A 72,089-nucleotide genomic window follows, 5' to 3' on the forward strand; every position below is an offset into this window, starting at 1 on the left:
TTCAGGTTCCTTAACTGGAAGCCTAGAGTGTTGGGGGGGGGGGGGCGCAGACTTCAGCAGCCCAGCAGGGCCACGTTCTGCCTCTCTTCTCTGCCCTTGCTGCCATCAGCTCCAGCTTCAGGTTAGAGCCCCTCAGGATCGCAAGCCGGCTCTAGTGGTCCCGGACCCCCTGCTTCCAGAACTTAAAGAAGCTTCCTTTTCAAAACCCAAAGAAAATGTCTCTCATGCCTCCCTGGTCTAAATGGGGGGGAATGCCTTCCCTAAATCAGTGACCATGGTTAGGTGATAAATTCACGCTATTTTAGGCTTGAACTCCATACTCTTTCTAGAAACGGGGGAGTTGAATTTCCCCATTCATATAGGGTTGGGGGATCCAGGCAGCATTGTCCTATGGCACATTCTCATGTGGCTTTCTGTTCTGGAACTGTGTTGGAGGCCATCCACATACCATACAGCGAAACTAGTTCTCTGTGGAGTTATTCTGCTGGTGGCGTTGGACTTGGGACATGGTACTTGAAATATACGGTAGTTACCCCAAGAAGGGGTATCAGATATTAGTAAGGTCGTCACTGAGTCCACTCTACCACACGTCTTTGAGTCCATCTTTTTCTCCTTCCTAGAAACTCTTCCCATTAACTTATACTTTTTCTTAAATTACCAACAGGTCACTGTTTATCAGGTCACTTGTTTATGATCATTCTTTTTCACCCAAAACCAAAACCAAAAACAAAAATCAAATCAAGTTAAAATTTGTCAATCAAAGCTTCCCCTAACCTGCTACTCCACCAAGGTGCCTGAGCTTCCCACCACAGTGACCGAAAAACCCGTGTATCTTCATTGCCTAGATGTGGTCATCTTGTTTCTGCCCCAGCCACTCCGTAAACCGATTCAAATGCCATGGGTCAGTTCCAGCTTCTTTAGTCACCATTCTCCTTGAAACTCTCTCCTTTTTTACACTTGTTTGATTAATACTTATCACCCAGCTGCCATGTGCTACACACTGGGATGGATGCTGAGAATGCAAACACTGGGAATTGAGCCCTTGCCCCAAGGAGGATATAAAGGCAGTGGGAAGACAGCCAGGGAGACAACAGGCGAGGAACATAGTGGAGAACTGTGAGAGGGGGAAGCATCTAAATCTATTGGGAGTCAGAGAAACTTGAAAAAGAGGCAATTCTTGGGCTGTTTTTAAGAAAAAGTGAGGAGTTTATCCACTGGAAAATGTCAAAGTCACAGAGAACATCATGGGGTGATCAGGTGGCTTGGCGTGGGCGGAGGGTGGTAGAGGATGTGGGGAAAGGCAGGAGAGGGTTTGGGTGGTGTGACATGGATCACAGGTAACCATTGAATAATGCTGAGTCATGAAATAGCATGATCAGGTTTATATTTTAGGAAGATCATTTTGGTGGAATGCTGCCAGACAGAATAGGGAGGCAGGAGGTGCCCAAAAGCTGAAGGATTAAGGGTGCTAAAGAATTCACATACAGATGATGATGCTTCTGAACTACAGCTATGGTGGTAGGTGTAAAAAAGTAGAATAAATTAAAATATATTAAAAAATAAAAATCTACAGCATGTAGTATAGGACAGGAAGAAAGGACCAGTAAAAAATGATGAAATCACATGGGAAAAGAAATGCAATAATGTCAAATAGTGCAGAGAGGTTAGTCAAGGAAAGGACAGACTATCCCTAGCTTCTCCTTATGTATGTGACCAGTTTGCACTCATAATTGGGCTCTTATCCCTGCCCCTCAGCAGAGGTGCTTATCAGTGATAGAACCAAAGCAGACATCTATCTCTACATTCCCCTCTTCACAACGCCATCTAATCTCATGGCTTCTCCAGTTACACCTTTGTCATCAGGCCCAAACCTACATATCTGAGGCTGCCCTTTCCCCCCTCAAATTTCAATGCCAATTTTCAGTTGCTTTCTCAGTGTTCATCTTAGATGTCCATGTATGCATCTCTAACTAAACTGAAATCATCATCCTCTCTTCAAATTTATTTCTTCTCCCCTGCCCCTAATCTATTGATGCGACTACCATCCTTTTCTGTCAGCTTTGTATCTTTATTAGTTCATTCACCCCTCAAATAATATTGAGCACCTAAAATCTCTCTTAAATTCTTCTGTGTGCTGTGCTATAGGAATGACCTAAACTGAGTTCTTACCCATAGAGAGCTTCTAGTGAGGGAATACATGTTGTATGAAATCAGAAAAGTGCAATGATTTAAATTAAAATAGGATAGAGAGCATAAGATTGACAGAGTGCTTGCATCCCACATTCAATCAGTTGGTAAGGCCTTTCCCTTCCCTTTAAATGTCTCTGGCATTTATCCTCATCCCTCTACTCCCACACCGTCCAAGTTCTGCCTCCAGTGCCCCTCATTAGACAAATGGCAACAATGTTTCAGTTTAACAAAATTCATTTGGAAAAAAGAAAAAGAAAAAAAGCAAATTGTAATGAATCATTACCACACGCATTAGACTTGATACAGATTCTGAAACAAACTCTAAAAATTCTGCAATTTAGAGTTGTGAAATAAACACCCAAACCACCCAAATATAAAATAAAATTAGTAAATTCCACATGAAAGTGATAACTAAGCATGGAAATTCACAGAATGGGTAAGGCATTTCTGAAGGAGACTCGGTGGAGTTGGTGGTATCAAAATACCACTTGAAGGGCAGGTTGGACTCTCATTGGGTTTGAGGAGGCAGCTGGGGGCGGGGGGAAATGCATTTCAAATGGAGACACTGGATGAGAAAGGGAGGAATATGGAGAAGCACGGATGTCCAGGTGATGGTGGGCAGTGCCATTTGTGGGAGCTTAGGTTGCTGGTAGAGAAAGTTGAGGCTAGGAAGATAGACTGGGACCATTCTGTGAAGAGTCTTAAAGGCTGGTCTGGTGAATTTATACAGAATTCATTAAACAATGAAAATCCATTTTTTTCTCTTATTTTGGTATATACATGAATTTTTAAATTGTTAATTATCCATTTATAGAATACTTGTGAGACCATTACCTACAACTGTGCTAGAAGATTGGTATTTTAGTAAGAAATCATGTGCGTTGGAATGGTGTCTTATGAAAGCTAAGCAAACCTTGGTAAATGGTGACATGAACACATTTATTTCTGAAAAATTATGTTTCTGAGGTTCAGAATATTTTAGGTTTCCCATTATTTTGAAATTAGATAAAGACTGCACTGAGCCAGCTTATAGGTTTCTATTTCTCTTAACTTAGAGAATGAAAAAGCAAGTGCTCCTTGTGGCCTTTATAAAAAAAATTCTGTGAATTGGCAGAGTCCATGAAACAAAAGAAATTTTAAAAAGAATTTTTAGTAGAGTATCTCCAGACCTGGATGAAAAAACCATGAATATGGTTTCTTCCAAAGGTATGTTAATAATTATTTCTAAAATGAGACATTAGTTTTCAAAGAGGTTCTGATTTGTCTTTCTAAACAAGCAACTGAATTGTTTAGTTTAAATTTTGCATCATCTTACAAGAGGAAATTCTCACTTAGGGAATTTATAAAAGTAAATAAACCAATTGAAGTTTCCAATCTAGAACCATGTGTTGCATTGATGACTTGTCACAACAGTCAGCATTCTGGTTCAGCTTCCACATTGTTCTATTCCACAGACAGTCTCTTGAAAATATAGATTTGATCATGAGTACAGTACTAATATTCTATCTGAATAGATCTGAAGCCCAATATGCTTTCAACATTGGCCAACCCTCCCAGGGAAACATAAAGAAAGGTCTCCATGGTTTCAGAGAATCAATAGTGCCCTCTAAAGGAAATCCATGTGAGGTACATCCAATATCTAAGTTTAATGCAGCATTTATTCTGACAAAAATGTTATTTAATTGTAACTCACAAAATGAATTTAAAATTATAAGAATAAGGAGACCAGCTCTAGCCAAAGTATCACAGGCAGCTGCCCACATCAGTTCTGGACTGGGAGAGCAAAACGACCATTCTTTCACACCAGTTGCCTCTGCTCGCTGTGAACTGTCACCAACTTTGTGGAAAGTTCCTGGAAAGGGGAAGGGTGATGATTTCTGAGCTGGACGCCCTGAACTCTGATAGTTGGGACATTCAGAAAGGGATCCAGGTAGCTGTCTTGGGAAAGGGTGCTACCCTGCAGGGGAAATGTGTTGCATTGAGGCTGAGAAGGCCTTGTCAGCTTTTTGCTCAGGACCAACTCTGGCATGCTGTATATTGGGAAGACTGCCAAGTCAGCTGAGTTAGAAGAGGACAGGCAGTGCCAGTCTGGCTGAAACCGAAAAGAAAACAGTGATGTGAAGCATTCATGGTTTTTTATTTGTCCATCTAATTTTGTAGTTTATCTTACACGTTTTTCCTTTATCCATTTTTTAAAATATATTTTTGTTAATTTCAGAGAGGAAGGGAGAATTATTCACAAATCACTTGACACTATTAAAATGAATATTGGGCAGAACTTGATGTTGTTGTTATTGATTAGAGGTGGAATAAATTTCGAAGACTAATATCTTAGAGACATAAAAAGTCAGTAAGCACAGGTGACTGTTAATCCCAGATATAATACCACAGAATTATTATTGTAAAAATATAGTTGAGAATGGAGTTTAAAATATATCATTTCTGCCCAGCTGTCATGGCTCAGTGGTTGAGCATTTAGTTCAATTTCTGGTTGGGCCATATGCCCGAGTTGGGGGTTCAATCCCCAATGAGGGGCTTGCAGGAGGCAGCCAATCAATGACTCTCTCATCACTGATATTTGTATCTCTCTCTCCTTCTCTCTTCCTCTCTGAAATTAATTAAAAATATATATTTTTAAAATAAAAATAAAATATATCGTTTCTCCTGTTACCAAAACTACAAATAGAGGGCATTGTGTACATTTTTAACCTATTAACCGGGGAGTTCCCTTTTTAATTACGCAACGTACAACAGGAGCATACTCTTTCACTAGGACGTGTCAGTACATCACACCCAGCGGAGGTAATTTTATATTATTATTTTTTTATTTACACTTAATTAAAATAAATGAAATATATATTTTTTTCATTTATTTATATATAAAGCACAAAGGAAAAATACAAAATTACAAAAGAATACCTACAAAAAAATGGAAACATCAAATTAAAAAATTATAAATTTTACAAACAATTATAAAGATTACAGCCGAAGCCGGTTTGGCTCAGCGGTAGAGCGTCGGTCTGCGGACTGAAAGGTCCCAGGTTCGATTCTGGCCAAGGGCATGTACATTGGTTGCAGGCACATCCCCAGTGGGGGATGTGCAAGAGGCAGCTGGTCGATGTTTCTCTCTCATCGACGTTTCTAGCTCTCTATCTCTCTCCCTTCCTCTCTGTAAGAAAATCAATAAAATATATTTTTTTAAAAAAAGATTACAAAAAATATATACCGTCCCTCTCAGGGCATAACATATATTTCAAGGACATATTCATACGTCCTACCCGTTCCCAATAGTGTTTATGTTTGATGTATTTATAGGTCCCGCTCGGTTAACAGGTTAAGACTTTTCCTTCAGAGTTCAGGCCAGCTTTATCAAACAATAAAGATCACAGGTTATGTTGTTACTTAGTATACATGCCTGTAGTATGTGTAATAACTTACTCTGCACATTAAAATATTATTCTTCACCTGAGCCTCGCAATAACCTTGTGAGGTTGGCAAGGCAGCTATTATAGTAGCAGAGCAAGAAAAGAAAAAAAAAATCCTCATGAAGTGTGAGAAGTATTATGTAGGAAAATGACTTTTCCAATATACTTTTCCAAACTTATTGATTGCAATGTCAAAACACTTGAAGAAGTAGTAAGTGATTCATCAGCCACAGTCAGCAAAGCTATTCCCCAGCTTTTGGGACAGCCCAGGTTCCATGGCACATTTCAGCAGAGACAGCTGTGGTTAGCAGAGCACAGCCATAGTGCTGCACCATCAGAGCAATTAGATGTGACACATGCGCCTGAAGAAAACTGAGGATGATGGCAAATGGAGTCATTCTTAGCAGGTTCTTCAAACTGCAACCAAAACTAAAGGTGCTCCGTCAGAGTAGCAGGCATAGGGGAGCTGCTGGAAGCAGTTGATTCAGTTGTATCACTATATGGACTCACAGGCCTCCTCCGATGCATTTTGAACTTCACGGGCTAGAGTTAAAAGGGGTTTTAAATGTTCGTTTAGGTTTCCCTTCCAAACGGCTCTTGGAAAAGACAGATCCAGGAAAGTATAGATTTCTTTAAATCTCCAGGGCAGGAGGTAACAAAATCCTTCCTCGTATGATTTATTCCTTTTAGCTAAGAGGTTATTTGAAAGTGGGTGCCAAAGGCATACTTCTGAGGAGCTTACCACCAGCTCAGCGTAGCACAGTGGCTGGCTGGGCAGGAATCCTAGACTCCTTGGGTCTGACTGCCCTGTTTCAATGCACAGTCTTCTCCCAGTGTTCAGAATTCTCTTCTGGAACCAAGGTCCGGCTTCCGGAAAACTGGCTCTTGAAGGAGATGGCTGCTCATGGGGTTTCTGAGTGGATGAGCAAGAATGTTTCTAGCTCGGGCAACACTGAAATGGCCTCAATACAAGAGAGGGTCAGAAGACGTCTGCCTTGAGTGCTTGGCCGCTAAGCAGAAACAGTGGTTTCCGTTTTAGGCACTGAACTTTGGGGCCTGAATCCCTGGTGGGGATGGGGGGCTACTGAGTTCCTATTGTCCCCAGCATCATTGAGTCTTATCACTGTCACAACCCAACCCCCCTTGTCCTGTTAATTACTGTATTGCTCTCCATGGCTGTCAGTACTTGGACACATACCATTTGGCAGGCACATAACTCTCTAAGGCAGGCAGAGCAAGGGCTATTATCCCTACTTTGCTGCTGGAGAAACTCAGGGAGAAATTGAATGATTGGGCCTGAGGGCACTCTGCTAGCTAACAACCCTTGGCTCCTACCCGGCAAGCCAATGCTCCTTGCTCATATTATTTATCCACTCTCCTTTCGGTCCTGTGCCATGTGTCAATGGGACAATTTGATAAAATAACTAACAGCAATGAAGGGAGACCAGAAGCACTTCCCTTGTGGTCTCTTTTCTCTAAGAGCTCTCTGGAGTCAATATCTTGAAATGTTCAGTTCTTGGTAAGTATTTTAGGCTGAAAGGAAAACCAAAATTTCTTATGACTTTTAGGGATGATGAGAAACAGTGAGTAAATGTGCATCTTTAATGTGTCTCAGATAGGGTGATCAGGAACACCCCCCCCCCACCCCCCCGCAGAGCATTGGCTGTTCAGGAACACTGGCTAAGATCACAGGATTCTGCTGTCAGGTCTGAGTACTGGGAGACAGAGCCTGGGTACTGCATCAGTCACAGAAAGGAACTTGACCCATAAACTGTATATGAAACCGTCTGCCAGAACATTGTAACTGTTCAATAACAGAGTCCTTCAGCATGTTTCTTATGAACAATCAGGCAATTACTCTCTCAAATTTTATTTCTACTTACTGGATCTGAGCACTGTTTTGATGACCAGAGCAGCGGGAACTGTTTTGGGAACGGCTTTGAAGCGCTGTGAGAAAGGACAAGGGGAAGAAGAGTGGACAGGGATCCATGAGATTGTTGACCTATATAGCCTTGGTCCAGAATATTCATGGTACGCAGAATTGCTTAGTGAGAGAAAGAAAATAAATCCTGGGGATTATTCTCAGCCCTACCCATCACACAGTCCACCACAGGAGCATCTGCCTTCCGTTAGACTAGCTCAGCCCAGTCGTCTAAGGTTCTACTAGTCAGAGAGCCATAGTTTTCTTGAGCTCTGAAGACTGGGAAGCTGAAAATGACCTTCCCCAGATTTGCTCACACCTAGGGTTCTGGATATAATGAGATGGAGGCTATGTTCCTTCAGTTTGGGGGAATGTGTTCTGCTGGTCACCAAGACCATGAAGACCTTCAAGTATCGTCTCAGCTGCTACAAAGGCAGCATGAACCAGACCCTAGGCTCCGTGTCCAGCTGTTGTGATAACAGGGCCTTCCGCTTCTGACTTTTAATCCCCTGAATTGCAGCTGTGCTAACATGTGCTGGAGGTCAGAGGCCTCCTGGTTGTGGCAGAGGAAGTGTAGCTCTGGGGGACCCGGCAGGCAGTGTTCTGGGAGTCAGGCGCAGAGCCCAGTCCTCCGGTTCTTCTACTTAGCACATGGTTCCCGGTGTTAAATCCTTTCTGTGACAAATATCTAGAGTAATTTCCATGTTGTGCACTGAACTCCGATACACAGACTACCTACAATAAATATGTCCCACTGATATTTTCATTTCAATAGTAAAGACATAAAATCTAGGCAAACACAGAAGTTACTAATGGGAGGAAATCTGAGTAAGGATAATGGTTCTTCTCTAGTTAGTGTTAATTAAAAATACCGAGAGAATGGTGTTAGTATCAAATTTAGAAAATGGTACATGTTCCTCTCAGAGATTCATAATCTGTAACTGTGCAGGGCAAACTCTGAGAAGCTTACAGTAGGGAAGCGTGCTTTATTGTGCTTAGCTTGTATTTTCCAGATTCATTCTCATTATTTGGGAAATGCTAGTCAACTTCAATTTGAGGAAAACAGTAACTCTTCCTTTTTTTTTTTTTTTTCTTGTCAGATCTTGGTGGGTTTTTTTTTGTTTGTTTGTTTGTTTTTATTTTGTTTTTGTTTCTTAATTCTTTATTATTTAAAGTATTACACGTGTCTTTTTCCCACATTGACCTTTCCCATGCTGTTCCCACCCACCCCCCAGCACATGCCCGCACCCACCTACTGTCTGTGTCCATGGGTTATGCTCATATGCATGCATACAAGTCCTTCGGTTGCTCTCTTACCCTCCACCTCCCCTGCCTTCCATCTGAGGTTGGACAGTCTGTTCGATGCTTCTAAGTCTCTGGATCTATTTTTTGTTCATCAGTTTATGTTGTTCATTATATTCCACAAATGAGTGAGATCATGTGATATTTATCTTTCTCTGACTGGCTAATTTTGCTTAGCATAATGCTCTCCAGTTCCATCCATGCTGTTGCAAATGGTAAGAGTTCCTTCTTCTTTTTTTTTTTTTTTTTACAATAGGGTAGTATTTCATTATGTTGATGTACCACAGTTTTTAAATCCACTCATCTGCTGATGGACACTTAGGCTGTTTCCAAATCTTAGCTATTGTGAATTGTGCTGCTATGAACATGGGTGCATACATCCTTTCTGATTTGTGTTTCTTGGGATATATTCCTAGAAGTGGGATCACTGGGTCAAATGGGAGTGCCATTTTTAGTTTTTTTGAGGAAAATCCATACTATTCTCCACAGTGGTTGCACCAGTCTGCATTCCCACCAACAGTGCACCAGGATTCCTTTTTCTCCACATCCTCACCAGCACTTGTTGTTTGTTGATTTGTTGATGATAGCCATTCTGACAGGTGTGAGATGGTATCTTGTTGTTTTGATTTGTATCTCTTGGATGATTAGTGACTTTGAACATGTTTTTATATATCTCTTGGCCCTCTTTATGTCCTCTTTTGAAAAGTGTCTATTTAGGTCCTTTGACTATTTTTTTTTATTGGATTTTACCTTCCTTTTGTTAAGTTATTTGAGTTCCCTGTAAATGTTGGAGAGTAAACCCTTATTGGAGATAACATTGGCAAATATATTCTTCCATGCAGTGGGTTTTCTTGTTGTTTTGTTGTTGGTTTCTTTTGCTGTGCAGAAGCCTTTTTTAATTTATTTTTTTTATTTTTTAAGCATTGTCCCATTTGTTTATTTTCTCCTTAGTTTCCATTGTTCTGGGAGCTTTATTGGTAAAGATATTTCTATGACATATGTCTGATGCATTCATTGGTTGCTTCTTGTATGTGCCCTGACCAGGGATTGAAACCACAATCAGGATATCAGGATGGCATATCAGGATGACACAAACCAATTGAATTACCCAACCAGGGCCTAATTCCTGAACAGTTAAATCCATCTCCACATTAATATAAAAATGACTGTTTCAAATGAAAATCTTATGTCATCTAAAAATCCTCCTTTGACTTCTACTAAATTGCATTATATATAATAAAAACTCCATAAACTTTGTTAAATGAGTAAGTAAATGGGCAATTGCCTGATGGGTAGTGAGTAGATTCAGGCAGCTATTTTTAGACTTGTTAGCCATAAAACAATTGTTAGAAGAAATGCTAATCAGTTAAAGCCATTTTATAATCCTTAACCTCTGAAAGAACTGTTCACATCACATCAAACTATTATAAAGTTTTTCTCTGTTTCTTGATTTTATTTTATTAAATCAACCTGAAACAATGATCATACTTTATATAAAAACTTGAGGTCCGGTGCACGAAATTCATGCATGGGGCCGGGGTGGAGGGTGGGGAGATATCCTGCAGCCCAACCTGCACCCTTTCCAATCTGGAACCCCTGAACCAGCGGTCGGACATCCCTCTCACAATCCAGGACTGCTGGCTCCCAACTGCTCACCTGCTTGCCTTCCATCCTGGTTGCTCCTAACTGCTTCTGCCTGCCAGCCTGATTACCCCCTAACCACTCCCATGCCAGCCTGATTGATGTCTAACTGCTCCCCTGCCAGCCTGCTTGCCCCCAACTTCCCTCCTCTGTCAGCCTGGTCACCCCTAACTGCCTTCCCCTACAGGGTTGATTGCCTCCAACTGCCCTTTCTTGCAGGCCTGGTCCCTCTCAACTGCCTTCCCTTGCAAGCCTGGTAACTCTCAACTGCCCTCCCCTGCTGGCCATCTTGTAATGGCCATCTTGTGTCCACATTGGGGCAGCCATCTTTGACCACATGGGGACAGCTATTGTGTGTTGGAGTGATGGTCAATCTGCATATTACTCTTTTACTAGGTAGGATAAAGGCCTGCTGCATGGGTGGGGGCCGACTGGTTTGCCCTGAAGGGTGTCCCAGATCAGGGTGGGGGTTCCCTTGGGGGGTGGGGTGGCCTGAGCAAAGGGCCTGTGGTGGTTTGCAGGTCAGCCACACCCCCTGGTGACCCAAGCAGAGGCCCTGGTATCTGGAATTTATTTACCTTCTACAATTGAAACTTTGTAGCCTGGGGCGGAGCCAAGCTTTATGCTTGCTCTGTGGTGGCAGCCATTTCTGTTTGGATTTGTTTACCTTCTATGATTGATAGAAACTTTGTAGCCTTGAGTGGTGGCCTAGGCCAGCAAGGGCAGGTGGAAAGCTTGCCTGGGAAACCCAATCCTCCCTCCTGCTCTCTGTGGCTGTAGCCATCTTGGTTGGGTTTATTTGCACACTCACTCTGATTGACTGGTGGGTGTGGCTGGTGGGCATGGCTTGTGAGTGTAGCAGAGTGATGGTTAGTTTGCATATTACTCTTTTATTAGATAGGATTTGAAATTATATATATATATATATATATATATATATATATATATATATATCAATCAATAAATAATCATCATAAAAACAGCAATAGGCTTTCTCTAGTGCTGCAAATACAATGGAAGAGGTGTTTCATAGTGGTAATTTAAAATTAAGAATTATTTCAGCTCCAAATCTGTATGCATTGTACAACACAAAGGAATACTCTCCCTAAAAGAAAAGCTACTAATTCCCATCCATTCAATTGCTATTCAGAACACATCCTTCATAAGTATATCTAAACACATTTCTGTAAAGCTAAAAGCATCCAGAGATATATAGCACACATCGTACTACAAATTTGAATGCAATCCTGACCTGTATTTTTATGAATTAGTAAAGCTGTTACTTGGGCAATCTGAGTTTTGCAGTTAATCAAGAGAATTGTATCTTTAAGAGAGTATCCTAGCAACCTTTCAGCTGCTAAGGAAACACCAAATGACAATATACACCAATTTAATTATGCTGCTGGTCTCCATCAAACTTTGCATTTAATCAGAAAGATACTTAAAAACAGAGACAGAAATTAAGCCACAGCTGAACATGAGAACCCCTGCTGGTGAAGGGTTTCAGGAAAGACTTTCATAACCAAATGAGAACTTTTACTCTGGAACATATTTAGCAACAAGCAGAACAACAGTGAAACTGGTAGTTATGATTGCTGTGGGGGTGTCAGAACCAATATGTTAATTACTCTAAGAGATTGTATTTTATTTTAATGTTACTTTTATATCAGGGCCAAAATTCCACTGGGATAATCACAACTTTATAGATAAATTCAAAACTTGCAACCCCACTACACTTTTAATGGCCTATCCAAGTGTCCTTTTTCCAGTGGCAATGTATTGTGCAGGATTTAAGTCCAGGAGAAATATGATTTTCTTGAGTACACATTTGGAAATATGGCTAATTACATCACCACCACCATCTCCAGCCACCACTTCTACCCACATCACCACCACTATTGTACACAGCTCAACTCTTGGCACCATCTTTATCTGTTTATATTTAACAGATTACACAGAATAGGTCTCGATGAGGTGGAGTTCTTTGGATAATGTACTCATAAATCAAGGAAGCCAGACAGATGGAGACTTTGTATAGCAAACAACATCCAGCCTCTTTAAAATGTGACCCACTCTGTTGATAAACATTTTTTCTGGATATATATAGGAATTCTTGTTTTGTCTTCACAGACACTAAGGAATTGACACATAAGAAATCTGAATACTTAATTCTAATTTTTCTTTTATCTAACATATTCCTGCATAGAGGCTAATTTCTTTTAGATAATTTTTAATATTTCTTAAACCTCAAGCACAGAAACTATTTGCCTGGACCATTTAGTACACGGACAAAGACACACACACACACACACACACACACACACACACATACACTATCTCAAACTTCAGAAAAGCTTAACTTTTTAAAAATACTTATATTAAATTTATTGGACTGACACTGGTTAACCAAATCATAGGTTTCTATTGTACAACTCTGTTGTCTGTATATTGCATTGTGTGTTTACCACCCAAAGTCAAATGTCCTTCCCTCACCATACATGTGACCCCTTTACCCTTTACTACCTTCCCCTTCCCCTCTGGAAACCACTATACTGTTGTTTGTGTCTGAGTTTTTGTGTTTTGTTTGCCTTAGTTGTTCAGTTGTTACTTTCAGTTTTATGTACTACATATGAATGAAATCTTATGGTTCCTCTCATCTAATTTATTTTGCTTAGCATGATCCACCCATGTTGTTGCAAATGGCAGTATTTCATTTTTTTTCTTATGACTAATATTCATATATATATATATATATATATATATATATATATATATCACATCTTCTTTATCCAACCATCTATCAAAGGACACTTTGGTTGTTTCCATGTGTTGGCCATGTACATAATGTAAAATCATTGATGATTGGGGGAAGGAGGGAGTGAAGCAAAAAGAAGAGGTGAAAGAGGGCATAGAAGGCATAGAGGTGGTGATGGGGGAAAAAATAACATTAAAATAAAATAATTTAAAAATAGGGAGAAGAAGACAATAGCTACTGCAATTTAAAAATGAACTCACAACACAAATAGGTGTAATTCGTGAAAACAAAAACAAAAAGGGAAGGGTAAAAGTCAGAAAGTCTGAATTTGCAAAGGGAAAACCTAACTTTTTCAATTTAAGAAGCTTACTGCTATAAGAAAATGCATGCTCACAAAAATTAAAATAAAAAAAATTAAACTGCATTGATTAGTTTTTCTCTAAGAAATGTTGCAGGGCAGGGTTTTAAAGGTTGGGGATTATAGGCTTTGTTGGAGGAATGCCATGTGATTTATCCAATTCTCTTGGTGCTGGTTGTTCCTGGCAAGTTCAAATCTCCTGACATATTAACAGGAAACGGGCGGTTACCGACTATCACTGGTGCGGCCATGAGAAAAGACAGCGTGCGTGTTTTCCTAGCCCGGGCGGTGTGCAGTGTGAGGGAGTCCATGCTGTGAGCACAGGCTGCGGGGGCTCGATGTGAACCTGCAGAACTTTACAGATCCCCACTTCTGTCTAGAACAGAATGCTCCTCTCAAACCTGAGCTGTGTCCCAAACTGGAGGGTTTGGCCAAATAAGCCCCCACCGGGCAGTGCAGATTGGGGAGGTCTGGAGTGGAGCCTGGGAACTGGCCTTTGTAACACGTTCTCCGGGGAGCTGCTGAGACCTGGGCGGGGGGCACTTTGGGAACTGCTACCTAGTCAAATGACAAGCACGTCGGTCTGCTCCACTGAGGCTGAGTCTAGTCCTCAAGAGGAAAACTGCGGGTCCTGTCCAGGGAGATTACTTTCCGCCCAGGACCGAGGAGCCTGTAGTTCTTCTAAAACTAGATGTCAGCGCTATGGGCTTCATGGATCTGGCCCCGGTGAGGAGGGCTGAGCATTCGCTTTACCAGGTGTTCCTGCCGGTGTTCTTTGGCTCTATGGATTCTATGTCTCTCCTGAGGAGTATGTTAGGGGATTGGGGGAGTGTGAGAGCTTACTGATCGTTGGAAGGAGCGCCTCTGTGAGTGCTTTTAGGAGCGTAAATAGTACAGATTTCATTGATACCAGAAGCACATAAGGAAGCCAAATGTGAAATTGGGGTAAGTTCTTATGGAAGAAAAGAGACTTTAACAAACCTTTGTTTCTACATGTACCCCAATTTTTTTCAGTCTCTATGATGGTCTGTGTAGGCTGAGTCAGATGTCTTTATCAGAGGTAAAAGACCTGGAGTCTGTGATGCCCTGTTCAGATTGTGTTAAACGTGTACTGACCAGGATCCACATCAGCTGGTTCAGGAATCCGGAAATTGGATATTTGGGTCCGTTAGTGAGAGAAGAAAGGCAGCCGCCTCTGGCCCTGCTGCTCAGGGCTCTGGCCGGCTCCCCTGGCAGGGAGGCTTCACCCTGAATTCTAATGGCCTGCCTTCAGACCACAATATGAGCTCCCAGCTTCTAGCTATTCTTCCTCCATGGAAACGGCCTGTGAAGCAAAACTATGTGTGCAAACTGCTTCTCCCACAGGCTGTGTGTCCACAGAAGCCTTCTATGGAAGATTGTAACCACTGCAGGGCCTGCAAAGACAGAAGCCATTTCAAAGATGGCAGCTTGTAGGGTGAAATAACATGTTTAGTTCTTAAAATTCCCATATTGACCTGCTTCTGCTGTTAAAAAAAAAAGTCTGGGGTATCAATACAGAAATGAAAGAAAATGCTTAATAGGAATGCTCTCTCTGCTTACATGCCTCATTCTTTTGCCTCTTTTCTCTCAAAAATCAACTCATTTCATCCATATGATGACCTTGTAGAATATGATTGGTCTCATTTCACACTTAAGGAAACTTAAGTTAAATTATTTGACCAAAGTTGTAATTAGTAAATGGCAAACTCCAACACAACTCCCAACCCCAAAGCAACGTTCTTTCTACCCTAACCTGGCTCCCCGTTTCTATTTTTTGTTTTGTTCTGGATTGAAATAGGCTATGTACATTTATTTGGACATATATTTCACAGTGGTAGCATTTAGTATGGGGAAATGTGTATCTGGATCTCTAAGCCTTTTCTATGAACTCTAAAGCTCAGTCTAAAGGTCTTCTACCCGCATCTCACCCTTCAGTCACAAAATGAACCGCCTACTGCAACCCCATGGTATAGTTATGTCTTATTACGGAAATGACTTGCTTTTGGAATAAGGTATGTTGAGTAAGTAACGAATGCTTATTCCATTAAGAGCCTTTCAAATTGTTTTCCACAAAGCCATTAAAATTTAAAATATGTTAATTGGAAAAATACGGTAAATATGTTGTTTTGTAAGTCCAACATTTCTTTGTTAGGGGAAAATGGCACAGATCATCTGATAATTCCACAAAGGGGATAGGAGTAGGGAGTCCACCCTTGCCCTGCACAATGCCACCAGCCCTATAGGTGAGCACAGAACATAAACTAGCCAACCAGACTTTTGCCAGAGATATTGGAAAGACTTTCTCTTTTGAGGCAGGTGCCAGCTAAAGGGATGAAGTGGGTTTGAGGCTGCCAATTACAATATTTTTACCAAATGTAAAGTTTATCTGGAAGTGAAACCCAGCAAGGCTAAGAGAAGGACAGCATAAGTACTAGTATTTGAACCTCCAGATCAAATCACAGTTCTTGAGTTTTCCACATTCAAGTCAAAAATAATTTTCTTATTTTGCTTAAGCTAGTTTTATTTGGGTTTCTGTCACTTACCATTTAATGAGTAGCCATGTAAAACTTTTCCTAAAATATTTTATTTCTTTGGACTTCTTAAATTGAGACTACTGAATGTGTAACCTACCACTTATATATTACAATCGATTACCCTCAATTGTAAAATGAGAGTAATAGCTATTTTAGAAAAAAATATGAAAATTAAATGAGCTAAAGTAGGTATATAAAAACACAACTGCCATTCCTGGCATGCAGCAAGTATCACTTCTCTCCACCTTTTCTTGATTACCTTTCCAAAAGATAAAAAATGATCATTTGAGCCCTTATAGTTCTAAGTGTTTTTCATGTATCAACTCATTTAATGTATACAACCACCATGAGGTAGGTACTGTCATTAGCTCCATCTTACAGATGGGGAAGGGAGTAGAGAGGTTTTGTAACTTATCCAAATTGTGGGAGAGTTGGGATACAGACTGTTCCATTATGTAATCTTGTGTTTTCTGGATTTCATCACTTTTTGCTGGGAGGCTGTTAACTCTCACCCCTCCTTATGTCACTGAACGAGTCTTCAGAAAATCTTTTCAAAGTTTAGGTTTTCTACTCTTCAGTAGATCAGGACACAAGTTAATTTGACTGCACAGTTAATGCTGAATAAAGTAAGGGAAGTTCTAAGTGCAGACTTGAGAGGCACAATATAGAACAGATGTTTTAGGATAGTTAACTTGGAGATATAGAAGAGTTTTTTGCTTGTATCTTGTGCAAAGTATAGTGTGTTATATATGCACACCTATTATCTATTTCCTTATTTTTTTAAATTACTCCCATTTTTTTATTTTGTTTATTTTTTAAAATTATAGTTGCCATTAAATATCATATTAGTTTCAGATATACCTTAGTGGTTAGACTTTTTATAACTTACAAAGTGATTACCCCAATAAGTCTAGTACCTTCTGATACCATGCATAATTATTACAATGGTAGAGGCCCAGTGCACAAAATTTGTGCATGTGAGGGGGGTGTCCCTCAGCCCGGCCTGCACCCTCTCCAATCAGGACCCCTTGGGAGATGTCTGATCCGGGATCAGGTCTAAACCGGCAGTCGGACATCCTTCTCACAATCCGGGACTGCTGGCTCCTAACCACAAGCCTGCCTGATTGTCCCTAACCACTTCTGCCTGCCAGTCTGATCGCCCCTAACCACCCCCTGCCAGCCTGATGGATGCCTAACTGCTCCTCTGCTGGCCTGATTGCCCCCAACTGCCTTCCCTTGCTGGCCTGATCACCCCCAATTGCCCTCCCCTGCCTGCCTGATTGTCCCTAACTGCCCTCCCCTGCTGGTCCAGTTGCCTCCAACTCCCATTCCCTGAAGGCCTGGTTGCCCACAATTGCTCTCCCCTGCCGGCCATCTTGTGGTGATGTCACAGTGGCCATCTTGTGATGATGCCACATAGGCTTTTATTATATAGGACTAGGAGTCCAGTTCACAAATTTGTGCACCTTGAGAGGAACTGTGAGCTGCAAGGCTGCGGTGGGCATAGGGGTGAGTTTTGGCCCATCCTCCATGCCCCTGCCCAGCCCCTCCCAAGCTATTGGGCTGGTGCCGATGCAAGCGGGTGTGAGTGGGGCCGGCGCCAGCAGCAGGTGTGAGTGCTGGGCAGGACTGCAGCACATGGGACCAAAGAATTTTTAGTAACTATCAGAGGCTCATCCCAAAGACAGCAACCAGCACTCCACCTTGGTCTTGTGCCCCTGCTCACTGCTCTACCATCTGCCACGGTCAACACCCGTCATGTTTTACATGCATCCCCTGTTGGTCAGCGCATGTCATAGCAGCTGGTTGTTCAGTTGTTCTGCCATTCAGTCTATTTGCATATTAGGGTTTTATATATACATATAGATCATTGACTATATTCCCATGCTATACTTTACACTTTCATAACTTTTTATAACCTGCAATTTGTATATCTTAATCCCTTCACCTTTTTCACTCAGCCACCCAACCCCTCCCATCAGTTTGTTGTCTATGAGTGTGTTTCTGTTTTGTTTGTTCATTTATTTTATTTTGTTTTCTTGTTTTAGATCATACATAAAAGTGAAATAATATATTTGTCTTTCTCTGTCTAACTTAATTCACTTATCATAATACCCTCTAAATTTATGCATGTTGTTGCAAATAGCAAAATTTCATTCTTTACTATGACTGGGTAGTATCCCATTGTATATATGCACCACATCTTCTTTATCCAGTCATTTTTCAATGGACACTTAAGTTGTGTCCATATCTTGACTATTATAAATAATACTGTGATGAACTTAGGGGTGCATATATTTTTCCAAATTAGTGTTTTGGATGTCTTTGGATAAATACCCAAAGAAATGCTGAGTCATTTGATAGTTCTATTTTTAAATTTTGTAGGAACCTCCATACTGTTTTCTATAGTGGCTGCACTAATTTACAATTTACACCAACAGTGTACAAGTATTCCCTTTTGCCACTTCATTGACAGAACTTGTTTGTTGATTCATTGATGATAGCTATTCTGACAGATGTGAGGAATATCTCATTATGGTTTTAATTTGTGTTTCCCTGATTAGTGATATTGAGGGGTGTTTTCGTGTCTTTTGGCCATCCGTATGTCTCATTTGAGGAAATATCTCCAGGTCCTCTGCCCACTTTTTTAATGGGATTGTTGTTTTTTTGGTGTTAAGTTGTATGAGTTCCTTATCTATTTTGGATATTAACCACTTATCGGATGTATCATTGGTGAATATCTTCTTCCATTTTGTAGGTTGTCTTTTCATTTTGTTGAGTATTTCCTTTCTTGTACAAAAACTTTTTAATTTGATGTTGTCTCATTTGTTTATTTTTTATTCCCCCCGCATGTCTAATGAAACATGCCCCTCCCAAAAAAAGTGATAAGAACAATGTCAAAGAGTTTACTACTTATGTTTTCTTCTAGGATTATATGGTTTGGGGTATTACATTTGTCTTTAATCAATTTTAAATTTATTTTTGTATATGATATAAGTAACCTGGTTTCATTTTTTTGTATGTATCTGTTCACTTTTCCCAACACCATTTATTGAAGAGACTATCTTTGCCCCATTGTATATTCTTTGCCATAGATTAATTGACCATATAGGCCTGATTTTATTTCTGGACACACTATTCCACTCCATTGATCTATGTCTGTTTTAATGCCAGTATCATGCTATTTGATTACTGTAGTCCTGTAGTATAGTTTTATATACAGTAGCAAGACACCTCTAACTGTGTTCTGTTTCAGGATTCCTTTGGATCTTTTGGGTCTTCTGTAGTCGCATATAAACTTTAGGATTATTTGTTCTAGTTTTGTGAAAAATAGCAGATATTTTAGATAGGGATTGTTTGAATCTGTAGATTACTTTGGGCAATAATAATTATCTTAATGATGTGAATTTTTCCTATCCATGAGCCTTCTATCTCTTTGTACCTTCTTCAGTTTCTTCAATATCTTATACTTTCCCCAGTTTAGGTCTTTTAATTCCTTGGTTAAATTTATTCCTAGGTATTGTATTCTTTTTTTATGTAATTGTAAATTGAATCATTTTCTTAGTTTCCCTTTCTGATAATACATTATTGGTGTGTAAAAATGCAACTGTTTTCTGGCTATTTATTTTGTTTTCTGGCAATTTATTTTGCTTTCTGGCTATTCATTTTACTGAATGAATTTATCAGTTCTAGTAATTATTTGGTGGAATCTTTAGGCTTCTCTACATAGAGTATCATGTCATCTGCAAATAATGACACTTTTATTTTTCCTTTTCAATTTGGATGCTTTGCATTTCTTTTCTTTTTTGGATTGCTGTGGCTAAGACTTCCAAACCTACATTGAATAAAAGTTATAAAATTGGACATCTATGTCTTATTCCTATTCTTAAAGAAAAAGCCTTCAGCTTCACTAAATATGATCTTAAAATGGGGTTTGTCATACATGGCCTTCATTATTTTGATATATGTTCCCTCTATTCCACTTTGCTGAGAGGTGTTTTTTAAAAAATATTTTGTCAAATATTTTTTCTGCCTCTATTGATATGATCATATGATTTTTAAACCTTCATTTTCTTTATGTGGAATATCATGTTAATTGATTTGCAGATATTGAACCAACCTGAAATCCTTGGAATAAATCCCACTTGATCAGTGTCTGATCCTTTAAATGTATTGGTAAACTTGGTTTGCTAATATTTTGTTGAGAATATTTGCATATATGTTCATCAGGAATATTGATATATAATTTTTTCCCCCTGTAACTCTTTGTTTTGGTATCAGGGTTATGCTGGCTTTATGAAATGCACTTGGGAGCTTTAAAATTAAATACCCATTGCATTTTGAAGTTAATTACATGTTCTTACAAGCTAGTATCTTTTTTAAAGTATGATACTTTGTAAAACACTATACTATGAAGCGAGAATTCTCGTGATCCGTCCACAATGTGCTAAGTAGTAGGTATCCTGTGAGCTCAGTGATCGTCTCCTTGTTACTTAACCAGGTGCTCCAGTCTCTCTCAGGTGGGTTGTGTCTCAGGCTCTAGTTGAGCTTGTCTGTTATTGGCACATCATTGGCCCCTCAGGCTGACTGGATGTGACTACAGCAAACAAGCTGTTGTGTGTAGGCTTACTCCACAGAGCGGGCAGGCTTAGTTTAGTGGGGCTATGGTGCCAGTGGAGTCTGCCCTTCAAACACATCCTTTGTGGAGGTAGGTAGTGCTCTGCTGTGATCTAAAGCCATCCACTGGATGTGTTGGTTCTGGAAGTTCCTGAGAGGGGCTCTGTGCAGGCCAAGGTCAGCTGCCTGTTCCTGGCTTGAGACTAGTAGGAGCTACAGTTATCTGTGGTTGGTTGCCTCTTGGGCTGGGTTTGGAGGCGCTTGGGAGAAGCTATGTTGGAAAGTGAAGCCAGCTGCCACTGGTGCCATGCGTTGGACCTTTGGTAGGCACCATAATGTGAGCTAAGGCCAGCTGCCTCTTGTGCTGGGTTGGTGGCTACTTAGTTGAAGCTATAAACCTGGACAACACTAACTGCAGATAATGCCAGGCTTGGGGCCACCTGATGGGAGTTATAGTGCCAGTTAAGGCTTGTTTCCCCTTTGTGCCAGTCTTGGGGCTGTTTAGCAAGAGGTACAGAGCACATCATAGTCAGCTGCTGCTTGTTTAGGGTTTATGAACCTTTGGTTTTAGGGAAGTCTACCGTGGGAGCCAGGGCAGGTAACGTGTGTGTGTGTGTGTGAAAAGCTGCTGGAAGAGGTCAGGGAACATGAGGTAGGTGGGGTGGTATTATCCAGGTTAATGGCATGCTCAGATTTGGCACCCACCTGCACCTGCTGATTGTGTGTGTTATGGGAAGAAGCAGGACAGCACTTACCTACTTCATTACTTTGTCCAGAAGTCAGTCTATGCTTTATTTTTTAAATTATTTTTAAAATTATGTCCTGAAAGAAACTAGTAATTAGCTGTAATAACTGATATTTACTGAATGCTTATGATAGGTTAATGTTTGGCTGGGTGTCTGGTCTGTTTTTCATTTATTCCTCAACACCACCTGACACTCAGGGAGGATGGGGTGGGCAGGGATGGCTCAGAACGTCCTGCATCCACTCTGTGAGGGCAGTGGACAGGTCTGTCTTACTCTCCTGGCATCTAATACAGTGCATCACACCCAGGAAGCACTCATAATGAATGAATGCATGCTTTTCACCAAAAGAGCACTTTCAAATGATATAGTAGGGGACTTTCTTGTGAAAGGAGCGTTTATTGCATAGAAAGGAAAAAAGCTTTAAAGGCAGATTCTTCCTTGACAATTTATGGTACCATCTTTAATCCTAAGAAGTCCATTTTGTTGCTGTAATACAAATTTCCCATCCCCTTTTCATCAGGCAAATACATAACTAATAGCCAACAAGGGATAAGGTTTTAGTACAGTATGTCTGAATATCAGATGGAGAGGAGAATAAAAATAACAGCAAGTCAGCCATATAAGTTTGATTCAATTTCATTCTTTACCCCCACCTTTTTATATTATGAGCAATGTATGACATTATGATAGCTATTCAGGGTAAAAAAGGCTAATTAAAACTATAACCTGATAAGACTAGCATACTAATCTGATTTAGGGTAAATTCAGCTAAAAAGAAAGGTGAATAATGAAATAAAAATTAACCCTGTTTCCATTATATATTTCCTAGGGGACCTAAAGTATCACACAAACAACGAGTCACAGTTTTTAACTTTTATTAGTAAAGGTTCTGAGTACAAATAACAAATTTCACTTGACATTTAGAAATGATTTATTCTCTATGGTTTGTTCATAAAGAAAAACCTGTACATTTTAATCTCCAATTTTATTGCTTCAGACCATAATGCTTCTAAGTCTATGACTTAATTTTAGGTTTAAATTTAATAATTGTCTTGTTGCATCTGGTTAAAGAGCCTTGAAAACACCAGGTAGAGAAAAGTAAGAGAGTAATTAAAATGACCTGAATATAAAACTTTACCAAAATGCTTTTCAAAAAGCTTGTAAGACAAAAAGTAACCTAAATATTAGAATACTTTTGGCAGAAAAAAAAGCAGTTATGAACAAAATTAATATTACAATATTTTATCAAGAACTGCATTATAGTAGTGTGGTTCACATATATTAGACTACACTAAATGTATATCAGATATAAAAATGTATTTATTAAAACATTTTAAAAATACAGTTTTAGTACTTTTGGGAGATTCAATTCCCACTAAATGACAGGAATACAATTTAAAAGACAGCTGGTATATCTTTTAATTAGAGATTTAACCAGGTAAGTTGTGTCAAATAGTTATGAAATTATATTCAATAATAAGCATTTATAAAACAGTAACACTTGCACTCTCATCAGTATGTATGCTTGGCATTAGAAATCATACTGGATGAAAAAAACACAAAACCTCACTTTAGAATTAAAGTGCCAAATCTATATTTTTTTACTCTTCCTTCAACACACTATTTCTATCACTTTCCATTTTAAGTGTTAACAGAAAACTCTCCTTGGTTGGTAATGTATGTATTACTTCTTAAAGACCAACCATACCCAGCATAATCCAAGGTCATAAAATCCTTTGTAGATAAAGTGAGCTACAAAGAGCAAAAGACTAATTAATGCAAATGCATTTCAACAGTAAAACATCCACCCTACACTGCAAGTCAGAAATCCCATTTCTAAAACACTTTAACTGCAATAGTGTTACACTACCATTGTCTATTTGATTTGACCGTAAGTTCAAATCTTAATAATATATATTTTTAAATTTCCAAGTTATGTTACTTTGGAAACATAATTGAGTTGAAAATCTTTCTATATTGAAATGAAATCTCAGATTCAAATAATGTAGGAGAACAAGAAGAGGAATTACTGTTTACACTGGGAGGAGAATTAATTGTCCCTGCAAACAAACGTCATCTGAATTGAACCTAATGTTAGCACAGTTATAGGTAAGTGATTTATGGGACTTATAATTGGGAAATGAATAGTGCTTAACTCCGTTTCCTTCCAAAGGAATGGGAAATCCCAATGTTGTGACAGCTTCCACTTAAAAGTAGCTCAGACTTGCCATGCAAGAAAGGGACCTGCAAGAAAGGGACCTGCACCCTATCCAGTAAAGACAAAGCTCCCAAGTAGCATCTGTTCTTCACCACCTGGGAGTCAGCACTTCCCAACAGAGTCCCTCATCCTTAATTTATATCCAACAATCAACAGGGAGGCTATTCTTTGTTATATCCTCACTGAGCTAAGTACAAATAAATAAATAGGGATTAAAAATAGAAAATAAACTCCAATGGAGCTATACTTCCCAAAGAGCTGATTTAAGAGGTAGAAGCTATATGTAAATAAAGTAAAAACAAAGATATATATCTCTATTTTTCTTTTTGTTTCATTAAAAGACCCTCCTTCATACTTGGCAAACTAGCTAAGTGGTGTGATATACTCTACTTATTTTGATTTGCACTGTATTTATCTATTAAAATCACTCCTTAGTAAGGACTTTTCAAATTAAAAAGTCTAAATGTTTTTAACATATATTACCAAAATATTGTATTTAAAATGGAGGGTGGGGAGGAGTGTATACCATAGTCACTCATCTCAGTGCTACTTCTTCAATTTCATCTTCTATAGAATCAACTGGCTTATGGTTTGCCTTTTTTAATCTGTGCCTGTTTGGATTAAAACCTCTTCGTTCTCGGAGGAAAAAGTCGTCTTCATCATGTCCTCTACCCCTGCTGCTTTTGTCCCCAGGGAGAGTATTTAGAGGGTCAGAGTCTCCCTTGGCAGCCAGGGAATTCCAGTCATTGCTTTTAGAGGACTCTGCGCTGCTGGCACTGGTACCAAATAGCTGTTCCATCAGATTGGCTTTCTTCTCTTTTCTTGTGGTTAAACCTGCATGGTCTTTACTACTAAGTTTCTCTATATAGTTTCTTTGGAAATCCAAAAGGCTACTTTTTTGGTCAAGTGGGCTGGACTTCCTTGTGTTTGCAAATGAAGGCACGTAGCTGCCAAATGCAAGTTCATTTGGAGAGAGTGGGCTTCTGATACTTCTTGGAGTCTGGCCCTCTTCTTTTGAAGTTAAAACACTGGTATCTTGTAAGTGATGCCCATTAAATAATCTCTCTGAGGAGTCAGAGAACATGTATGATTTGGGGCTTCTCTTTGGGGAGTGTAATTTAGATTCTAAATCAGGTAGCAACGGCAGAGCAGGATATTTTAGATTCAGAGACTCTTGTTCTCTGCTGATTTCCTTCAGTTTAGCAAGTAGCAGTTCTCTCTTCAGTCTGTCTTCTTCCTCTTCAATATTTTGAATTTGGTATATTTCCACTTGGTATGTTCCAGTTTCGAATGCTGGTTTTTCTTCTCTCTCCAGCATAGATGCCTTTTCCTTTTTAGCAAGTTCTTCTTTTTCCCATTCTGTATGAAATAAAATTTTAAAACTGATATTTATAACAATCAATATTTTTAAACATAAAACTTCAACTCTCATCTTTGACAAAACAACAGTCTTATTTAATTTGGGCATTATCGGTATAGTGGGGATGGATGGGGAAGGCTTATCTTAAACTTAAAAATGAATGGAACCTATGGATGTCATATCCTGAGACAGACACATCATGTATGTAATATTCTGACAGAAGATGCATTAACCTGAATCTAATTAAGAGAAAGCTTCAGATAAACCACAAATGAACATTCTATTTTTTAAAAAATGGGTCTGTATTCATCAGTAATATCAATCTCACAAAATATTTTTTAAAATGCTATGAAGGACAATACTGTGTCAGCTGATAAAACTAATGTAGACAGCAGATTAGAGAAATGGGTTGTATCAAAGTAAAATTTACTGAGGTTGAAAACTATACTGGAATTAAATGATACTAAGAGAATGTCCTTATTTTGGAGAAAATATACTTGTATGTTAGGTCTACAACTTAAAACAGTTCTTTAGCTATTGCTACTTTGCTATAATTTTGAAATGACTTCCAGGTAAAGAAATAAAAACTATTAACATATGTAAGAATACTATGCATTTGGTAATTTTAGTGAATGGGAAAAATGTAAGTAAAAAAGGTCAAAAAAAGTGACAGTCTGTTACTTTATTCCTTCTCCTAGTACCTAGAAAGCATTGAACAGAACACCTTTTCCTAGTACCTAGAAAGCATTGAACAGAACACCTAATTGTCTATTCTACAGTTTAACATATGAAAGCATCTTCCTTTCTGGATTAGCGAATAGTAATGTAAATATAGCTTCTATTCAACTGTTACATTGTTTTAAATCCATATACTAATTTAAGTAACAATTACCAGTAGTCACAATTTTATGTTCCATTAACTTTGAGAGAGAATAAAAGGATTTCTCTTTAAGCAGCTACTATATAATAAAATACAATCAAAGGATTAGCCTCCTCTATACCTTTAAGCCCTTTTATCCAGACAGAAATAAATTTTATTCCTGAACTTCATGTATAGTATCTGAAACCATGCAATTTGGTTCACTAAAGTGCCACACTACTGGTAGAACATTAACTTATTAAAATCAATGAGAAATAATATAGTAATATATTCATGACCTCACAATTCATTAATTTTAATGATTAGGCTAGTCTACACACTAAAGAGTTTCAAGGTCAAGACAATAAAGTGGGTTGTACTTCAGTCATATCTTAATCAAACTTTAATTAATATACAAATAAATTTTTCCCTTCACCTGAATTTTTGAAGGTAACTTTGTCATTATTCCCTACCACTGTTATCAATCTTTTCTTGGTCTGTATGTCCAATTCACTCTTCAGCTGGAAGACATTAGGGGATGTTAACCCTTTCCCAAGGGATGCTGACTCATCACTTGCTTAAACAAACTCACCATCCTCCAGATTCTCAACCTCTTGTTCTACAACATGGCTTCTTTGATCTTTAACAAAATTTTCTTCTTTTCTCTCAACTGGGTTTAGAATCCCTGCTTCTTCATGCTCATCTCTCTCTTGAGATTTCAGGTCCTATTATACATTGTTTGAAAAAGAAAAAAAAAGAAGTTAAATATGGTAGATTTATCTCCCATTAAGCATGATTCCAACTGAGAAATTAAAACAAGTTTTTCAGTAAGTCAGAAGTAACATATTTTGAAAGATGCTTCAAAAGCTCACAGGTTTATTTCTTTAAGAAGCATTTTTTAAGTTATATCAAAACCAATCCTATATAATAAAAGGCTAATATGCAAATTGTCCCTTTGGAAGTTTGACTGACCGGGACTTCAACTGCTCACTATGAAGAGGACTACACTCTTTAAGATGGAAGAGCACTAAGACAGAGGATGGAATAAAGCTGTCTACCTATTCTGGACCACCCACTGACCTTCCGTCTATTACAAGAAAAAGAAACGTATATTTTTGTCTGAGCCATTGTATTCTGGGTCTTTTTCTAAAAGCAACTTGGCCCGTACTTTAACTCCCATTTGCTGAGGCCCTTTAAAAGTGGCAGGATCAGTCTTAAGAGCTTCATAAACTTATTAGTTATTACCACAACCCTAAAAGGTAACACACACCTACTGTTTAAATTAGGAAATTGCAATTCCAAGAAGCCATGTCAATGCAAATGTCAGAACCAGAATTTAACTAAAAAAGCAGTGTTAACTCCAAAGCTATCTCCCCTTTTCACTATATCAAATTGCTGTTCCTGCAATGGAATCTTCTAACCACCAAATATTTTTATTCTCCTGAAGTTAAGAATTATGCCCTGATTTGGCTCAGCGGATAGAGGGCTGGCCTGTAGACAAAAGGGTCCCGGGTTCGATTCCAGTCAAGAGCACCTGCCCAGGTTGCAGGCTCGATCCCCAGTAGGGGGCATGCAGGAGGCAGCCAATCAATGATTCTCTTCATTGGTGTTTCTATATCTCTCTCCTTCCCTCTCTGAAATCAATAAAAATATTAAAAAAGAATTTGTTATTTCATATTTTACCCTTTTGAAAAGAAAAATTAACAGAGCAGATAGAGCTAACCTGTCTTGTAAAATAAAAAATTATAGATTATACATAGGAACAAAGTCCATTCTTTCAAGAAGAGATCTCAGGGTCACATGGGAAAACTTACAAAAGGCCCAAAAATATAGGATTCTGTAGAATATGATGGCTCTCTGCTACACGTTTCCTTTGGATTTCAAAGTAAACACAAAAGAGAAAAACCTCTTAGAGAAAAGTATAATACCTTCTGGTATTCAGAACGAAAGTCCTGTGAAATAAAGATCTGACACAGACCCACGGAATGTCACTCTAATTTGAATGGTAAAAAGTCAGATTGATGGCAATTACTTTGCTCAGCTTTCATCTAACTTGCAACATTCTATTACATAGAAGTCAAGTTCTAACAAATAATCTTAAAGCTAGTATAATTTGCCTTTAAACATAAAAACAAGGATTTTGAGGGACTACTTCGGCACACACAAGTAAGACACTTAGTAAATTTTTCTTCCCTTCTACTTCCAACACACATGATAGAATCAACCTTTCTGAAGCATCTGAAGAGTCAGTCCACAACAATTTAATAAAATATACAGATGTGATCTGTCTTTTTGAAAGGCTAGTTGCATATTTACAGATGTAGCATTAGTGTCACTGCTGAAATTTAAAATGTTTGGTTTTGTGTTGTAGAAATAACTTCAAACCCTGAATTGGGTACCCAATCATCCTGCTGAACTCACCAAAGTAAGAAGTTCAGGTTCCCATTTGTTTTCATAACACATAACTCTCGGTGGTATATTAGGAAATTCATCCAGCGTGAAGTCTTCACTGGTTTGCACTCCTTTTGTACACTGGTATGTAAAATCACTCTGGCATGCAGCTTGAAACACCAGGAAAATTATTAAAATGTTTTTTCTAATTGTTTTTTTCTAATTGTATTAAATAGTACTAAGATATATGGAATTCAGCTTGTATGTATATTTACCATCTAAATGTGATAATACATATTTTGCTTAGCTTCAAGACTACTCACGTTAATATTTTTGTTTCTAGGACTTACTGGCAATTACATAATTTGAGAACAGGTAAATCTGACAGGTAAATCCTATTAAGAATTTACAAAATTTAACTTATTATAATTTACAGAAGAGGGAAATTATAACAAAATATTTAGGAATGAAATGACTGCTTTAAAATAGTCTGGGGGAAAGTATTACAATTAGTAAAATGTATAACTATTAAAGTTAAGTGATATAAAGGTTCATTTAATATCAAATCAGTAAAACATAGCTGTTAAAATTAGGTGATACACTATAATATTTGGTTTGGGGTATGCTTATAAAGAAAATTTAACTTGTGAACTCAAAAAACTTAAGGAAGTTGAATTTCTGAAAACTATTTAATATTAAACTAGTCAGTAGTTTAAAGGAAACTTATTAAATTTTATTTCAATGAAGTTCTTTCCCCTTTGCCTTCCTTTTATTTCATAATTTATTTTGTTATTAGAAATAGCTACCACATGTTTTTCAACAATAATAGCTACTATACCATTTTTTCTTGATATATGTTCTTTTTCTTTCTTTAGAGTAGACTTTGGTAGACGATTAGAATATATGTTTTTTATATCCAGTTCTCTCTCCTTTTCCTGAAAACAAATCCAATACGATTAAGGACACAGAGTCTCAGTTTAAAACAAAAATCCTCAAGTTGTCAATTGGTACTTCACTTACCAATTGGAATATCTAGTTCAGCTTCCCTTTAGAACTACCTAACTATAGGAAGGAATGTCTCTAGGACCTTCAGGTTAGGGTAGACCAATAATTCTCCCTACAAAATCTAATATGTATAACAGTTTTTAAAAAATGAGAGAAAATAAGGCAAAATTACCTAAACTGTCTTCCAAGTTCAGCAATAGAGACAAAGAATTTAGTTATAGTGTTTCTCAAATGTGAGTCATAAATTATTAAGTGAAAAATTAGTAGATCTTTTTGTAAAAAAAAAAAAAAGTATTCTTGTTAATTTGGGGACTACAGCCTTCTCTGGTAATTTGATTAAAAGAGTAAAAATTCTATGCAAGGTAATGTCTAAACACTACGTTTTGCACAACATTTCAACCCATCAATGAACTCAAGAGAGAATGAAAAGAATACCTGTTTTAACAAAGTAATTTGAATATTTCCTCTAAAAACTATGAAAATGAAGGCATTATTTAAAATAACTTTAAAAAGAATTAAGCATAGTGTTATCTGAGGAAGAATACTGAATTATTCAAACATGTGACAGAAAAACTCTAGTTTCCATAATTTTCTTCCAGGATTTTATAACTTAAATACATTATATCATTACTGTATTCAATGTTTCATTTTTGACATATATTTTTATTGATTTCAGAGACAGAGAGACAAACATCAATGATGAGGACTGGCTGCCTGCATCTGGGGCCTGTGTCCCAACCAGGGATCGAACCAAAACTTCCTGGTTCATGGGTCAATACTCAACCACTGAGCCACGCAACAAACCTTTTCTTTATAAATAAAGATGATATTGGAATTTTCTAAGTTATAATACTGTACCACTGTATAAAATATTAAGTTTTCATCTAATAAATATTATAATGATTTAAAATAAAATGCTTACCTTTAACTTATGATGCAGTTGTTGTAGCTCCTTTTGAAGAACTTTATTTTCATCATGAGCATTATATGCCCTTTTCTTTTCAGCAAGCAACTGTCGTTGGAAACTGTTACTACTCAGTTCAAGGTTTTTTGATAGTTCCTATGATATGCGTACACATAAAAAAGTGTTTAAAAATAATTCAGCAATAAAACAATGCACTTAGCATCAAAGTGATTTTTTTTTAGCAGTACTGTACATGACATGGAAACGAATCTGAGATTCGTGTTCATAAACAAAATAAGCTATAAAATAGACTGACCAACATTTTAATACTTAGCTATTGTTCCTCTCTTTGTTTTTCACAATGATTTATAAGTAATTTCTTATTTGTCTGAAGCATACATGAAGAGTGATTTAAGTTGGGAGCAAAAGAAAGTTAAAGGATGTGATAAGAAACCCAGGCTTTTGAGAATCATTGGGCAAATGGATACAAAGACACTAATTACACATCATTATTCAAGGTGCAGAGATTACCTTGTAAAATATTTTTAAGTAAAAACAATGGGCAGTTCCATAGTCTCCATGTTTCATGAAGTTTGTGAAAGAATTTAGGTTAAATATTTTCTTTTAGGTAATGTCAGCATCATGGTGGGCTTGAGTCATTCCATTTTTCTCTCCCCTTTGACTTACAACTAATCAGAAATCCATAATGGAACAAAAATGCCTTCTGCACAGCACACCAGGAAACTCAAGAGATCCCACATGTACACCCAAAAGGGGGTGGATTGGGTCTCAGAAGGCTGCAGAGCCCGGAGAGGGGCAGCAGAGATAGGCCAGCGTAACCTTGCTGGCAGAGGAGGTGAAGGGTGAAGGTAGTGAAGAGAAAGGTCTGCCCTACTGTGCATGCTGCAGCTGGAGGAGCCCATTGCTCTCTCTCAAAAGAGACCAGAGTCTGGGCATATAATGACAATGCCCAGATGGAGATACAAGTATGAGTAAGACAAACTCATCAAACTTGAAAACTGGCCCTGACCAGCTTGAGGGAGACAAGTAATCGATGTATCTCTCTCACATAGATGTTTCTTTTTCTCTCTTTCTTGCCCTCTCTTTCTCTCTCTCCCCACTCCCCCTCCCCTTCCACTCTTTAAAAATTCAATGGGGAGGAAATATCCTTGGTTGAAGATTAAAAAGGAAAGGGAGAAGGCAGACAGAGTTGAAGGAATATGTTTCCTTCTGAAGGCCCCAGGATACTGGCAAAAGATCCACACACAGACCTCTGAGGATCCCTCTATATGGGCACACCTAAAGCCACACACACCTCCCCAATAGCTTTAAATTTTTTTTAATAAAAGAAAGGTTCCTAATTATGAACTGTTAGAATCAAAGTAAACAAAGGTGTTCACTATGTCAAATGCAGCAGCAGAGAGACTCTTCATCAGAAAGAATGAAAAACTATGGTAACAATATCACAAAAAGAAAATGACAATATTCCCAACTATTTTATCTTTGGGATGTTTTATGTAAACCTCATTGTAACGACAAAGCAAATACCTACACCAGAGATATGAAACATAAAAGGGGGAGGGAGGGAGTCTGAGCAAATCATGGAAAACCACCAAATTTACAAAAGTAGACAGAATCAAAATCAGAACTGTGATATCACTGATAATTCAAAATGATTGAATTGAAGAAATCCAACAAGCTACAAGAAAACTCAGGAAGGCAATACAATGACTTTGGGATAAAATTGATAGAAGAAATACTTTACCAAAGATACTGAAATTCTAAAAGAACCAAATAAATTCTGGAGCTAAAGAATGCAATAAAAGTTATGAAGAATGCATTACAAAGCACTAGAAATAGAGCAAATTAGATGGTAGAGCAAACTAAAATGATTAAACCCTATAAGAACTGTTAGACTGCATTAAAAGAGCCACCACAAAATTAATGGGTAAACCAAAAGAAGAGGAAAAATGGAGCAGAGACTTATTTAAAGACATAAAAGCTGAGAAATTCTCAAACCTGAGAAAGAATTGCACATTCAAGTCCATGAAGCTAATATGACACCATATTATCTCAACACGAAAAGACCTTCTCTAAGTCACATTATATTAAAACTGTCAAAAGTTAATGACAAAGTATTTTAAAGGCAACCAAGTGCAGGTGGTTAGAGGAGACCCAGTAACCTCCGAGAAAGCACATTAGGCTGTCAGTCAATTGCTAGCAGAAATGGTATAGGCCAAGAGAATGAAAAGACTTATTCAAAAGATTCAAAGACTAAAATTGCCAGCCAAGATACTCCATCTAGCAAAGTTACCTTTTGGATATGAAGGAGAAATAAGGCTTTGGCAAACAAAGGAGCTCTTCGAGTTGAAATGAGAAAAGAAAAAAGAAAGAAAAGAAAAAAACACACACAAAAAACGAAAGTACACAAAACTTTGATTAAGGTGACAGAATTAGAAGACTATAACTTTTTAAGAATAGTATACAAACAATTATAGCATAAAGTTTAACATAACTATTACAACTTGGTAACAAAATCACAACATAAAAAGATAATTTGTGCCGAAACCGGTTTGGCTCAGCGGTAGAGCGTCGGTCTGTGGACTGAAAGGTCCCGGGTTCGATTCTGATCAGGAGCATGTTTGCGGGCACATCCCCGGTAGGGGGTGTGCAAGAGGCAGCTGGTAGATGTTTCTCTCCCATCGAGGTTTCTGGCTCTCTATCTCTCTCCCTTCCTCTCTGTAAAAAATCAATAGAATAAAATAATAAAAATAAAAATAAAAAAGATAATTTGTAACATAAAAATACAAGAGGGTAGGATAAAAAGATGAAACATTTATAAGTGAATAAAAACAAGTTGCTATCAGCAGAAAAAGGGCTATTTTATCTTTGGGATGTTTTGTGTAAACCTCATTGTAACCACAAAGCAAATACCTAAACCAGAGATATGAAACATAAAAAAGGGGGGGAGACTGAGCAAATCATCATGGAAAACCACCAAACTTACAAAGGTAGACAGAATCAGATGGGAAAAAAGAAATAAAAAGACAAAATAACCACAAAGCAAAGGTAAAACGGTGATAGTAAATCTTTACATATCAATTATCAACTTAAATATAAATGTATTGAATTTATCAATCAAAAAGTACAGAGTGGATGGATAAGTAAAAAACAAGACCCTACTACATGCTGTCAACAGGAGTCTTATTTTAACTCTAAAAACACAGACTCAAGCGAAAGGATGGTATATGATGTTCCAAGCAAATGGAAAGACAGCAGCCATCCTTATATCAGACAAAGCAGATGTCAAGCCAAAAGGGTAACATGAGGTAAAGAAGATAATTATATAATGACAAAGGGGTCATTACATCAAGAAGATGTATCAATCAATCAAATATTGTATGTTCCAAATGCCTAAGCACTGACATATATTAAGCAAATAATAATGAATTTTAACAGAGAAAAAGACAATATAGTAATACTAGGGGACTTTAATACCCTACTGTCAGCAATGAATAGATTGGCCAGGCAGAAAATCAATAAGTAAATGTTGGCATTGAACCACACTTTAGAAACAACTGGACTTAAGAGATATAACTGAACATGCCATTCAACAGCAACAGAATATACATTCTCAAGTGCACATAAAACATCCTCCAGGAAAGGTCATATAATTAGACAAAACAAATCCAAGCATATTTAAGATTGAAATCATACCAACTATCTTTTCTGACCGAAATGGCAAGAAAATAAGAGAAAAATGAGAGGATCTACAAATAAATGAAAACTTAACAATACACTTTAGACAACCATTGAGTCAAAAAAAAAAAGGAAAGTAAAAATTTTCTCCAAAAAAAAAAAATTATCTTTAAACAAATACAAATGGAAATACAAGCCAAATCTAATGGCATGCAATAAAAGCAATTCTAAAAGGAAACTTTATAGCAATAAATTCATACTTAAGAATTTAGAAAAATCTTAAATAAACTAACTTTATTCCTTAATGGACTGGACAAAAAAAAAAAAATCCTAAAGTAGCACAAAGAAGGAAAAAATAAAGATATGGGAAATGTAGCAGAAATAAAGGGAGGAAGCCAAAATGAGAAGACAAACATGTCTCAAATGAAAGAATAGGACACAACTCCACAAAAAGAACTAAACAAAAAGGAGAAAAGCAATAGAGTTTTAAAACACTGGTGACAAGGATGCTCAAATAACTTAGGAAAAGAACAGATGAAGTTAGAAGAGATAAAAACCACAAAATAAATAATACAATAACAGAAATGAGAATATATTGGAGGAGAACAACAGCAGATTAGATGAAGCAGAGGACTGAATCAGCTATCTGTAACAAAGGTAGCAGAAAGCACCCAATCAGAATAGCAAAAATAAATAATAATGGGGGGCGGGGATGAGAATAGTTTAAGGAAACTTTGGGACATAAAGTATACCAACATTTGCATTACAGGGGTACCAGAAAGAGAAGAGAGAGCAAGGGATTGAAAACTTATTTGAAGAAATAATGACCAAAATTTCCCTAACCTGGCTAAGAAAATAGACATATAAGTCCAATAGGTTCAAAGAGGCCCACATGAAACGTAAGTAAAATGCCAAAGCAAAAATATTAAAAGTAGCAAGAGAAAAACATTTATTTACGTATAAGGAAATTCCCATAAGACTATCAGCAGATTTTTCAACACAAACTGCATATCAGAAGGTACTGGCATAACTAAGATTACTGTACTAGCAAGGCTATGACTTAGAACAGAAAGGGAGATGAAAAGTTTTCCAGACAAAAGGATAACGCAGTTCATCACTACTAAACCAGTATTAAGAGAAATGTTAAAGGAATTTCTTTAAGTACTTACGAAAGATAATATAGGAAAGAAAACAATTCTCACTGAAAAGGACACTTAGTAACTAGTAGAATAATCAACTACAAAGCTAATACAAAAGTTAAGAGGCAAAGTGGGAAGATCATGTGTAATGAGAACAACAAATTAAAGGACACACACAAAAGAAATTAAAAAATAATAAAAATATAAATGTAGAGGAGTTGAGTAAAACATGTAGTGATTTCAACTAATAATATACTGAAATAAACATGGCTTGGTAAATATGAAGCACATGATAACCGCAAACCAAAATCTATAAGAAATAAAGAGAAGGAATCCAAGCACAACAGTACAGAAAGTTATCAACATACAAGAGAATAAGAGAGGAAGGAGAATTACAAAAACAATCAGAAAACAGTGAACAAAATGGCAAAAGTACATACCTATCACAAATTACTTTAAATCTAAATGTTCCAACCAAAAGGGTGGTTAAATGGGTCAAAAAACAAGACCCATATTTATATTATCTGGTAGAGACCTACTTCAGATTGCAAGACACACCAAGACTGAAAATAAAGGGACTGAAATAGTTCATGCAAATAAAAGTGAAAAAAAAAAAGCTGAGGTAGCAATACTTGTATTAGACAAAATAGACTTTAAAACAAGGACTGTTCAAACAGATAAAGATGGGCATCTCATAATGATAAAGGGACCATTTCAACAAGAGGATATAACTCTTGTAACATCTACACACCCAACATAGGCGCACCTAAATACAGGGTGTTCCAAAATATGTATACATACTTAGAATAATTATTATTTTAATGGGTTAAATCCAATTTCGCTATCAACTGTTAAATGTCTACACAATTTTGGGGGACACCCTGTATATAAAGCAAATATTGAAGGACATAAGGGAGAGATCAACATTAATAGTCACAGTAGGGGACTTGAACACCCCACTGATTTCAATGGGTAGATTATCTAGACAGAAAATCAACAACAAAAAGTCATCTTAAATGACACATTTGGCCATATGGACTTAATTGATACTTTTAAACATTTCACCCCAAAGTAGCAGAATATTCATTCTTTTCAGGTGCATTTTCAAGAATAGAACACAAGTTGGGCCACAAAACAAGTGTCATTATTTAAGAAGATTTAAATCATATTAAACATCTTCCCTAATCATAATTGTATTAAACTAAAAATCAAGTATAAGGAGAAAACTGAAAAACACACAAAATATATGGGACTGAAAAACATGATACTAAACAATGAATGGTTTAGTAATGAGATCAAGGAAGAACTAAAAATATCTTGAGACAAATGAAAATGAAAACATTTGTAAAGGACATAGCTAAAATAGTTCTAAGAAGGAAATATACAGCAATACACATCTACCTCAAGAAACAAAAATCTCAAACAATCTAACCCTACGCCTAAAGGAATTAGAAAAAGAACAAACTTTGCCCAAAATGAGTAGAAGGAAATAATAAAAATCAGAATGGAAATATCAAAATAGAGTAAAAAAAAAAAAAAATCAAGAAAACCTAGTATTGAGTCTTCCAAAACACAAATTTCACAAACTTTACCCAGATTAATCAAGAAAAAGTGAAGGGCCAAATAAAAAAATAATAAAATAGGAGAAGGGACAACTAATATCACAGAAATACAAAAGACTACAAGGAAATAAGAAACAATTATCTGCCAACAAATTTTACAACTTAGATCAAGTATGTCAAACTGCTTGACGTAGAGGAAATGAACAAATTTCTCAAAACATACAATGTTCCAAGGCTGAATCAGGTAATCTAAATAGACTAATAACTACTATCAAAACCAAATCCGTAATAAAGAAATCCCAACAAAGAAAGCCCTGGACCAGATGGCTTTACAGGAGAATTTTTCCAATGGTTCAAAGGGAAATGAATACCTATCCTTCTCAAATTATTCTAAAAAACTGAAGATGAGGGAAGGCTTCCAAACTCATTTTATGAGGCCAGAATTAACCTTATACCAAAACCACAAAAAAGAAAATTATAGGTCAATATTCCTGATGAACATGGATGCAAATATCCTCAACAAAATATTAGCAACCCAAATTCAGCAATACATTAAAAAAAAAATCATACACCTAGATGAAGTGAGATTTATTCCCAGGATGCAAGACTGATTCACTATCTTCAAATCAATTAATGTATTGCACTACATAAACAAACTGAAGCCTAAAAATTATATGATATTAATAGATGTAGAAAAGGCAATTGACAAAATCTAATACCATTTATGATTTTTAAAAATACCCTCAGCCATGTATTAAATACATTGCAAACAGTTAATTTATTTACAGTTCTGACTTTCCCTTTCTCAGACAGCTCTCTCAGCAGGCATTATTCCTATACTTTTCCCTTACCTTTGTTTTCCAAACTGTGTGTTAATTCTGAGCAATTCTAAGTCCTAACTCAGGGCTTCTGTTTATTATGTATTTCTAGCAGGTAGTATCTATTATAATAAAAAGTAATATACTAATTAGTCCAGACGTTCTTCTGGACAAAGCCAGGGCTGCGAGGGAGGCCCAGGTTCCAGGTGCCTGCCAGCGGACAGGGAAGCTGGTGCCAGCAGTTGAGGGTGGGGTGGGGGTGGGGAGGAGGAAGGCCTATTCTTGCATGAATTTTGTGCATCGGGCCTCTAGTCTAATATAAGTTCCCTTTGAACAGTGATGGGATAGTACCATTTTTCCTCTCTCATTTCAAGAAAAAAATACTTATAAAGATCTGCTATATTCTCAGACAAGTAAGTCAACATTCTTCCACTACCTCTCATGTTAGTTTTCATTTTGGGGAGTAGGGGCACATCTGCCCAAAAGATGTCTTTCAGAAATGTTGAAAGGAGTTAAAACAGGAAGTATTGCTCATGTGGCATTCCTTATACAATGTCTCCAAAATGTCGGTTTCATACACTACAGCTATTATATAGTACTTTCAATTTAGAGAAACAATCAGATAATCAAATGGTGTATTTCCCCCAAATAACTATGACCCACAGAATTAAACATTCATCTATTATCATGTGGCCCTTAATCTTTTGCATTTTTCTCTTAAATATATGCTAAATTTTTCCTAATCTCTGAGAAATACTAAAAAAGTCTTCAAGTGATGAACTGCAATAAGCAATCTTAATAGAACACATTAAATACCCAATGAAAAATACTATTTTAAAAAAAGCATAATTAGAAGCTGTAGAGATTTTACCTTAATTTTTCTCTCAGTGTCATCTAGTTTTAACTCTGCTGCAACTAGCTTCTTTGCCAAGTCATCTCGCTCAGGCAGGTGTCTAGCTTCAGAGATCATTTTCAGTTTCTTTAAGGAAAATTTTGTCTTAAGTAGTTCACCTTCTGCATCTTTCACCTTTTTCTCAGTTGCCCGTTCTTTGTCCTGAGATTTTCGTAAGCGTTCTTTGAGTGCTGTAATCTCATTGTTATGACGAGTAATAAGTTGTGATATTTCATTTTCTGTATCTTCAAACTTATTCAGGGCTTTCTCCTGTTTGTATTGAAGCCTTTTCAAAACTTTATTTTCTTTTTGCTGCTCAGCTAACTTGACCTGGAGGTCAGTCACTTCATTCTGCAGCTCACTGATTTTTAGCAGTCTTGCAGAAAGTATCCGTTTTGTAACGAGATCAACGTCTTTCCGAAGTGGCTCCCTATTGAGGCTCTGGGAGCGAAATCCCACTCGGCCTTCCTTTCTGTTCGATGGACCCTTAGGACTTGCTTTCTTAGGGGCTAAAAAAGAAACAGTAATATTGTAAAATGAAAAAGCTGTACCAAATATATTATTTTTCATTCTAACAACTGGATTCATAATATTATTTTGTTCCTTAAAATCTGATTTTACAATATTTAGTTAAACATCAGATTTTATTTAGAGCTCTTAATATAATATAATGTTTTTATTAAGAAAGGTTTGGGACCTTTCAAAGGAAGGTAAAGAATATTCTGATTCATCAAAATGACATGACAATAGCTTGTAAGGAATTGTTTGACATTAATTTAAAGGATGATTTATCAGGATTTATCATTTTTAACTTTATAAGAAGGTGACAAGTCAGAAATTCGAACATGGGCTTCACGAGCATTAGCATGGTGCCTAATAAACACCAGACAAAACTGTGATATTCAAGTCACTTGTGCCAAGGTATTCGAAATAGGAAAATGTAAGTTTTCTCTAAATTAATTAGAACTCCTTTCTTTTCTATTTGGTGAAGAGGATGGCAACATATTGAACAGTGAGAAGATTGTAACTAAGATTTACCACCTAATAACTCCTTGGCCAGTCAGTTCACTAAACCTTCCCAGGTCTATTTTCCCCACCCACAGAATGAGGATACCACCACCTTGCATAATTATGCTGTTCTGAAGATTAAATAAAGTTCTCCACAAATATTCTCTGCCAGTAATATGAACTTAATCCTATTTATTAGTGATTAAAGATGTATTTTTCATCCAGCAGTACTGATGTGATTCTAAATGCTTTCTCAGGGGCTTGTGTGTGTGTGTGTGTGTGTGTGTGTGTGTGTGATGCTCATATAAAAAAAAATCTGACATAATTTGAGAACAAGATAAAAACTAAATACTACATCCTAAAAATATAAGCATGTGAAATCCCTGAGTATACATATTAGATCCCAACATTTCACAGAAATCTGGAATGTTATTGTTTTTAATAAAAGTTCATTAAACTTAGGCCTCCTTATACAGAACACCTTCCCTTTTAAAGAGGCTTCTGGATATTTGTCATAGTTAAGAATAATGAACTTTAATCTCCAAGATGACTGCATTTTTTCAAGAAGGAAATGCATTCCAGAGTAAAAAACAACAAAATCCCCCTAGAAAACCCAACCTTTCCCTACCCATCTCACCAGCCAGGAATACCCTGATCCCATTATATATAAATAAGCAAAGATTAACAAATAGCATTTACAATTTAACATTATAAATTTCATTAAAAAGATAGATTATAAAGAAGGTGTTTGCATACATACTAATTTGGGATTCCAGCTCTAATAATGCTTAAATACATCAAAGGAAATGGTAATAAAAATAAAGGAAAAGCTACTTGCAATTTCGAAACTATACAATAATGTAGTCACTAGCCACATGCGGCTACTGAGAAATGTGAAGTATGGGTGGTACAAACTGAAATATGCCATAGCTGTGAAATGTAGCCTGGAATTAAACCACATTTGCCTTCAAAATGAAGGTAGAATATTTCACACACAATGTTTTATATTAATTGTATTTTAAAATACTTTGGATATGCTGGGTTAAATAAAATATATTAAAATTAAGTTCACCTTTTTTAAAATGTGGGTTATTAGACAATATATAATTATATGTGTGGCTTGCATTTGTGACTTGCATTATATTTCCATTGGACAGCAATGCTCCAATTTTAAATTGGAGAGTCCATCATTTCAAGGTTCTTTTATTTTCTTTTCTTTTTTAATATATTTTATTGATTTTTTTACAGAGAGGAAGAGAGAGGGATAGAGAGTTAGAAACACTGATCAGCTGCCTCTTGCACATCCCCTACTGGAGACGTGCCTGCAACCAAGGTACATGCCCTTGACCGGAACTGAACCTGGAACCTTTCAGTCCGCAGGCCGACACTCTATCCACTGAGCCAAACCGAGTGTTAGTATCTATATGCTATTATGGAATAATAGAGTGTTGGTATCTATATGCTATTATGGAATATGTACTCAGCTCTTGGAAGGTCAGAAACTTTATATATAAAATGATTATACATAAAGATGAACTTTAATAATTCCAAATCTCTGGTTTTTATGTATAAAGTTATATTGCTCAGCAAATAAGATTTCCTATAAATAGAAACTTGTTTTATTTCAAACTTGAAGCCTATGTAAAAATCAGGATAAAAACTTTGTACTAACATTTTACTTCAAGTAGTCAGACAGACGGAAAGGGATTCCACAACAACTTTTGACATACTAAAAATGTGACCATTTACTTTTAGCATATTCCATTTGTATGACTACAAACTGATTAACAGAAGTATACTTAACCTGAAGTAAAAAATACCAGCTTTCATCTACCATTTTTATTTTCATTTTTAAAACTACCAAGATCAAATGTAGTGTTAACAGGACTGAGAATATGACTGATTCCCATATCATTCTTCATCTGCCTATAAGTCACCACCAAAAAGAGGGTGAGAAAATAATGCTTTTCTTCTTCCTCTAGGAGTTAAAAATAAAGTATGACATTGAAAAAAACATGTAGTAAAGGTAAACTATGTATCTACCAAAACCCCAAAATATTTTACTGATAAAAGCAATAGTAGAATAAATGTGTAATACACAAACATGCATGTCCTAAACTATTATTACACTAGAGACCCGGTGCATGAAATTTGTGCACTGGGGGGGTTGTCCCTTAGCCCAGCCTGTGCCCTCTTGCAGTCCAGAAGCCCTCAGGGGATGTCCATGGGGACCGGGCCTAAGCTGGCATCCTCAGTGCTGCTGCGGAGGTGGGAGAGGCTCCAACCATAGCTGCTGCGCTTACTAGCCATGAGCCTGGTGTTCCTCCTGTAGGAGCACAATGACCACCAGGGGGCAGCTTCTGCATTGAGCATCTGCCCCCTGGTGGACAGTGGGCATGATAGCAACCAGTCAGTCCACTGTTAGGTTGATTTGTATCATTATACATCCAACTTCTAATAGAGCACAGTTTTATTTTTTAAAATAATAGAATATGCTAGAAAGGGATAAAGGAAAGAATTGCTATCAAACATGCAAACCCAGCCCACCCTGGTTTGGCTCAGTGGATAGAGTTGACCTGCGGACTAAAGGGTCCAGGGTTCTATTCCTGTAAAGGGCACATGCCCAGGTTGCGGGCTTGATCCTCAGTAGGGACCATGCAGGAGGCAGCCAATCAATGATTCTTTCTCATCATTGATGTTTCTATCTCCCTTCTTCTCTGAAGTCAATAAAAGTAAATTTAAAAAAATGCAAACCCACAAATTCAAGTGTTCAAAACCCTGTAGTTTTTTTTTTATTGTTGTTAATCTGACCAGCAATCAAATCTTTAATTTAGGTACATGCTCTTGACTGGGAATCAGACCTGTGACCGTTTGGTGCATGGGTCCAAGGTTCTACATTGAGCCATACCTGCCAGGGCCAAGAAACTGTTTTAATTATATTGATTGTTTTTCTGTAATTATATTGGTAATCTACACTGGTGATTGTAACTTTAACCAAAGAAAACTAACTTAGTGTTTAAGGGAAGGTATAAGTTTAGTCCTGTTGTTTGATCTAATGTAGTGAAACTACCACGGATTTTAATTCAGAAGACATGCAAAGCAGAAAACTGTGCAAGTCAGAATGAAGACAATAACTGAAATTTTTATAGGTGATATTAGAACTGTTTTTTACACCTTTTTCTCAATTATCTTCTCAAATAAGATAAAGTTTAAGGAAGTTCCAAATCCTTAATTGGGTGGCCTCCAAAATGCTCTGGAGAAGGATTGAAAAATCCAAATATTCCTACCAATAATTCCCTAGGTAGATAAATTATTTCTTGGGAATAAATAAGCATTTCCTAAGGTTCAACCTAAGGTCTGTTTATTCTTAATTATGTAGAGCAAAAGTTTAATATCAGATAATGATCTCAACCACAAAATCAAAACAGGAGGTGAACACTGAGACAGCTGGACGAAAAGACCAATTTCCTGCAGAAGGGAAAAAAAGAAAAAAAGGAAGGAGGGAGAAAGGGAAAGAAGGCAGGAAGGGTCAACACCCAATTGCTAAAAGTATGAACATCCCTGAGAACCTAAATCTGGGGTCTGTGAAAGGGTTGTTTTTGAAAGAAACATGCATTCTTATTCACTTTTAAAAGAGACCAACCAAAGGATTTATATGCATGCATATAAGCCTAACCAATGGACACAGAAAACAAGGGGGTGAGGACATGAGTGGGGGGAATAGAGGGGGTAATGGGGAAATTAGGACACATTTGTAACACCTTAAGAAAAAATTTTGAAAAAGGCAAATATTTTTTAAAGTAAAAATTTATATAAGCACTTTTAATTATACCCCCTATTAAATCTTTTCAATGGCTATTCTCACACAGAAACAATCAATATATCGCATAGGATTCAAGGTGTTTCATGACCTGGCTACTGTTTTTCTTTTCAGTTTCCAATTTCACCACTCGTTGCCTTGCAACCTGGACTCTCACCATTCTAAGCTACTGCTGCTACAGCTGTGCTGCATTTATTACCACGGACTATACCCACCTCACTTAGCTCATTTTAATGGCATACTTGTAGTCCTTATGCATTTTGTTACCAAATACACATTGGGGTTTTCTTGACCAGGGATTTATTAAAATGAAGAGGTTCTATAATCTTATCTAGTCAAATGTGTATTGATATCAGTTCCAGACTAGTAACACTTTAATAAGAAAACTTATTTATAAAATATTATTAATCTTGTTTCCATTTTAACACAGTTTAATAGGAAACTGAATGGTGATCTCAAGTCTGAACTTTTGCAGTAAGCACTATATTACCCAGTGGAAGTAATTTTATTCAATCTAAAATGCCTCTCAACCACTTTATATCAATGCTTTTCACTACTTCTTAAAATTGAAGACAAAGAAAAGTACATTTTGTTTTCTTTTGGGTTTTTTTGTTTTGTTTTGTTTGTTTTTGCCTTTACAGTACCTCCAATACTCCAAAATAAGCATTTATTTAGGAAGAAAACAAAATGAAGAGCCTTAATCATGGTTCTTTCTTTTGTATATATTATGGCTTTGAATATAACAAAGGCTAATACTACAGTGCCATAAGCAACATTTATATAAATTTACAAAAATATAGTCTATTCAAACTGTAAATCAGCCCATGCATATATCAATAAACATATTAATAGAAGAGTTTCATTCATGCAAGGTTTCCTTAAGTCCTTAAAATGAGTCTTCTAGGTCTACTGGACTCTCTTACAAAATGCTTACCTTGGTGATGCACTTCACTATCTGAAATTTGTCTTTTAGAATTTTTTTTCTTATTACTCCTGTGTGAGGAGGGATTGGCCAGCGATGACCGGCCAGAAGACTGTGGCGTAGTTTCAAAATCAGATGAACAATAGTAGTAATAATGTTGTTTGTCTGCCTTATTTTCTTGGTCAGTGTCTGGACTTCTTTCTTTTTCCCCCATGATTTTGAAAAAAGTCTCTATTCACATAACTTCACAGATTCCTTTGTCCAGAAAAATCCATGACACGCCTGAAGAGAACTTTTTAAGTCTTTAGATCCTGGTGAAAATATTCACGTCTGTTTTCTCTATGTATCTGTAGTCCACAATTCACATTAGCAACCAGAAAAAACACTTTTTCTCCCCTACAATTAACAAAGGGGGAAGAAAACTCATTATATTTTGTGAAATCCATTTTTATAGGTAATTACCCTGAAAGACTAAAAGCAAAATAATATACTACTTACATTTTTCAAAAGAGGTGATAATATAATCATCTATATTTTCACACAATCATATTTATAGTACTTGAAGAAAAGACAAACTGTCATAGTCATGATAGAGAACATGTAAAATGCCTGACATATAATTGCTTCTGGATAAATATTAATTGTATTTGACCCCCTTAAATATTAAGATATGAATATAAATATGCAAATGCTGATTTTTAAGAGTTGAATAACAACCAGTTGTTTTCTTTGGGGGAGAGGGGATGGTAAAGAACAAGCCTGCTAATAAGAACCAGGAAAAATATCTAAGATTGACTACATAAAAATGTACAACTGTAGTATTAAATGTTAATCAAATTAAAACACTTGAAAAACATTTGCAACATGACAGAAAAATGGTTACCATTATTAACACATAAGAAAATACCCATACCACCTCATTGGAAAAATAGGAGCCCAAAAGTTAAATCGGCAAAAACATGTTAAGACCTATAGCAGACAATACAAATGATAGGCACATAAAAATATTCCACCTCAGATACCTTTTTAAACCTATCAAATTATCAAAGATTTTTCAAAACAACATGCTGCTGTCAAAATCCACAGAATTCTTGGGAAAATGTTGGCCAGGTAAATTAAAAATGTAATTATGCTTTTAACCTTAGATCCAATAATTCTAATCCCAGATACCAATAACCCTAAAAATAGGGGGGAAGTTATGTGAAATGTTTAATGAAATACATTTAAAAAAGGGTAGGGTGCCCATGGCAGGGCTCTTTGGTTGGTTGGAGCATTTCCTGTGTGCACCAAAAGGTTGGAAGTTTGATGTTTTTCTCTCACATTGATGTTTCTCTCTCTCCCCATCCTTCTTTCAAATCAATAAAAACATATATTTGGGTCAGGATAAAAAAAAATTAAAATTTTTTTTAAAAAAAAAGCAATTTAAATGTCTAACCACTGTGCTATAATTAAGAACAATATTGCACACACATGTCAGAATGGATATAATCAGTGAATCAGCAAACAACAAGTACTGGTGAGGATGTGGAGGTAAGGAAACTCTTGTGCACTGTTGGTGGGAATGCAGATCGGTGTAGCCACTATGGAGAGCAGTATGAAGTTAACTCAAAAAATTTAAAATGGAACTGCCTTATGACCCAGCGATTCCACTTTTGGGAATTAAGCCAAAGAAACCAGAAACACTAATTCCAAAGAACATATGTACCCATATGTTCACTGCAGTGTATTTAAAATAGCTAAGATCTGGAAGCAACCCTATAGATCCATCAGTAGATGAGTGGATAAAAATACTGTGGTACATTTACACAATGGAATACTACTCTGCCATAAAAAGGAAGATCATTTTATCCTTGATTGACAGCATGGATGGACCTGGAGAATATTATGCTAAGTGAAGTAAGCCAGTCAGAGAAAGACAAGTTTCATATGATTTCACTCATTGTGGAATTTAATGAACAAACTTAATTACCAAGGAAAACAGACAGACATATAGAGACCAGGCAGACAGCTCTGAGTGGGGTGGAAAGGAATAATGAGATTGAGCAAAAAAGAACAAAAAAATAAGAACTCGTGCATGTGGAAAACAGTGCAGTGATGGTGCAGGGTAGAGGAAGAGGGGTGGGTGGAAGTGGAAGAGTGCATAGAGTGACTAAATTTTAAAAAGAATAATATTGTAAAAATCAATACAGCATATCATCATGCAGTTGTTAGAAATGTTTATAAAGAGTTTGTGTTAATAAGCAAAATGTTTATACTATTATAGCAAAGAAAAATTTAAACAGGTATATACAATAAATCTCAGCATAGTCATTGAATAAATAGTATTCAATCAGAACTCAGGAACTGAAAAAATATTTTCAAAACAAAGGGTACATAAATATATATACCAAAATATTGTCTTTCTGGGCAACATGAATTTTAGATTTTATCTCTCTCTTAATATGTTTTTATTTTTTAATAAAATGAAATTAATTATTTTTATAATTACTATATTCTTTTTAATAATTAGAAGAAACAAAAAATCCCACTGAGAAAAAATTAGTATTAAAAATGATAAGGGATTTTAAAAACTCTGTAGTCCATACTTGAATTAGAAGTGTAAGTATGGATTATGATGGATTTTATATTAAGAAGAACTATCTCCTAGTTCTGTCCATTGACAAAATCCTAAAATAAGGAACAAACGAATTGCAAAGAACATTCCTAGCACCCAGATGTAGTGTCTAAATACTATTTCCCTTTAAAAGAAACAAATGCTCCTATTAAAATATCTCATTCCACATTTGAGGGAGGAAACATATAAGATGAATCTACAAATCTAAAAATGTGGTTACACCAGAAAGCAAGGAAACTATCAGACACCAGATGGAGTGGCAAAAGGGCTTAAGAGCCAATGAAGAAGCTCATGATAGCAAAAGATGGAACAATTTCACCATCATTAAGAATTTTATGAGCAAAGGATTAAAATACATCAGATATGTTTAAATCCAAGGGGTCATATAAAACTAAAAAAACAACAACACTAATTAGCCCTGGAAGATGCTAGGGAACCAATTTACACCTGACAATTGATATAATAAAGAGAAAAAAAATCAAACACATATCTTGCCTATTTTGTTACAAGCTGTATTTCAAAAATAATAATAGCTTTAATTGGAAGTATTTCTTTACAGAATCATTCAAACAAATGAAAAAGAAAATATTAGAATGACAAAATTAAAATATTGTCATTTTGTACCAATAATGAAATAATGATCACTAATGGCTGCTAACACCACAGAATAAAAATAAGCAGATACTGTGTGCCTCCAGGTAGGACATAATGAGACCTCTGAAGTAATCTGCTTCCCTTCAAGGAAATATTTACACGTTTAAAAATTGTCTAGGCCTGGGGTTGGGGAGAAAGGGTGAGCTAGAAGGGGTCAAGAAGAGAAAAAATTGGATATATGTAATACTTTCAACAATAAATATTTAATTAAAATTAAAATTGTACAGAAAAAAAGGATGATGGACTAGAGCAATTAAATGAATTCACCACTTATCATCCGTGTAAAGCTGGAGAACTCACCCACTTCTCAATCTAAATTTGAACCTCAATTTTCTAATAGTAACTTCTTAAGAGAATTATTGTAATGATTCAATGGGATAATTCAATCACTATCATACAATAAGCACTCAGGAAATACCAACAATTATATTTACAATTCAAACAGAAGATGCTCAGTTAATTCTGACTCATGTTCCTTGTAAAAGTCTTTCCGTTTTAATTCCAATATAATTAAAAGTTGATTATATGGAATAGATGAGGATGATTTGATTTATATGCACATAGCAGAAGTAGCTCAATCATCTAGTTAGAGGTGCCACCTAACTTTCATTGCAAAGAATCCACAAAACATTACCTGCCACTCATCTTATGTATAAGCCCATTTTCCATCCCAAATATATGCATATAGTTAAAAAAAAAAAATATTGCCTAGCCAGTGTGGCTCACTTGGTTGAGCATCATCCTATGCACCAAGAGGTCTCTGGTCAGGGCACATGCTCAGGTTGTGGGCTTGATCCCAGGTAGGGGGCGTGCAGAAGGCAGAGAATGGATGTTTCAGACTCTCCCTCTCCCTTCCTCGGTCTCTAAAGAAAAATATCAAAACCATTTTTTTTTTTTTTAAGGAGATATCCACTGCACCAATATCCAAGAGTCTTGATCCCTGGGGCAACTATTTTTATGGCTTCTACTTTTATGCTTATATATGTCTTGAATTAGCATGTTTAAACTATGGAAGATGAGGATTTAATTAAATCTCAGTGTAAAGGGTTACAATATGCAATTACATGTTGGTTATGCAGGATTTTCTCCTTAGAATTCCTAATTGTCCTCCCTGACCTCTCCCCAATTGAAAGGAAAGGGCATCCTTCTATCATCATGGACATCTACCAGTTTGTCATTCTATACACAACCTAAATTCCACTCCATTCTTCCCCTTATAGATATTTTTTGTGGAGACCTGTGATTTTCTATTCGAACTTAAACCAATTACTTTCTAGATTTGTTGGACTGCTGTCCTTCTGGAACTACTTTTATTGTGCTCATAAATTAATCCATCATTTCTAATAGCCCATGCCAGTGGTTGGCAAACTCATTAGTCAAAGTGAGCTGCATGTGGCTCACAAGTCTCAGTTTGCCGACCACTGGTCTATGCCATAACTTTATTAGTTTTCATTATAATTTTACCAGTCCAAATCCTCAAATACCCTCTTCAGAAAGGGTGTATGAGTTAGGAGAGGTAAGTGTTCTAAGTCCTCGCATACCTGAGAATGTTTTTATTTTGTCCTCAAATTTCAGAGGTTCTGAATTCTAAGTCATTTCCTCTTAGAACCTTAGAGACTCTGTTCCACTCTTCTAAACCTTCAAATGTGCGTATGAGATGTGAGTCATTCTTTTAATCAACATTTTTTTTTAGCCCTACTTAGCTCTATGTAAGAGCAATGACAACAAAAAATGCCTTCCCTAAGGGTGTTTACACTGTAGTTATGCTCATCTGTTTCTCATTCCTTTACAGGTTATCTCCCCCCTATCCTCCCTCTCTTTAGGAGCTTTTAGGATTTTCCTTTTTTTTATACTGAAACTAGGGACCTGGTGAATGAAATTTGTGTACTCAGTGGGGGAGGGGGAGTCCCTCAGCCTGGCCTGTACCCTCTTGTAGTCTGGAAGCCCTTAGGGGATGTCCGACTGATGACTTAGGCCTGTGGGGAGCAGGCCTAAGCTGTCAGTCAGACATCCTTAGCACTGGCGTGGAGGCGGGAGACACTCCTGCCACTGCCGCTGAGCTCACCAGTCATGGCCCTGGCTTCTGGCGCACTTACCACTAGGGGTAGTTCCTGTGTTGAGAGTCTGCCCCCTGGTGGTCAATGTGCATCACAGCGACTGGTTGTTCTGCCGTTCGGTCTATTCTATTTGCATATTAGACTTTTATTATATAGAATTTCATAATGATGTGCCTAGATGTGGGTCTTTTTCACTGATTGTGTTGACCCATGTTCTCCCTCTTCCTTTTGATATGGAAACTTGTATTTTTAGGTAGCAGAAATGTTATATAACCTTTTTGATAAGTGACTCTCTTTACTCTTTTTGAAACATCTACTGGTTAAACTACAGATATGTTCTCTTTTCCTTTTTTGTACTATTCTCAAAGAGATTTACTCAATTTATCTTCTAAACCACCCAATTGTTGTTTTTTTTTTAATTTATGCAAACATCTCAATTTCCAAGAACTCTTTCTTGTTCTGATTTTTAAAAATAATTATTCTGTTTTTACTTTCCAGAGGCAATGTATTTTCATTCCTCTGAAAAAACTAAATAGACATTTTGTTTTAAGGTTTCTTCTGATCCAGGAATTATGTTTCATCTGGTGACAGTTTTTCTGTTTGTCTCAGGTTTACTTTATACGAGTGGTGGGCAAACTGCGGCTCACGAGCCACATGTGGCTCTTTGGACCCCTGAGTGTGGTTCTTCCACAAAATACCAAGTGAGGGCATGCACTTCGTGGCCCATGCGCAGAAGTCAGTTTTCGGCTCTCAAAAGAAATTTCAATCCTTGTACTGTTGATATTTGGCTCTGTTGACTAATGAGTTTGCCGACCACTGCTTTATAATGCTAGTCTGTTTTTTGTTTTTTTCCTTTGGAGGCAACTTTTGGTTGTCCATTGATATTTAAGAAAGAAGAAAAAGGAAGAATGAATGGAAACCATGTACATGTGAGTTGGGGACTCCCTTTCAGCTAGAATGAAGAGGGATTATCTACAGACACAAATGTCCACCTGGGCAACTCTTTTCGGTGTGTGTGTGTGTGTGTTGCTTGTTTTTTATTTCCAGAAGAAATTAACTCTGCATTTATGATGGGAAAGGGAGGGAAGGGTGTAGGACAGGAAATAATTACACTGACTGTCACTGTACATTGGTATTGGGTAGGAAAGAAAGCAAAACTACCTCATATATAGTTTTCAATTATTCTTCCTTCCCATTTTCAATCATCCTTTTCTTCTGACTTTAAATCCAAAGATATCTGAAAATCTGTTTGATATTCTGTTGGATACATTAAAATCTGTTTGCTGCAGTTTCTTCTTGAATATTTTAGGACATAGTTTCCTCTGCTCTAATCTGTTTCATCTATCATTACTCTGCCTCTTTTAGGAATGTGTTGTAATTGCTAATATACTGAGAGTACACTATCATTCCTTCAATGCTATAAGTTTTCTCTCCCCCCCTCCTTAATATTATTTTAACATTGTCTCCAAAGAGAGAGAAAACAAATGCCTATGGTCAGATCTACATCACTCATAGCAAACATGTCATTTTTAAGCCAATTATTTCTAACAATTATTCTTCCCCTTTTACAACTTCATAAAGCAATCACTTTTCCAAAGTCCATGAAACTGCTATTCAATTCATGTATCCATTAATTCAAGAAAAAATTACAGATGCCACTTTAGACAATAAGAAAATCAAGATAAGCAAAAATATACTATTTCTCTAGGGCAGTGGTTGGCAAACTCATTAGTCAACAGTGCCAAATATCAACAGTACAATGATTGAAATTTCTTTTGAGAGTCAAATTTTTTAACCTTAAACTTCTTCTAATGCCACTTGTTCAAAAGAGACTCACCCAGGCCATGGTATTTTGTGGAAGAGCCACACTCAAGGAGCCAAAGAGTCACATGTGGCTCTCGAGCCGTAGTTTGCCGACCACGGCTCTAGGGTAGGGTCTGGCTCTTTTATCAAAGAGAAGCCATGAAGAAAACAGTCACAATAAATTATGTATGGCCCTAGCTGGTTTGGCTCAATGGATAGAGCATTGACCTGCAGACTGAAGGTCCCAGGTTCAATTCCGACCAAGGGCACATGCCCGGGTTGTGGGCTCGATCTCCAGTAGTAGGCGTGCAGGAGACAGCCAATCGTATACCATACTCGTATTATCCTGTACTCTGTTACAATTCTTCATGACAACAAACAAGTAGTATTCCTTAGAAAAGATAGCAACCCAAAAATCAAAGCCTTCCTAGAGAATAGAAACTTTGGCACCTGTGAAAAGACACTTTTAAAAATGTGGTCCTTAGTCCTTATAAAAAAAAATCATTGTATGGCTGACAGTGCTGTCAGAAAGCAGTTTAAATAAGCAAATAGGCAAACAAAAGTTAACAAGTTAAAAAAAAAAAAAAGACATGAAATATTAGACAAAAAGAAATAGACAAAGATGAGATAATACAATTATTAGAATAACTACTAATGTTTCTTATAAATTTATAAACACAAAGTACAATAGCTTAATAAGATTACATAACAATTTAGCACAGGTGAACCCTGGGGAATCATCCCTTTCTTTACATAAATTACGGAAATTAAGGCCCACAAGACAAAGTGACTTACCCAAAATCACAGTTTATCTTAAGATCTCAGAACTAAGTACAACTTGAAATGGACTACAAGCTTTCTGAATCTTAATTGGGTGACCTATTCAATATTTCACTATCAACAATCATGAGAACTACCTCAATTGTGAAGCCACCTCCATCTGCAACTACCTCATACTGTAGTCCTTACTAAAACTGAAGCAGCATTTCTGCTCCTTTTTAGAACTAAACCTCTCACGAATCTCCTTCCCCACACCACCTCACCATCTCAAAAATTGTGCTCCTGCAATTGTGTCCTCTCTACGGGATCCTTTCTGTCAACAAAGAGGCTCTCATAAAGTTGTCATTTGACTCCACGTCCTATTGCATTTACAACCCAATTTCTCAACTCCAATTTCCAATTAAATTTTTGAGCATAATCTATAATCTAGAATATTTCTACTTTTTCCCCAATTATTTTATTCTGAATCTCTACTAGACAGGTTTTCATTCCCACTGAAATACCTTTTGTTAAAATAGACCACAACTTTCATCTTGGCTAAATCCAATAGCCAATTTTCTGTCCTATTCAACCCTGACCTCATAGCATTTGACACAACTAATCACTCCTCCCTTTTCTTGCTTAGCTTCCACAGCCATCTGCTTCCCTGGTTTTCTTACTATGTAACTGGCTGTCTCCTCTCAACCCCCTTTGTTAAATCCGTCTCCTATTCCTGATCTCTAAATGTTGAAATGCACAAGGCATGACATATTTGTACTTTTTATCTATACTCTCTCCTTAGGTAATGTCATCTAGACTTCTTTTACCTTGACTTTCAGATTCATATATCCACCTTCCTATCTGACAACTCAATCTAAGTCACTTCACACTTACATGCCCAAAACCAAAATTATGATCCACCACTCTTTCCTGCTTTCCTGATCTCATTAAATGGCACCCACATTTACTAAATTACTTATATTGCAAATTTAATGTCCATTCCGGATTCCTTCTTAAGCTCATATCCCACATCCAAGCCATTTGTAAAACCAGGTGGTTTTTATCTCTAAATATATTCCGAATTTGATTGTTTCTTACCATTTCCACTGCTACTAACTTAGTCCAAGCCACCATCTTTTTCTCACTTGAACTTCAGCAATAGTCTCCTAATTGATAGTCTGCTTTTATCCCTGCTTCCCTGGTTACAAAATACTATTTGATACAATGATCAATTGGCATTGCTCTCCTGTTTAATACCCTTTAAAGGCTTCCTACAGCCATCATATTCCTTAATCAAACCTGCAAACTCCTATAAGGTCTAGCTAGCCCTTGTTGCCTACCTCATCGTTACCTCATGCAACTCTTCCCCTCATCTGCTTTTTCAGCCAAGCGGCCTCCGTTTGTGACTCAGAGATGCCAAGCTTATTGCCAACTCACAGACTCTGTACTTGCTGCACCCTTTACTTACCTAGAAGAACTTCACAACGATGGGTCCTTCTCTGTATCCTGTTCACTGCACAAATGCCACCTTCTCAACGATGGCCCCCATGACAGTTCTTAGAGTGAGTCCAGTCACTATCTTATTACTATTTTTCTTCATAGACCCTGTTATTGTTGGAAATAACTTTACATTTATTGTCTCTCCCACTAAATATAAGACTCATGAGAACAGAAATCTTTTCTGTGTAGTTCACCGTGGTAACTACAACACCATTTACTAATTTTTTGAGGAATAAAAAGTTATTTTGTAATGCTATTCCAAATAGAATATGACTAGTTTCATTGTGTAAAATTTGCCTTTCTGTTTTAAAGGAAATGATACATCTTCCCTCTTTCAAATAATTGCCATGAGGCTTCATTAAATCTCTAAAACTCCCAAGAGAAAAGTTAGCAAATCAAAGAGTTTTGCTCAGAACCATTAATTCATAGTAAAGTTGAAATATTATTATTGAGTTAATTTTTAAATAACTAAGATGACCTAATAGGGCTTCAGACAAATTAAATTTTACTTATAGTTAAAAAAAAATAATTTCTATTAATATTTAACTAATATAAACGAGTCACAATATGTTAACAAAATAAAATTAATTTTTCTTACAAGTAAAGTTATGTACATTAATAGAACATTGAAGATTTATATTCCATGTATAGGTCTCCAACTAAATTAAACTAATTCTTTGTGACCAAGAATGAATTGGTTAATAGTTGTATATCTGTTTTCCTTATCTGTACAGGGGTAACTAGATAAAACAAAAAACTTTGAAAAAACTGTCTTACCCAATTTAAATTCTTAAGATGTGTTTATTTTCTAAAATGGCCAAGAGTGCTATCATAACGCTAGAAAACATTGAATCTAACACTTGGCATTTTTCATCCAAAAACAAACTTTCTTCCTAAAGAATGTCTCTAATAGTATAGGTCATACAGAACAGGTCATAAAAAAATTAAGCTCCTTCAGTACCAGAATGCCTCCTTTATACACAGTTTCAAATGACTCAGGATATAAATCTATAGAGTCCAAAATTCCCATTTTCTCCACATCCTCTCCAGCACTTGTTGTTTGTTGATTTATTTGGTGGAATGCAGACTGGTGCAGCCACTGTAGAAAATTGTAATGGAGTTTCCTCAAAAAATTAAAACTGCTTTTTGATCTAATGATATCACTTCTGGGTGTATATCCTAAAACACCAATCAGAAAGAATATATGCACCCCAATGTTCACAGTACTGTTATTTGTAATAGCCAAAGAATGTATATGCATATATGCATAACTCATGGACACAGACAATAAAATGGTGAAGACCTAGGAGGTGAGGAGGAAGGGTGAAGGGAGGAAAAGTGGGGATGGGGGAGATGGACATCTGTAATAGAATCAACAATAAAAAATGAAAAGTTTAGTTTTGAGAGGAAAAAAAAAACTTGTATAATATCAAATAACTGTTCCTGTCATTTCTCTGTGTTCAGCTTCTTTGTATAAAACACTGCTGCCTGGCTACCTCTGCTGCCAGCAAAAGAACTCACACAACAGGTGAGATGAGTATAATAAAAGAAAGAGCAAAAAACATAAATAAGGAGAGTGCTCTCCCCCAAAAGAAAAATAACCAAAGATAAAAATAAAAACAATATTGCTGCATTAAAATTGCAATTGCTTCTCTCCCACAAAAGATAGAAATGATTAGAAATTAATAAAGTCAAGTAATTTTTTCCATTCCTCTACCTATGTTCCAGAATATTCTTAAAGCTTTTCCTTATTCTACGTTTATTTTCATGACACTACTCTTGCTTTAAAATCAAACTGTGCTTAGATTTTAAATATGGTCTCCTAGACTCTTGGCCAGATCACAGTAAATGCTAGATTTAAAATTTAAGGCATAAATTAGCCTCTCTTAAACAATGAATCCAATTAAAGCATCTTAACTTCTTTGAAACAATGGGTCAAATTAAAGCATCCCAACTATAGTACATATTCCTAAAGTTTAGTCAATCAAATGAAAACATTACAAAATATTCACTCATTCGTGAGATAATTACTGAACACCTAGTAAGTGTCAGGTACTGAACGAAGGATGGAGCTGGAGATACAAAAATAAGACACAAGGGATCCCCTACCATTAATAAACTCCCAGCCAAGAAGAGAAAAGTAACCTAAGAGTGTAAGTACTAATGACAAAGGGAAGTAAAGAGGACTAAGTAAACTCAAAACTAAGATTAGAGGGCAGAAGGGAGTTTGGAAAGGACTCTAGAGGCCACAGGGACTAAATGGAGTCTTTAGGGACTAGCAGAGATTAAGCACAAGTATGAATTGGGTAGCAGGTTTATGTTTTAGGGAGGTGGGATGGTAGACAAGGTTAGTAAAAAAAAAAAAAAAGGCAGTTGGTGAGCGGGACCATATTGCAAGTAAGAGGCAGCAGCATGTGCAAAGTAAAAGGCATAAAGCTGTGGCTCCAAGTCATCAGGCCACTCCCGATGACACTTCGGTAGGAATGCGGCCTCACTCCAGGCTGTCTCCAGGATTACTCACCGCACCTGGGCAAGCCTCTTCTTCAGCCATGCCAGAGGGATTTCAGTCTCTACCAAGGTTCTCTCCCCATGTTCCCCAGGCCCATGTTACTTTGCACAATAGTGAGCTCAGAGGGTGAGGATCGTGGAAACTCCGGGAGGGAGCACTGCGGGGCACGGATGGAGGCCACCACACCACCAGCTCCAGCACAGAGCCTCCTGTATCTGCAAGGAGTTCCACAGGCCAGGGCCCTTCTGAGAGCACTTGCAGATGGTGGATGGCTTGCTGTCCGCCAGCTCATGTGAGACTAGGCACTGGTTTCCTTCCTGACACTCACCATGGCATGCAAGTAAACTGCAGATAGTTTTACAACCGTGTTAATACAGTGGCTACTGAACACTTGAAATGTAACTAGTAGAGCTGAGATACGCTGTGAAGTGTAAAATACACATGAAACTTTGAAAACTCAGTACATAAAACATCTCTTTAATAGCCTTTTATATTTGTTATATGCTTTGAATTGGATAAAATACATTAATTTCACCTGTTTGTATTTTCTTGAGTGGCAACTGAAAAGAATGCCAAATTATTTCATGTTTTAATGTTATGTATCTAACCCAAAAACATATAACAAATATAAAAGAGACCATTAAAGAGATATTTTTATGTTCTTCTTTATATACTGAGTTTTTCAAAATCCCATGTGCATTTTACACTTACAGCATATCTCACTCCTTGGTCCTGCCAACGTAAAACACCAGCTATTTAAGCACCCGCGCCAACTCGTCTATGCCAAGAAGGCCCTTTTTTTTTTTTTTTTTTTTTTGCCAACTCTCTTTCCTCCTCTCATTCCATCCCTAAAAGAAGTGTAAATTACACACACACACACACACACACACACACACACATCCTTTAAGAACCTTTCCACTCTAACCATAGTCTTCACCTCTTATTTATGGGAACCCAGAGTTACCAAAAGCCTCACTCACAGCCTCCTTTCCCATCTTCCATCTGCACCAGGCCTCTGGGGTATTTAAAAAAACAACGCCCAGCCCCTTCTCTGCGTTTTCTGCAATTCCTCCCGTCTCTTCTAGAACTCAACACACCAAACAACCCTCCTCCGCTCCTCCTCCCCTTTCCCCAGCCCGCACCCGTGGGTGAGCCTCCCTGCTCCCCCGCCCAGCTGCAGGCACTTCACTCACTTCCCCGGGACTCTCTGCTCCCCGCGCCCCGCATCCTCCCGCGCCCTAATCCTTTCATCCCTCCCGCCGTCCCGGCGCGGCCAGCACGCTCCCACTCACGAACGCCGAGTCGTCCGCTCCCCCACACTCCATCCCACCGGCCCCCCGCAACTCCTGCCGGCCTCCGCGCCCGCCCCAAAGCCCGCCGTCAACGCGCCCTGCACCCCCAGCCCCACGGGCCGACGCGGCGTCCCACCTCCTCGCCTTCTCTCCGGGAACCCACTCCCCGCCGGGACCTCGGCGTCCGGCCGCGGGGGGCGGGCTGCGGGCCCTGCGGCAACTGCGGGGCGGGCTCGGGGGGTGCGGGAGGTTTGGGCACCGGAGGAGGGGCGGGGGCCACAGCTGCGGGCGGCGGAGCGCGGCGACTCCGGCTCCAGGGCAACGGGGGCGGGGCCCAGACGCCGCCGCGGGAGGGCCGCAGCCAATGATGCTCGCCCAGATTCCCCATTGGCCTCTGCGGCCAGGTGGCCCATGCTATTGGCTCCTGTGGAACGGGAAGGCGGGGCGATGAGGCCAGGAGAGGGCGGCCATTGGTTAAACCGCTCCAGCTTTAGCGGCTACCCGCGGCTGGGAGGCACTTGGCGCCGAGGCTCCAGGAAGAGGAGCCGGCGGCCCTTTAAACGGAGGGAGCGAGGCTCCGAGGCTGAGCCGGGTCCCGCGCCTCGGCGGGTGGGAGCGGGTGGACGCGCGCGGAGGGGACAGGGGTTCGTGATCCCCGGCCTCGTGAATTGTGGACACTGGAGACTGCGCAACTGAACACACGAACCAGAGTCTCGGAAACCGACTGGCTTTAAATTGGGGAGACATTATAAACCAGTGTTTCCCAAACTTCTTTCATGATGAGAATCACCTGGTGGAGTTGTTAAAACACAGATTCCTGAATCCCAACTAAGAAGTGCTAAACTAGAATTTTTGGGAACATATAGGTAAAATTGTATACTTAACTAGTGCTCTAAGACAGATGTTATATACAGAGCACTAAGGTATGCAATTTTACCTATATGTTCTCAAAAATTCTAGTTTAGCACTTCTTAGTTGGGATTCAGGAATCTGTGTTTTAGCAACTCCACCAGGTGATTCTCATCATGAGAGAAGTTTGGGAAACACTGTTATAAACCAACACGTAGTTAGCTAATGACTTCTTGGCCTGAGCCCTGAAATTGCTGATTTTCAGGAGAATGCGGAGTGTGTGCATTAATAATACACTCTTGCCTCCAGATCGTGGGGATTTGGCTTGAACGTGGTTTTTAGGTTTTGGAACAGGTTTGAGGTGGAAAGACATTGGGAAACATTTGCACACACATTTGTAAAAGGAAACATCTGGGGTACATGCCAGTAACCTGGTCAGAGCTGTTGCATGACGTATTTTCCCTTTAAAAAAATGACAGTGCCTTTAAACTGTATCAATTGATGGCAGGGGGAAGGTTAAGCAAACCCATTAGTCAACAGAGACAAATAGCAACAGTACAACGATTGAAATTTCTTTTGAGAGCCAAATTTTTTTAAACTTAAACAACTTCTAATGCCTCGTGTTCAAAATAGACTCACCCAAGGCCGTGGTATTTTGTGGAAGAGCCACACTCAAGGGGCCAAAGAGCCACATGTGGCTCTTGAGCCGCAGTTTGCCGACCGTGGGCATTAAGCCTTTCTGAACCTTTTGATTGTCAAGATGGTTTGGCACGGAATTCCCCTTTCTTGCCATTGTTAATTTCCCCAGAACTGGGTTTTGCCTCCATCTGCAGAGAATCTAATTTATCAAGGCAAATAAATGTGTTCTAATCAGTCTTCTGACCTTGAATATGGTCATCCTGTCTCTTGCTTGATCTCGTTTTGTCAACTTTGCACAATTTCAGAGCTTTTATTTTTATCCTGTCGAAATATTTTACTTCGACTTTCAGACTAACCCACCTAAACAATACCACAATTAAATGTAATTTTCGGTAGAAGGTAGCAACCATCTGTTAGTGAAAAATAAATGAATCATCCCTAAAACGGCACTGAAGTACTTTTCTTCACTGAAGTACCTTTCTTCACAGTTTGTTTAAATCTGCTAATGCTCTTCTAAAAATAGCTCACTGGTTATTGATTCCGTTTGAAATAGTTTAATAAATGCCTCAGTGGGTTACTTTAAAAGAAGTTGCTATAAACAGCCAAGAAATATGTTGTATTTAGGTGAAAAACAAACATAAGTCTTCAAAGTCAAATGGTGGTTGTTAACACTCAAGAACAGTTGAAAATGAAACTAATTTATTCACTCACAGGTGTTAGGCAGTATAATCTCATCCCATCATCACTCATGGCGGATAGTTACTTATCATTATACCTGAGAAAACATTGAGGGAGGTTTAAGAATATACCACAAGATACCAAAGTAGTAAGTGGTAGAGCCAAGATTCAAACCTGCCTCCACTCAATTCCTGGTTTCAAATTTAATACCTTTAATGTGTCTTACCTACAGGTTAATAGAGTTGTTGGAAAGCATGAAAGTATTTAAAAGGTCTGTAGTCTCTAAAACAGTATCTAATTGTATGTAACACATTTTCAATGTCTTTTCACTTTATCATATCATATTTGGAATAACAGTGACTACCAATTTATTTGACCTTAAAAAAAAAAAAAAAAGCCTTTGCCAGTTTGCTCAGTGGATAGAACGTCAGCCTGCAGACTGAAGGGTCCCAGGCTCTCAGTCCCTAGTGTGGAGCGCTGGAGGCAGCCAGGATCAGTGATTCTCTCTCTTCATTGATGTTTCTCTCTCTCTCTCTCCTTCATCCTTCCTCTCTGAAATCAATAAAAAAAAATAATAAGACCAAAAGGATTATAAACCCACAGAATTAAAAACTAACTTATTGAACTATTTTTAAAAGTTTATGCAAAATATGAGATAAAAGTTTCAAGTTTTTATATGATTTTTACATAACTGAAATATAAAGATTTTCATAGAATTAGAATTTTCTAAAACTATAGCATTTGCCATTTCATTTCACTACATACTACATAGGATTCAGCTTTTTTGGTAAAAAAGGAAGACAATAAAACCACATTTTTATATTCCTATCACTTGAAATTATATTAAACAGGAATCAGGTTGTTTAAATTGTTTTTAAAGATATTTATGACAGAAATTATACTAACAATCATTAAATATTTTGGAGCTATATTTTTAATATTCCTGTGCTTACATTAATATTGTAATATAGCCAGATTTGTTATTTACTAACTAATTATTTTCTACAGAACTTTGGTTGCTTTGTTTTATACTATTTGGCAATGATACAATAATATTAAAATTTTCCTAGAAATGCTTACCAATAGAATTATTCCTATTTTCCACATGGGAAAATTAAAGAGTTTGAATAATTTGTTAGAAGTTTCATAAAGTTAATAAGTAGACTTTTCAACTGTAGACAATCCAGAAATTACAATTATTATAATTTAAAAGGAACATACTATAAATAACCATATCCTTAGCTAATGTTCAGATGTTCATTTAATACCATTCTTAAAAATCAAACAAAAAAGAACAGTACTGTCACAATTTTATATATTTTACCTAGATACGTGATAAGTATTACAAAGTTCAGAAATTTTAAATCTAACTTGGTGTCCATATTGTTAGAAATTTTTAAATTTAACAATAAAAGTTCTAGGTAAATAGTAGATTGTTAGCATATAATAATGTTGGGAAGCACAAGAGACTTGATTGGAAAGTTGTAAGGAGGACATTCTGAGAAAAGGTAAGTGTGTGGAAGGCTGCCTTCCCTGTTTATCAGAATTCCGATTTAGGGGAGAGTTAGGGAAGTGCCGAAGGTGGCACCCCTAATTATTCCTTGACCTTTCCAAACAAGTCTATGCATATGCACACCATCGGCTGTTTACTGAAATCCTTAATCTTAATCTTTGGTTGCCCTTGCTTAAAGGACACTACCAACACAAGTCTTCTCCCTAGATTACTTCTCCTACTAATTATATCTTAAAGATAAACTTTATCTCATACTGCTGTTACAATAAAAGGCTAACAAGACAGGCAATCGGGGCTGCCTGGTTGCTACAGCCCAGCTGTCCCTTAGCTTCTCTTTCACAGCAAACGTTGTGTCGGAGTAATCTATTCATTTGTCGCTCAGGATCTGCTGCTAGCCTGGCATAATAACTTTTAAACAGTATCTAATATGTGAGGTGTTAAACTGAATGCTGGAAAACTTGAGTTGGGTTTAAAGAACAATAAAATTGGAGACACAGAAAGTTGGTCTGCTCTTATAAAAAACAAATTTAGTCCAACTGTTATTATTTGCCTTTGCAGTACAGAAAGCTAATACTTTTATCATTCTGTTTAAAGGACAAGACTTTCTTGGTCATTTGATGAAATTTACAAGTTAATTATTATTTTTAAAATATATTTTATTGATTTTTTACAGAGAGGAAGAGAGAGGGATAGAGAGTTAGAAACATCAATGAGAGAGAATCATCGATCAGCTGCCTCTTGCACACCCCCCACTGGGGATGTGCCCGCCACCAAGGTACATGCCCTTGACCGGAATCGAACCCGGGACCTTTCAGTCCGCAGACCGATGCTCTACCACTGAGCCAAACCGGTTTCGGCAAGATTAGTGACTATATTGTTAATTGACAATAAATATGTGAGGTAAAGAAAAAATTGTTTTTACTACTTTGGAGTTCTAACATAATAAATTAGCCATCTATTTCTCCAGTGAAAAGAAGCCAATGGTATAGCAGAATTGCAAAGGAAAATTTATAAGTTGGAAACCTTTGTTCATTCATTAAATACATATTGAGTACTTATTAGGTGCCCTCAGGGAATACAGAGATAAAAAATTAAGTTCTTGTCTTCCAGTTGCTTATTGTCCAATGAATAAGAAAGATGAGTTTATCTGATTGTAGATTCTTTGTAAAAAGAATGATTATAAAACTATGTCCAAGGTTCAAATGAAAGGGAGAGAGAGAAACATCAATGATGAGAATCATTGATTGACTGCCTTCAGATTGCCCCCTACTGGGAATCGAGCCTGCAACCCAGGCATGTGCCCTGACTGGGAATCAAATGGTGACTGCCTGGTTCATTGGTGGACATTGAGCCACTGAGCCATGCCAGCCTGGTCGAAATAACTCTTGAATTAGAGTTCATGTTACATGAAAGATACTCCTCTCCCCCAACACACGTACACACAAAAACCATATAAACAACAGCAAGATATATAAGATAGAAACAAATCTGTATATATGCAGGCATTAGTGAGGTTTAGGGAAGACATAACGGGGAAAGATGGGGGTGCTCTAGGAGAGGGAGTGGCCAGAGAGGGGGCAAAGGCTAGATGTTTAAATACCTTTTTAAGAAGTTTACATTTAATCCCCAAAACCATAAGTAGTGATTGATAAATTGACCCAGAGGACTGATATGATTTGACCTGCATTTCAGAAAGCTTATCCCAGTGGCATCATGTAGGGTGAGACTAGAAGCAGAAAGGCCAGCTAAGACCTTTTCAGGAAACGGACCAGTAACAAGCAATGATTAGTAAATAATGGTACAAGAATAAACTGTGTTTCCCATCCATGTGTAAACCTACTTTTGTCCCACCCCTGTATATTACTGTTAGATGTGTCCCAGGGAATTGACACTTGCTGTTATGGACTGAATGTTTGTTGCCCCCCCAAATTCATATGCTGAAATCCAACCCTTAGTGTGATGATGGTATTAGGAGATGGGGCCTTTGGAGGGTAAGTAGGTCATGAGGGTAAAGCCCTCAGGAATGGGGTTAGTGTCCTTATAAAAGGCCAGAGAGCTACCTCTTGCTCTCTGCTATCTGAAGGTGCAGTAAGACAAAAGCCATTTGCAAACCTGAGGTGGGTCTTCTAACCACATCTGCCAGCATCTTGATCTTGGACTTGCCAGCCTCCAGAACTGTGAGAAATAAATTTCTGTTGGTTAAGCCATCCAGTCTATAGCATCTTTAGAAGTTATCTTTATTTTTGAAAGTATCACAGTTATTCCCCTTTTCCCCACTGACCCCTTCTAGCTAGCACCTGTCTGGAACTGATTTGAATGGATTTGAACAGCGGTCACTGCACTATAGTCAGACACTGTCCTCTCTGAGAGCTCTCCATGATAGCTGTGCTTGAGTTCTTTCCCAGGAGGATTCTGAGGTCTACGACTCAGGTTGAGATCCTCACTGAAGGTAAGTAGCATTTACAATATGTAGGGCTCAGTACTGAGGCTAATGAGTTGATGTACTCAGCACACACATGGAATAGAAATGAGAGGACTGAATAAATGGGCTCATTATTAGGTTTGTAGCCTACATTATTATTTTACACCCCCCTCCCCCAGCCCCACACACACATCATATAAAGCAACAGCAAAAGAAAAACTCTATAACAGTGTTAGCACCTGCCAGGTAGCAAGTAACATAGTAGGTGACCAAACAAGGATTAAAATGCCTCAAAGTATGACCTTATATTTGTGTAGCACATGCCAGAGTGTTTTCACAAGACTACCTCATCTGATTTTAAAACAACCCTGAGAAATGGAAAAGCATATATTTTCCACTTTTAATAGGAGAAGAGACTGACCCTGAGGTTAAATCAGATTTGGCTAATGCAGTGGTCAGCAAACTGGCTCGAGAGCCGCATGCTGCTCTTTGGCCCCTTGAGTGTGACTCTTCCACAAAATACCCCGTGCGGGCGTGCACGTACAGTGCGGTTGAAACTTCATGGCCCATGTGCAGAAGTCGGTTTCGGCTCGCAAAAGAAATTTCAATTGTTGTACTGTTGATATTTGGCTCTGTTGACTAATGAGTTTTTCCACCACTGGCCTAATAGGAATTACCTAGTATAATATTCACCACATATTTGATCTTAAATTGTCTAATAGTCACATTAAAAAGGTTGAAAAGAGGATTACAACCTGTTTAGTGTACACACGTGTTTATGTGTACACACACACACACACACACACACACACACACACACACACGATGCATATTCCGAAGGGGCTCTGATGAACCCTTTGGGTATATTTGAAAACACTTGAAGGAAACTGTCTCTAAGACCCTTCTCATCTGAAAACCATGCCTTCGATTCTGTGGATAAAATTCTATCCAGGCCTAGTTGACTTTCTCAACCAGTGTTTAATTTAAGCTTTAACCAAGAAAGAGAAAGTACCATTGTTAGTCCGCTACTATCCACAGACATCAGTATATCGGTGTTTGACTCACTAATTTTTCTAAATGTTTACCACTTTCTATTGTCTGGTGTGTACTGGTTCCTTTGCTTTTTAGTTTCATAGATCATGAATTTTTATCAATAAAAGGGGGTCTTTCAGATCAATAATTCAAGTGGTTTTCTGATTTCATCAGAAGCTTCTCTCCAAACAGTGCCTTACACAGAAATCTAAAATGACCCTTGAAAGTGTTAGGGTGGCCCTGCAAAATTGAAGTGGATGTGAAATGGTAGAACCATAAGAGCTGAGAATCTCCCAAATACCCCCTTCCCGAGAAGCCCCCCAAGAATCCACTCTCAAACCATCAAGACAAACCAACGTGCAATTTTAACAACCACAGTTCAAGCCCAGATCCGACCCTTTAATCCAAGTGTGGAGCACTAGTCGGTGTCAAAGCTGGCATAGAACCCAGTCACTGCTTCAGAGCTCTCTGGTACCATTCGTTACACCTTCAAAACCCCTATAAGGCAGTTGACATCAGGCTTGCAGCTGGAAAGCAGGTATGGTGAGAATGTTTATGCCACAGAAATCAGCAAATGCTACAAATCAGGACTCTCCCTAGAGAGCTGGCTGTTAATCCTTTTCCAGGCTGCCTCCAAACCCGGCAGAGTCTGGATATTTATACACCCGCAGCAGCCTGGGAATAAATGCACTGCCTCTGATAGGAAACAGAATTTTAAATTAACACACAATTTAAAATACACTGAAGTAAAAATTGTTCATGAAGAAGACCATACTACCTAAAATAGCAATTTCTCTCAATTTTTCCACTTTCTACTGTCCAGTAGGTACTGGCTCCTTTGAATTTTTCAAGCTGTTATTTGGAGGCTTTAGCTACTGTGGGGATTGATTTTTAAAATTAGGTGAGCCAAGCAGGCCTACACTTTATAGGGCATTCGTTAAAACCAAAACCTAAACATAAAAATAAGGAGAACATAAAAAGGAACTATCATAAATGCCATTTGAGTAGCGAGTGACCTGATGATGTACCTTCTCTCTCGGTCTCCCTCTGGTTCTATTTCAGTCTAAGGAGCTTTAAAAGGTCGATGTAAACAACTGCTGGTCTCCAAGCTTCTCGGTTGGCTCCGTGCCTCCTCCTATTTAATCCTCCCAACTGAACTTCTGATTCATCCTCTTAACAATGACGGTTCCCTCCGCCTCTCCCCACCTCCCTTCACTGCTTTTCTTCTTGTCCTTTGTGGGGCTGCACGCTCTCCTCCCAGGCCTGCTTGGGCATGCTTGTGATGTCAGATGCTTGCACTTCAGCTGTCCTTTTGTATCCATGGTGATGGATAAAAAATAAGCTGCTTTGCAGTGATTTGAACTTTAATCCATTCAAATGATGCATGCTTTATTACTCAGGTGATTTTTTTCCCCCCTAATACTTTCAGTTCAGTGAAATCTTGAATTATTAAAAAGGAACTAAAATGCTTTTCCTTTCTTTCCTTTTTTTTTTTTTTAAACCTTTAATGCCTTGGTACATTAAAATAATCTCCGATTTCAGCATCTAAATTTTTTTCTTGATAGCTAAATCAATAGGATACTAATTTCAGAAATATGATTCCAAAGGAAAAGAAATTATAAAATTTAAATATTTAAATTTCCTTCTCACTACAGCTATCTAAGTAACTTGCATTAGGCTTAGTAAAGCATGCAGGAATGAGATAACACAAGGGAAAACATGACAAAAATTATGAAAGTAGTGTCACCAAATTAACACTCGTGGTACCTGAAATCATTTTAGTGGTCTATAGACATAGTAGTAAATTACTGGATCCTGATCTTTCTAAATTCAGGAAAGAGGAAATCTCAGCCTGGTAGCAGTCTTTAGCACATTGCTAATGCTTGCTAATTTTTAAAATCTTTTCTTAATGTTTTCATTGACTTTTTTAATTAATATTTTTATTGAGTTTTAGAGAGGGGGAGAGGGATAGAGATAGAAACATAAAGGAGAGAGGAACATCATTGATCAGCTGCCGCCTGCACGTTCCCCACTGGGGATTGAGTCCACAATCCAGACATGTGCCCTGACTAGGAATCGAACCGGCAACATCTTGGTTCCTGAGTTGACACTTAACCACTGAACCACACTGGCTGGGCTATTTTTTTTTTTTTAAAGAGCAGACTTTTGTATAAAAAAAACTTTGCATGCAATAGTATCTAGCTAAAAATGTAATAATTATGTTTAAATTCCATCAACTTTCAGTTTCTTTTCATTTATAAACAACACTGACTTTCCAGTGATACAAAGTTTCCTTAATTAATAGTGACATAATTAATACTATCAGCGATACAAAGAAATAACAAAGATAATGAAGATGGTAGTCATGGGAAACCCAGTACTCTACAGTGTGCTGCAGTCAACATCTCTTTCTAGGGTCAGGGGTTATGAGGGACATACATTTAGATACTTTCCTTAACTGTTATCTGTTTTCCTGCTTCAAAAGTCTGGGCACTCAATAATTACTGATTAGTAAACCTTGGGGGAAAATAATATTATATGAAAGATCCAGAAAGGGCAAACTCATAAAGATAAAATTGAGAATAAAGGTAACTCGTGACTGAAGAGGGGGGAATGGGATGTCATCGTCTAACAGATTCAGAATATTTGCTTGGGATGATGAAATTTTCCAGAAATGGACACTGGTGATGGTTATAGAACAACTTGAGGCGCCATGCATGAAGATTTGTGCAAGAATGGGCCTTCCTTCCCCTGGCCCAGCACCACCTTCCCTCTGGCCAGAGCTGTCTTTTTGCTCTGGCCTAGAGCTGCCTTTCCGCCTTCCAATGCTGCCCAGAGGCCCAGAGAGGCTGGGACAGTGCAGAACACCCCACCTCCGGCTTCTCGGTGCCTGTGTATGCAAATTAACCTGTCATCTTCGTTGTGTTAATTTGCATACTCATTCCTGATTGGCTGGTGGGTGTCACAAAGGAATGGTAAATTTGCATCTTATTCTTTTATTAGTGTAGATTTAATGCCACTGAATTTTACACTTAAAAATGGTTAAAATGGTATGTATACTTATGTATATTTTTACCATGATTTTTAAAATATTGCTATTTATGGCTGTTGTTAGACTTGGTGAAAGAAGTTTTAGTGAACTGACAGAGACTGAAGTTATGATGGTTCAGATCCTGGCATTAGAGTTTAGTGAAGCTGACATGCACAGGAATGTCTTTTCTAAAAATTGAGAGGCAAAGCAGGACCTGTGGCAAGTCCGGGCTATTGCTGAGTACCAGGAACCATGATATTCACTGTTGGATCCGAAGACAACAAGGAGGCATCTGGCTGTGTAGGCTTAGGTAATAAATCCAACAGCAGGAAGCAAGAGCCTCTTGTCTTGCCTGGCCCCACTGAACTCTCTTTCTTCTTATCAAGGGCATAGTGGCCAGTTGCCTGCTCTTAGCAACAGCACAAGAATGAGCCTGATGTCACGGCATCTGCCAGGTCGCAGGGTAAGGAGAACAGGGTGGTCATTTCATGTGCCTTGATCCAGTCTATAACAGCAAAATTATAACTGGGAACAAAGCTGGGTAGACTGCAAGACATTTAGAAAAACCATAATAGTTGGGTGACTTAAGAAGATTTTCCCCCAAGATAATATAAATTAAACAATACAAAGAGTGGGGTAAAAATTATTAAACTTAAAATGCCTCTAGCCTTTCTCTTTCCATCTTTGCTAAGTGGAATGTGATGTGGGATTATTCCTGATGCCCCAGAATTGTGGCCACTGCCCAAAGTTGAGAGCATTCTCTAAGCAGTCATAAATAATTAGTACTCAAAACCTCCTACCAGGGCTTATTAAAAAGTGTACAACCAACCTTCCCACTATTAACCACACCCTAGAAAACTCTTCTCTTTGCCCTCCCCTTAGCAAAGGAAAGACTAGGTGTGTGGGAGTAAGGGGCGGAAATCCAAGAGAATAATTCACAGAGATTCATAAAATGCCTTGAAGTACAGGGGACTGGCATCTCACGCCCTGACTCATGCCTGCTGAGTTGCAGCCCCTTTGTAACTTTGTGCTGCCATTGGAAGAAAGCGTTTAAAGCAATTCTTGGGAGAGTTTTTCATTGTTCATGGGACATCCATCCAGACCAATCAATGTGCACGCCTACTCTTAAGAGCTTCTGAAGGTGGGAGTAGAAAAACCACTGTCGATAAGGCTTAAAGAAGTAATATACCTACAAGAAGATGCGGGCTCCTGCCCCCAATCTGGTTCACCATGACCTTAAAAACTATGGCAAGGACATCTGATGTTTTGTGATTCCAGGTGAAGAAGTGGGGAGTTACGGGAGAAGCAGAAGAGTGTGGGGCTGCCCAGGAGGCTGCTGGGTGGTAGATGCACAATCTGAAGAAGGCGCTAGGAGGGTGAACTGCTGGTCGACCTGCGGGAAGTCTGCTCTCTTCCTCACGGCAACAGAAGGGCCCCGGCAAATCTGAGCATTAATCCAAGGGAACGACACTCTTCCTTGCTTGGAGACCCTCTCCTCCTCTAGGGCACCGGCATCAGACATGAACCTGTTAAACCAGAGGAAGGCCAATGAGGCCTCCCCACCGCTGACCCCTTCACCACGGCCAGCTGCACTGCCGCCCCTACTTCTGCCTCATGGGGGAAGGAAAGGCAATGGGATCAGAAATGAGACTAAGGTTTTAAAACTAGGCTGTGCTTCAAAACCTGAAAGTAACTAGAAAGTTATGGCATCTGTCCAAGATGTTAATCTGGAATTCAACAGAGCACAGTTGAAAATAACAATTGGCAAAAATAAATAAATAAATAAAATAAAATACTATTTTTATTAATGCTCCACTGAACTGAAACAGCTCAATTATTACACAAAGCCAAACTATGTACATGATTTGATACCGTGATTTTTCACTTAACAATTTTCTCTTCTTAAAAAAAAATCTTCATAAATACCCTTTATAATAGTCTCATGTTTCCATTTTACAGATATGTCCTAATTTATTTAACCATTACTCTATTGTAGGACACTGGTGTTGTTCTCAAATTTAAAAAATTGTATCATAATGCTTATTTGTTCCTTTCATGTGATGATTCGTATTGGTAAATAGCCACTGCTCTATAGACAAAGAGATTCTGACTTCCCAGTGATGCATTACGAGACAGTTGGGGAGCTGATAAGCCAGCCAGGAGTTTTAATGATCTGCTTGCTAAGCCAGCAGCATTGCTCGTTTTATCCTTCTTGTGTTTGCCAGATGTGTGCTGCTGATAGCTGCAGTCCTACAGGACACAACGTACCCCTGCCTTCTAGAATATAAGCACCACAAGTATGGGGTTCGTTTCTATTTCATCCTCTGCTTTATGCCTAGCACTCTGAATCCTTTACATTAGATGGCTATGGTGTGTTGGCTGTTGTCATTTTTTTATTTAGCAATCGAAAGGAAAAGAGGTCAATGCCCCTGACTAAACAGTTAGATATTGCATGTTTTAAAAATTCTTACGGTGCACGGGGTGAAAATCACTAATGTAACCGAAGAAACAAAGGATGCAGGGCCTGCAGTAGAAGACAGAGACAAAGGAGAAGGAGGGGCTCAGGTCCCTGGCATCTGAATAAATATTGATATAATCTTATAGCGTTGGTTTTATTAAAAATCTAAATTAATTAATCCAATTAGGAAGATATCAGGCTTATAATGAGATAGTTGAAACTAAACAATTGCCTTATGGGGGAAATTATTCCTAGTGTTTCAAAGTGGTGAACTGAACACATATGCCCAACCAAAGTCCCTGTGAAGTAACAGAAAATGAAGGAAATGGGAGGAAAAAAGTTTAAGGACGAAAAGCATAGCATTAAGGTTTGGAAGTTTGGAGTGGATATAGCAGTTGAGAAAATAGTTAAGAAAATTCTGGAAGATGGAAACTGAACAGGATCAAACTAAAGGAGCAATTAAAGGAATGAAAAGCCACAGCCTGAAACTTCCTAGGTAAGAGGACTCCTTTCTAAAGGACGCCCAGAGACATTCCAAGTTCAGAGACAACATTAGCAAACATCACTTTGGGATACAGCGTAATTAACTAAAGGAGTGCGGAGGCAATTGGGTCCTCCCCACATCCCTTCCCCTCTCTTTCCCAGGGTTTATATTTCCAGACTCTGTCTATAAACACAGCACACAACAGCCACTTAAAGTCATGAGATAATATCAACATTATAAACTTCCACAATTAAAAAATACATATAACAAAAACCAGGAAGGAGGAAGGTGGAAGAATATCTGTGTTCTAATTTCCTCATCTTTCATAACAAGTTGATGAATACTGTCTAAAATCAATAAGTCAAGAAATGGTAATAAAACATATGATTGGAGGCTAGAGAGTAACCACCATAAACAGATAAAAATCCCTTAAAAACATACCGTGGCTACTGATGAAAATTTAAAACTTGTATTTCTGGGGAGTGAGACTTAGCATAGGTGTGGAGGAGGGGAAAGGAGTCTTAGATATATTTATATAATTTAAAAGGTTTTCTGAGATTTGATATTGCTTTAATAAAAACTAAAATGTTAGTAAGAAGAAAGTGTAAAGAAATACACTAAAGACGAAACCGGTTTGGCTCAGCGTCGATCTTCGAACTGAAAAGTTCCAGGTTGGATTCCGGTCAAGGGCATGTACATTGGTTGTGAGCACATACCCGGAAGGGGGTGTACAGGAGGCAGCTGGTCGATGTTTCTCTCTCATCGATGTTTCTAGCTTTCTATCCCTCTCCCTTCCTCTCTGTTAAAAATCAATAAAATGTATAAAAGAAAATAAAAGAAAAAAGAAATACACTAAAGTATTGATAGTGGCTGTTTTTGAATAAGAACTATGGACAACTTTTGTTTTGGTTTCCTACAATTCTACGTTTTCCAAGGTTCCTATCTTCATTACTACTATAACAGAAAAACAAACATAAGAAAATGTCATCACCATGGGTTTTCAGTAAGAGAATCAAAGAGGCCGACAGGGAAGGCTGGACCTTACTGCTAACAGGAAGTGGCAAAAGTTAGAACTGAACAGAGGAAGTTGGCACCAATTTCAGAAAGGAATAAATTTTGAATGTACCCTGGAATGGAAAGTTTGACCAGCCATGGAGTTTATTGAGACACTCCTGGATTTCCCCCACCACGATCCTGTGCTTATCTAGGTTTTTCTGTGTGACACCTGCATATCCGCCCCTACCCTCACTTTTCACAACCAGATAAAAATCTGGCCACTGCAGAGATCACAAATGAGCCCTCCCCCATTAGGACATATTGTACCTGGAGCAGCTTGCTTCTTGGTTTTGTACTCACTGGCCATGTCTTACCACAGGTCAGACATGACCTTACAGTTAGCTTCATGATCCCCTCACTGCTATTCCTACTTGGTCAAGGAGTCAGGGCCATGCAGGCTGTTGAGCTCTTCTACAGGATGGTTGGTGGCTACCTGGGGTGTGGCTAGTGCAGAATATTCTCAGAAAGTAGCAGGTTACTGCATCAGGTGTCTCTGCACAGCAGTCTCAACTATCAGTGCCTCCAACAAACCTGTCTTACTTGTACTTCAATGTCATGACCATGGCATCGGTCTCTGTGCATTTTTTGTTGTTGTTGTTGCAGTTTTTAAAAGAGAAATTTATTTGACAAGT

The 72,089-nt window shown here is 37.8% G+C and overlaps 1 protein-coding gene and 1 long non-coding RNA gene across 4 annotated transcripts; one reads left to right on the top strand and one right to left on the bottom strand.

Annotated features, from left to right (window-relative positions):
• Positions 1–22,374: 22,374 nt before the first annotated feature.
• Positions 22,375–57,606, bottom strand: LCA5 (lebercilin LCA5). Of its 3 annotated transcripts, none has more exons than XM_084889488.1 (8): positions 57,432–57,606; positions 44,120–44,503; positions 38,337–38,866; positions 30,266–30,403; positions 29,177–29,273; positions 28,369–28,508; positions 26,540–26,672; positions 22,375–25,087 (listed from the first exon to the last, which is right to left on the bottom strand). In XM_084889488.1, the coding sequence occupies exons 2-8, from the start codon at positions 44,319–44,321 to the stop codon at positions 24,264–24,266; spliced, it is 2,064 nt and encodes a 687-aa protein (XP_084745614.1). In that variant the 5' UTR covers positions 44,322–44,503; positions 57,432–57,606; the 3' UTR covers positions 22,375–24,263. The 3 variants fall into 3 exon arrangements, with proteins under 3 accessions (XP_084745614.1, XP_084745615.1, XP_084745616.1); XM_084889489.1 differs by lacking the exon at positions 57,432–57,606 and adding an exon at positions 56,016–57,005; XM_084889490.1 differs by lacking the exon at positions 57,432–57,606 and adding an exon at positions 53,463–53,483.
• On the top strand, positions 28,415–30,186 carry LOC311625338. The gene is made up of 3 exons (XR_014795480.1): positions 28,415–28,482; positions 28,682–28,726; positions 30,026–30,186. It is a non-coding gene; the product is annotated as an uncharacterized lncRNA (long non-coding RNA).
• Positions 57,607–72,089: the final 14,483 nt, after the last annotated feature.

The sequence above is a fragment of the Pipistrellus hanaki genome, assembly GCF_964339955.1.
Source record: "Pipistrellus hanaki genome assembly, chromosome: 7".
Classification (NCBI taxonomy): domain Eukaryota; kingdom Metazoa; phylum Chordata; class Mammalia; order Chiroptera; family Vespertilionidae; genus Pipistrellus; species Pipistrellus hanaki.

Coding starts and splice junctions, on each gene's coding strand:
- LCA5 (XM_084889488.1), bottom strand. CDS start 44,321: ATGGGGGAAAAAGAAAGAAGTCCAGACACTGACCAAGAAAATAAGGCA. Junction 38,867..44,119: donor TAGTGAAGTGCATCACCAAG/GTAAGCATTTTG, acceptor TTTCTTTTTTAG/CCCCTAAGAAAGCAAGTCCT. Junction 26,673..28,368: donor AACCTGAACTTCTTACTTTG/GTGAGTTCAGCA, acceptor AATGTATAATAG/GACCTGAAATCTCAAGAGAG.